This window comes from Platichthys flesus, chromosome 10, assembly GCF_949316205.1.
Source record: "Platichthys flesus chromosome 10, fPlaFle2.1, whole genome shotgun sequence".
Classification (NCBI taxonomy): Eukaryota; Metazoa; Chordata; class Actinopteri; order Pleuronectiformes; family Pleuronectidae; genus Platichthys; species Platichthys flesus.
In genome coordinates, this window is record NC_084954.1 from 7,021,866 (window position 1) to 7,082,813 (window position 60,948).

Consider the following 60,948-nt stretch of genomic DNA (forward strand, 5'->3'; position numbering starts at 1 on the left):
TTCGGGCTCCTCACCGCTGGGTGTAGCTTGTAATTACTCCTGTGGAGCTTTGGGGAGGCTGGCAGATTAAAAAAAGGAGCTGCCCCCAGGCGGGTTGTCCAGTTAGTTATTCAGGGCGCCCCTGAGCCTCTGCTGATGTGACACCGACTCCCCGGCTGACAGGAATGTCAATGCACCTCTCAAGGTGAAGCCTCACTGGACAGTTTCTACAGTCTGCAGTGCTAAGATCACTCAAGGAATATGGTATCATCACATAGTGGCCAGCTCGTTTGGAAGGAAATAAGTCTTTAGCAGTAACTCACAAAATACAGCAAGTTGCATTTACACATGATCAGTGTCAGGAACCTATGAAACACATCACATACCCACCAGTCACAGTGGCTATATTAGCCTTTAAAATACAACTTAACTTACCCTTAACACATAAACACATAACAACATGAGAATATGAGAATACTTAAACATTACTAGAATAATGACAAAACAGTTATATTTAACTAGGACACCTAACATCCCCATGAGCCTTTGTACTAAAACTGTCCAATCAGATCGACCGCATCGACAGAACGCCACAGTAATATTTGTCAGCCATTCTAGTGTTGATGTTAATGATGCATGTGAATCTAAATTAAAAGTTACTTGAGTTTTTCCATTTTTCTTTATTTAGACACAATTTATTTAGGACTTAACGTTGTTGGTTACTTTGCAAAGCAAGATTTGTACGTAAAAAACTGACATATACAGGTATAAACTATTATTTATAAAATATTTAACTACCTACAGCATACAAAAATACAATAATATAGGCAAAACTACAGTCAGTAAATCAGTACTTTGAATTAATTCAATATATGTCTATTATTAGAGAGACCATGACTAATACTTATTATCTAAGAACATATTTTACTGAAAACACTTTGAATTGAGCAACATTTTGAATGTTGGGGTTTTAATAATGAAGAAGTACTGAGATACGTTTCAGTTCCTCAATGTTATATTTACCTCGACATTCATGTTGTGATAATTTGTTTGTTCTCTACTGGATCAATATGTTTATCTTGGTTGTCGGTCAACATTTATTAAAGTAATAACACAATTTACACAACACCCAGAATATCTTACAGGACAAGCTCTGATTTACTCTTTGCCGAAGTGATACATTCTCAAATGTATTGAACGTTTACCTCCAGACTCGATTTGTTGTGCTCCGTCTGCAGGTTGGAATGTGTTCGATGCTCGCTCTGGGCCACTGTAACTCAGGTCCCTGTCAAAACGTTCATTGTACCAATTACTGCGATTGATCCACTCTCAATCCGCCCTTAATTCACGCCTTCAACCTGCAATCAATGTAAACATTACCCCAAAAATTACTGATAACTGGTTCTGCTGATCAATGCACCACTGGGCAGTAAAGCAGAGAGCTGATAGGTGTTTACACAAAGCTAGTGCTCCCTCCAGTTGTTTTGCTGAATCCAAATTGGAAGGATTCCTTCATTGAACGTGAAAAACAAATACAAAAATAATCACTTATTATTAAAAAAACGGACAGAAGTGGAGCCACTGTGCCGCCGGAGCATTCTCAGGAGCTGGCAGTGTGAGTGATGGCAGCAGAGTCCTGCACAGAGGCTTTTATGAGGTGCTTACCTCTCGCTCTGCAGCTCCAAATGCTATAGATCACATATATATCAGCACCGCTTTACGCTTACTACCATTCCGCTCGCCAGATTGGTCCACATCATTAACCGGGAGAATAAAATACAATTAAGAGGTGGCAAGGGGAGGAGAGGATATCCCAGATGTTTGGACAAGGTTCATTTCTGGTCATTCAACTGATACAGTAAATGCACCAGCTCCTCCCTCCTTCTACAGGGACTGGTGCCAACGCTCGATGTCTTTTATGGAACTGAATTCACAAACATGTAATATCTGTTATCTATTATTGGTTTTATGTTCCCAATTGTCTCCGTTTATGGTCTGTTGTTTATTGCGTATTGTTAATGTGCTGGTGTTGTTTAACAAAATGTGAATAAGCCTTAATCTTAATCATGGTTTTAAATATGAATTCATGGTGGGTATACATATGAAATAATACTGTCTTGTCTGCATGAAAGACAAATCTGCCTTGGTATCATCCAAAGCAAGTTTCCCCTTAAAAGGAAACTGGTTTTGAGCACAAAGGTCAGTTTACTGGTCACGTCGAGAACGGCTCAGTCTGTACAAACACTTTCCTACCGACCTCCGTGGCTGGAGATGAGCCGTGTGAAGTCTGAGAAGCCTCGAAACAACAACAGGGTTATCACAGCTTGGGTTTGAAAAGTATAAATATTTAATGGAAGCCTCCAGTGCGTTTGAAAGATATGGGTCTTTGCCATGTATGGAGAGTCTAAGAAAAAAAAAAGATTAAAGATACTGCGGTGTTGATTTGTATTAAGGGAACCCAGCAGTTTGGGGGCTGTATTATATGACCTATATGGTAAAGTAATAGTTTAATCACTATTGCGACACCATCAATCTTGTAAAATCTAATTATAAAAATATAACTTAGGATCTTTCACAGACTAACAGCTCAAAGATGTATTTGAGAAAGTTGTTAAATGTAAAATGACAGTATTGTAGATATTATTGTTATTCTTTTTCATAATAAAACCTTTTTGACCACATAGGATTTATAATATTATGAACCTACAAGGTCATATAGACAATTAACAATCAGAAATCAGTGTTTTGTGGTCAAAACCCCTTGTGACACCTCTAAATAGACTATTTATGTAACATTTTATATAATTTGTTATTGAATAAATTCATATTTTATGCCAAATACCTTTTAATTGACATTACCACAAGCTCCAATAATGTGTCATGTCTTGTGTCGGGTCGTCTGTGTTTAATCACACCACATGAGGGCAGTATTCACCTGAACTACGAGCGAGGGAGTCTACGAAAGAGAGAGATTAGGAAAGAGAGGAAGGAAGAGAGATGAAGAAAGAGAGATTTGTGTTTCCATGGCTTCTCAGGACATTGCATTGACTTACTCATGTCACTCATTAACCTTCTCTAACCTCTGACACCCTTAACCTTTACCTACGGCTATTAAACTTATACCTTAATCTTAAAACATATCTTTACATTACCAACAAGGCACAAGTGATTTCAATGATGTAAAGTTAGGAAGTAAACAGCTAATCAATTGCTTAAAAGTAGTAATTTTAAATGCAAATATTTGACCCTCAACTTCGTCCTGTTGCTTTGCATCTCTTTCCTCTGTAGTATGATGAACAAAGTATACAGTGTTCTAATCGTTAACCTTTGGTTGATGACAGAGACCAAAAAAAATGTGACACAATGTGACAATCACACATTACCCAACAAAACATACTTCTGATTCCATTGTATGATGGAAGTGCTAAAGATGGTTTTAATAAAAAAAAGGACCCTGGATATTAAATTCATTTTTATGTCTTTTTTTATTAAAACAATAAACATCCAAAGTGTTAGAGAGAGGAATAAAAGCACACAAAGAGTTAGGCAACTGGAACGTTTCATTATGAACTCAACAGTGCTCTGCAAGATAAAGGTTGTTTGTGTATAGTAACATCATGAATTATAAAATTCAAATTATATAAAAAAAAGAATCAAATACATTGTTGAGGGTGATATCTTGCCAGTGAGGAAGCGAAGGTAAAGGCAGTGGGACGCCGGCACAGAAAAATAAACTATTAACCACTGCTGCTGCTGCTATTTGGGATATTCAGTCCTCTATCTATCAGTACAAACATCATTATTATGAATATTATTCAATCCAAATTATACAAAAAGCACAAGAGATGACTAACAGATGTTTAAAGTGGAAACACAGCCAGGAGTAATTTCAAAACGCCCCATGTTTATGGGTCGTATTAGCTCTACGGACACTGAGATAATAGTACGAGAAGAATCACATGTTTTAGCTTTTTACAACGCAGAAGCTTGTTTACTGAAATCCCCTCACTTAACTTAAATTATCATAATGTAAAAAGCTTAATCAGAAAATGAGTTCTTCAAGTACACTGCTAAAAATGTTGGAGATCGGTATTCCATGTTGTTTTGGTTGTTTTTTGTACGGCAGACAAATCTAACAGAGACCCACACATTTCAATCCTGTTCGTCATCACCTCATTCAGTGTCGTGTGCAGTTTGTGAAAAGCTTGAAAACATTTTGACGAAATACTGTTATAATAGAATTTGAAATCATTGACAGAATAAACAGACCAGAAGAGTGGAAATCAAACACTTTTGGATTTGGTGACATGGACGAACGTGTTGCTGTTTTGAATTAAATATTTGTCTGATAGCTTTTGTTATATATATTTGTGTGGTAATGGCAGCACACACTCCTGAATCACAAAGCTACTGCTCAAACACGGCAGGGCTCATAAATAACTGTTAATATTGGATAATAAAGACAAAGCTATTGTTTGTCGTGAAGCAATAATGACTCGGCAACACTTGAACACAAATCAGTGTGTGAGCACATGAAAACAGGTGGTGGGGGGAGGGAGGGGGGGGGTGGACGACTGTAGTTATCAAATAAAGTTTGAACCAAAGCATTAAGCGTTCTGTTGACAGTCTGAAGGAGCATTGTACACGTCTCGTCCCGCCCTCCGATCGATGCATGGTCCCCAGAGGACACACCAGATCACAATAACCCCCCAAAACATTCAAATGTTAACATTGTTAACAAATACTAATAATATTAAAGATTTTTAAAAAGAATAAAATCTGGAATCCTTCTTCTGTACAGCAACTGGCGATAGGTGAAACCCCACCCAGCCAAGTTGGATTTGGCAGTGGTCTAACACTTGTGCTTCATGGCAAGCTGTAGAAAGATTGAGGGGGGGGGGGGGGGAATAATACCGTGATTAAAACAAGAAGAACGTTTTCAAGTGGAGTAAAAAGCTTGAAATAATGAGCGGATACAAGAAGAATATGAACGAATAATGAAATGTGTTTCCAATTCAGTTTAGATGACTTAAGAGCTCATCCACAGAATAATTCAAAGCTGTTAGCAGAGGTTTAATACACAGGTGCTGGAAGGCAGGCAGGGGTCCTGGTGTTTTTGTACTCAGGCAATGATGAGGCAGGTTCATTTATCTCATTAACAAGGGTTCTAATGGGTCCTGGCTGAAGGGTCTTTAGAGAGACGACCGGGGACACCAAACTCATACAGAGCTACAAAAAATATTAAGGATGGATCACATTCAGGACTGTGTCTCCATGACTTCAGAGGACATTACATAGACTTACAATGACCTTATCCATAGTTACTACTTGCTTAACCCTAACTCAACATTATGGGGGCTTTTTTTCTCCATTAGGACGACAAGCTCCCGTAACGTGAGTGTGTAAACAGCTTTAGGTCCTCACAATATGAGTAATAAGAGGGCCACACACATACACACACAGACACACACACACCGTATGGGGTATGCTGTAGTAGAATGAGGAGAATTGAATTCTACATACTGAACAAGTGGGGGCAGCAGAGCAGCGTGCAGAAATGTTGATTAAACCTGAGCAGCTAAATCGCCTGCTGTCATGCAGCGAGGCAAAGCGAGGGAATTACAGGAGTGAACAAAGATAGAAGAAGAAAGGTGACCCCCTGTCACAGCCCCTCAGATGCACTTGGCATTGATTTAAAGTTACGGTATGTGCAGAGGTCCACTTTAAACACATGCAGATGACGCGAGTTGCAGAGAAACTCAAATCCTTCATAAAACATCCTGTCAAGCCAAAGTCGTTCTCAAACAGAATCATGAGGAAGTGCAGTGAGTTAGTTTGTTGATTCCCACAGGATTGACCTATTTCCTCATTTCTATTGCCTTAAACAGAAGGCGTCAGACATGCAGCAGTATGAGTTTGATATTAATATGCAGGATAAATGATAAGATATAAAAGAAATGATAAAAAAAAGCTAATGGCAGCGAGTGAAATGAGAAACGCAGACAATCGAGTGATTCTCCGTGGGGGTCCTGCTGTCGTCTTCTCCAGAAACCTCCGCAGCCGAGACATGTTTCTCTGCTTATCACAGCTTTTGTAATTCATCACAGTGGGGAAGCTCATCTGTGAACAGTAAGAGCCGTGCAAGGCTCCTCAAACGTCTTTCAATTATCCCTCCATTACTGGTGCGGCGTTATGCATCATTCAAAACAGTCATTCCAGTGGGAAGTGAATGGCTTTACTATTGAAGTCAGTGACACCACTTCAGTGGGCTCATGTCAGGCAGCAAAACCAGTGGTGGGTGTTATACTGGTATACTATTAGAGAGGCTGCTGGTCATTATCAGGTGCTCCCATTACAAAGCAAAAGATGTTTTGAAGTAAAATAATCATATTATCCTTATAACCTCATTAAACAGCTTGCTGGTGGTTTTCCTGACAAACATGAGATCCGGGACAGATGGAGCATGAGGCGAGACGAGAAAAGAGTGTAAACGAGAGGAGAGGATAAAACGTCTCTTCCCTCAGCAGAGAGCTACACTGCTGAAAGGTCGGCGTTTCAAAGAAGCAACATTTTGTTTAACCCATAAAGACCAGATGTGTGTGTTTATATATTTTAGACCGGCTGCGAAGTCTCTGTGCTTCTAAGCCGCATGAGACGTCTGCGTCTTATCCACAATGTCATTGTTTTCCAGACTGATGAAACACGTTGTGATTCGCTGAAATACTCAAGGGAAAGGTGCAATGTATGATGGGAGTTTGTTTCAGACGATGGCCGACGATCTTAGCGACAGGAGCAGAGCAAACCAGCGTTTCATGGAAGAAAACAACAATGAAGACGATTCAGATGTTTAGACGATGTCGCCCGCTGATCGACTCGGAAAAAACAATGTTTTAGGGGGATGGAGGGGGGGGGAGCTCTCTCTTCCTTTCTTTCTTTTTTTGAAGTTCTTGAAGTTTACGGAAACATCAGTGATTTGCAACGCAAGCCAAATGTTTAAGCTATCTTATCTTTATCTGCTTCAGACTGAAGAGGGCAATTTAATCTTTCTGAATTTCCCACAGGATTAATAAAGTATCCATCTATCATCTATCTATCTATCTACCTTAGGTCTTAATGGATTAAATTAAATGCTCCTCTTTTGTCAGAAATAGAATAAGTCTGGACTCGAAGTCAACATTTCAAAGCTTTGTGTTAAAACACCCTGAGGCGATGCATTGGATTGCATCTTTCCATACACAGGCACTCACCTTGTGTGCAGTGACAGAAAACTGTTCGGCACTGTTCATCATGTCCGCGGTCCTCTCCTCGGTCCGGCCCAATCGCTCACCTCGCTCATTCAGGGCCTGGCTGGCCTTCTGCACAGCACTCGTCACGGTGTCCGCGGCTGAGTGGAGTATACTGTTACCTGCAGATAACAGGGGGGTGAGGGCAGGGAGAAGAACACATGGGCAAAGAGAATGAGGAAAGTGAAAGAGAAAAGACAAAAAGGAAGGGGATCGTCAGTCCTTTGGTCAATAAAGGGGAGCGCCTGTGAAAAATGAGTGTGTGACATTAGACGGGTGTCGTCCAATCAGTGACCCGGGGTATTACTGTTAATGGAGGAGGACTGAAACATGAAAAAGTAAATGGCTTTCCATCAGGACCAATGAGAGAAGGTGGCTAATGACTTTTCTTCAAAGCCGATTTACTTCAAGGAAAGAGCAAGTGAAATTAACCTTTTCAAACTTAAAGGAAGGCAACGGTGACACATGCAACGCCGGATTTAGAGTCTCTTTAAACGAGAGGAAGTCCTTTCTGTTGACATTCAGCCAGCTCTGTGATTGTTCTTCTCTGTTCCAACCTGAAGTGCAACACAGAGAGGACGTGTGGGCTCTGCCTCACAGGCAGCCCTGGAGAGGAATCAGCAGTGGCTGTAAGACGGAGCACATCTTCAGAGAGCTGTGGCAGCCCCGCGGATGTGTCTTCTGACAAGCCATTAATCCACCGCGTGTCGGGGGGGCTGCTGTTGTGCACTACGCTAACAACTCAGCTCGGAGCAGCGATCTTCCTGCAGCTTTCTCTTTGTTGGCGATACAGCAGCATTCTTCTAGTGGGGAATAATCTGTCATTAACATAAATATATATTGATAAATAAATGAAGCCGAGGACAGGATGCCAGTGTGAGAAAATATCTGCATTGTTTTTAAAGTTGTCACCTACTACTAATGGATCTGCTATTTAGTTTGCCGGAGACAGACGTCTTGAAATGTCATTTTAAACTTCAACAGAGATCTCAATGATTAAAAATGAGAGCAACACATAATAAATTCAACACTTCTTTATTTGACAATGGCTGTCGCTGGAGACAAGCTACTAATAAGTTTAATTTACAAAAGTGAATAAAAAACTTGATTGTGAGACTAAATTACTTTCAGCATGTCTTAAAACATTTGTTCCCGAGTTATGGCGATTTATCCGCTGCTGTAAAAACACCAAATGGCAGTTGTTATTAAGAGTGTGGATACCCTGCCCAGTCAAGCTGGGTTATAAGGCCTTCTACTTGATTTTGTACAGTGCACATGCCTCTCTAATCATGGAAAACATCCGAGTAAGGTCTCATTGCTTTGGCCCGGTCTGAATTGTTAGCAAGAGGCAGCTGAAACGCCAAATTCATAACAATGTTGTCTTCTCCTACAGACCATTTAAAAAAAGGTGGAAAAGTTTTCAAAATAATAAAGAAACTCACAAACACCGGTTGATGCGATAAGCCGGAGGAAACGATATTCTCGGATAAACAGTAAATGAGTTTGAGGAGAAGAACTAGACAGAGCAACAGCTTGAAGGTACTGACTGTATTAAGACCCGACAATCTTTTCCCACAGGAAACTACAATATAGTGAGTCTTTGTCCCGTAGCATCAATGCAGGTAGTGTGTGACAGGTAATTGGGACAGTTCCACTGCAGTGGGTTATAACACAGCCCCAAAAGCAGACGGCGAGGCCAGCTGCTTTTCTTTCACAGGAAAGTTAACTAGATAAAGTCAAAGCAATTTGGTGTAGACACACAAATGTGCCGCAGACACACACAGATGGACACACTGCTCTTCATACCCACGCACCAGAGGAAATGGAAACTCTTACATCAGCTAGTTTTTCCAGAGATTACAATAAATGAGCCACAGGTGCAAGGACACATCTGGACCAATGGTGAAACATTGAAACATTGGAAAAACAAACACCATAGTTAATGGTAAAGGGACACCGTTACAACCTGGATGTAGTATTTAATCAATCTATCAATCCAGTTCTATCTGTATAGCCCATATTTACAAATCACTATGTGTCTCATGGGGATCATCACGGCCTGTGCTTTCTTAGCTTTGAACTATGACACCATGAGCAAAGTTATGTAACCACTATACCTTGAAAACGAGGATTCCAGATCACACACAACACATTCCTGCTCCGCTTCTGTCTGAGGGGGGGGGGGAAGAAGAAATATTTTCTCACAGTGGCTTTAGGTCTTCACTATAAAGGAGACCTTTCAACCTGCAGACAGATTCCTCTTAATCCTCTCCTCCTGGAGAGTAACCCTGGGAGTAGTACTCCCATTATCCCTCAATACCCCCCCCCCCCCCCCCCCCCACACACACAGCCTCTCTACACCCTTCACCCACAGAACATGTCTGCGCACCACTTTCCTTCTCTCTTTAGATCAGTGGTGGGCAGCAGCGTAGGCTCCCCCAGTGGAGAATGTAATAACAGAAACATAAAGGTGTGTGGGAGTGGTTTATGTTACGCGGTGCCACCTGTGATCGACTTTAGTGAGTCTCAACTTAAAATGGTAAAAGATCAGCGCTGTTAATAGTGGGGAGAACAGCAGGTCTTTTGTTTCACTTTGGGGATTCGCTGGTATTAATTCAGTCTTAGCTTTAATGAGGCAGGAGCTCACAGTTTGTCCCAGTATGACCCTTCTGCTGCACTGGTGAATCTAAAAGAGGAGCCCTTTCATCCACATACATTGTTGATCCATGACACACCTCTCTCAGAAATGCACAGGGAACTGTGTTGCCATACCCCATGATGTCCTCATAATAAACCAGGGTTTCTTCAACAATGGAGAATCAAGAAAAAGGGGGAAGTTGTTTCTCCATCGACAAAATACTGTAGAAAATAGGAGCCGGGGCCAAAGAAACATAACAAGGAAGAGGGAAAATCATTCAACGTCAACTTCTCTCCTTTCCCAGTTTGGCTGTAGGACCGAGATTACAGAATACACTGCTGATGGAAATCAACGGGAACGTGTCGGGAAAATAAACACAATCCATATTCACCCCCGAGGCAAACAGGATTGTTAATTTCAAGAAGAAACACCTACACAAAACAGATTCATGCAGATGATACAAGATGATGAAGTGCCTTTCATACTTTCACTCTGGCAGCGTACAGGCTCATATCACCCCAGTGCAGGGATACTGCTGTTGGGTGCAACGTGTGGGTGTTTGAAGAGAGAGAGTGTGTGTCTGTGTGTGTGTCTTACAATCATTTGCTTACATACTTATCTGCACTCCGACAAGTTCCATCAAAACGTCTCCCTATTACCCAGAGATCACCAGAGGGCTTTGAGGCTGCTGTTATTCACTCACAGGAAACACTGAGCGCTCCGTCAAGGATTTCTTTAAGTGATCGCAACCGCACCCAATCACATCCAGGCTCCTTTGACTTTATAGTGTAAGTGTAAATGCTATTATCTTAAATCAGGACGTTCTCTTCCCCAGGTTTCTGCTCTTATGAGATCACTTGTTTTACTGCAGGTTTATGTAATTTCAGTTCACAGAGAGGACATACAGCATGATGACATTATCCTCATGTTAAGCTGATGATCTGACTAATACAGTTGAGTGCACACACAACAATATAATTCTAACCAGGTTAATGGTCACTTTTTAAACTCATTTACATTCAGCTCAACTGTGTGTGGTCCATTAAATAACTAATTCCAGAAATCTGTCTGATGTTCATCTCAACGGCTTCACACTTGACACGTGCATTGTTAAAGGAAGTGCAGTGATGAATTTGGTACAAATGTGACACGTGATGGGTTCAATATTAACAAACTTTGAATAAACAGGCGAGCGGCGCTCTGTAGCAACAGCGGCAGGGACGCACCAACTTAATTGTGATGCTGTTGATAACAGTGCGTTCACATCAACAGCAACGACAACTGATTCCCCAGGGTTCTGCAAACTGAGTCGAGCTGCGCTGAACTTTGAATAAACAGGTGAACGGCAGCGAGGGCGTGGGTTCAGGGCTCTGGAGCAGGTCTTTACTGGCCGGCTCAATTACTGCACTAAAGGACAAGTAGCCAGAAAAGAACTGAAACTGAATAATACTTTTAAAAAAGTATACATTTATTTTGTGTGATGAGTGCATGAAGATCCAGCGCAGGCTTAGTTGGAATTTGAGTGTTATTGTGATAAAAGAACATATTTTTAATATGCTTTGGGTGGATGAATGACAGTAAATATATTTATCATGGACGCCTCAAGGTTCTTTTAATGCTTTTTTAGACTGATATTTAACACGATTTCTTATATGACGACATTAAAAGTATTAGAAAACATCATTTCAATCTGACTGTTGTACAGTACTTAAGTTATCATGCGTAAGCTGTTTCCTATTTCTTTAAATACTACAAAGTCAAGTTCAAGTATCATATTTTCAGATGGATTATGTATAAAATAAGAAAAAAACAAAACAGGCAATTTGAATGTTCTCATGGGTCATGCTGCTACCTCTACAAGAAAACCCCCCGGCTGCAGTTGAATTCATGCAAATCCTGACATTACATTACCTCCATCAGCATATGATAAAACTATAGCAGGGGTTCCAGGGAGGTCACCTCCCTCTGGCAATCCTGATACACACCTAGTATTTCTCCCTAGTCTCTTATCCGATCACTTTCCTTCACATTGTTCGTGCAGCTATTCCCCTTACAGTTAATTCACTCTTTCAATGGTCACCCTCTAAACACCTTTCAAAGAGGGCAGTTCTCTCTATATTTCCAATAACACCTTTCTTCCACCATGAAGTATATTATATCCGTAAGTAAAGCTTACTGTATATGTCTCATATACATTCAATCAGAGTCTACTAGGCAGCACAATGCTGCACTTTTCATTCCCACCTCCGCAGGCGTAGGACCTCAACTAGTTGAAAATTTGTCATCGGCATATAAACTCGGTTGTTAATATAAAATGTGTGAATCAATGCTGAGCTTCAGACAAATGATCCAATTATAACCGGTAATGAAGCCGTTACCGTGGAGGCCCCATTACCTTTATGGCCCCTCTGGCATGATCCACATTTGATTCACTTCTAGTACACTTGTTATTGCATTATTATTTTGGACGTGTAGCAACTGAATGAAACCTTCAATCTCGTCAAACTGGGGAAAAAGCAAAGAGATCAATCCCCTGACACTTTTCTGTTAGACAGAAGGCTCGGCTTTCTTCCTCGAGTCCTTTTGTTTAGTCAGGCTGGTTAAAAGGCATCAGCCAGGCACTGACGGAACAAACATGGAACACTCTGTCTTTAATGCACCTCAGCACTGACAGAACAGCAGCTACTAGGTATTAATGAAGTGAAAACTCTGTTCACAGATGGATAGCAGTGCATCATATGATACACTGGTATCCATCATCAGAGTCTTTACTGAGCTTAAATGTTATCATATTTTAAATTATATCAGGAATCTTTTAGAAATCAAACCTTGCAGAATGACCCAATTTATTTATAGTAAGACTTTCAAATGTTTCTCATAATACTACTTAACACATTGCTGCTGCTAATCGCAGATGGAAATCGGGGGCCCATTGTTCATATCTCCCATCAGAGGAAGTCACCACTTGATATAGGGAGATATTCTTTTGTTTCATTTTAATAATTCATCATGTTTTAGTAAGGAATCATTTCTTCCAAGCTGCAAACCATTGTCTTACCTTGTCTTAGCAGATGCCCGTGGCGGGAAACAAATTCTTTCCTCTTTCTGTTCAAATAGACCTTGCAACGGAAAATGACTGAATCTACAGCTCGGTCTTCTGCGGTGAGAAAATATGAACAGTCATGGTCAGATTGTTTACAACAGGATATGGTTTTGAAATTAGTCCAGACGGGTTATTTGTTTTGGGAAATTAAACCACATGTTAAAGGGTTCAGTTCTTTGTAATTGTCATGCAACTGTTAAACTGGTTACTGTTATTTAATTTATCTGTTGGGTAAAATGTTTACTGCGCAGTGAAACGTGTATTAATGGTTATTTTATGTTCAGGAACTATAACTAGTGATTCACGTTGGCAAAAAACTCCACTTTTGTTCACAACACACTGAAGAAGTCTTAAACCAAACACTCTCCAAGAATGGCATTGACAGGTTTGCTCAAGCTGCAGATTTGAAAGCATCCACTTATCTTACTCAATTCAATGTCAACCTTGAATCTAACATGTTTTTATGGAAATTGCTTTGCCTGTCCAAATCAAATGCTTTATTGTTCTAATATATATGTTCACATTTTGATATTTCAATGAAGGTTTTCACATGAAATGCTAATACAATATTCTATTCATATTACCGTTTACATATTACAGCACAAACCCTGATTATGACATCATTGTGTCATTAAATCCTCTAATTTCTAATTTTGCAAAAGCTGCAACTCCTCTCTATTTTCCAACTTGTTTACATCAAGGTCACGCGTGCCCAAGCCGTTGACCTTGTCAATGTCGTAAAATGCTTTGAAAACTATAGGATGTTATACTGCGAATCAGACATATGTCTACATCATACCGCTCAGGTCGACAAACTCCAAATATCGTTATTTGATCATTACTTATTCAAAGTATGACCTTATCTTGTTTATGTTAATCAGAAAACACTGTTTACCCAGCTGTGGCTTCAGCTGAATCGGGTTTATATCGGAATATTGGTGTCAAACTGTCCATGTAAACAATCAGTGATGAATCACATTGACTACATGGTAGCCGTTGCTTGCAGTCTACTTTCATTTTCAACTGAAGATTGACAGGATCTCGTGGAGTCAGCCTGGGAAAACAGATCGAGATGAGGCGTGTGAAGAGCCGAGCTGCTGGCACTGAGGACATTGTCAAGTTGTAACATCCCCAGTTCAGACATGTACGAGCCGAGTCCCATCCTGATTGATCTGTCACTTGGCAGTCACATCCGCTACATTGATCATGTGCTCCTAAACTTGAATGACAACACATGTTTTTCTTCCAGGGGCGTTAAACCAAATGTCTTTATTGCACTGATTTGCACGTCTTAATTCCTCTCTCCTGAATTAACCGTGTATTTTGTTATCTTTTCATCTTTGCCATCCTGGGATGTTTTCTCTGCAGGTAGAGTCTCCCACAGTTATGGTCCCACACCTGAGCAGCGGCATGAGTTTTGTTTTGCACTGGTGTGAGACTTAAACTGGAGTAGACACAGATGGCTTCGGGCCGGAATCTTCTCTGTTCCTCTCGTCAGAAAGTGCGGGGGGGGAACTGTCAACTTTTTCATCCGTCTCACGCACAGCTTCCTCCACACACACACTGGGAGCCAGTAGTTTATTATCAGATCATCACCCTGAAGGATATCCAGCATGGTGTCCATAGCTAGATCAATAGATGATGCTACAGCCCCAGTTTCATGGACCTTAAACGTGTCAATTCATTGATGGCTGGGCTATGTGCCTGATAATCATCTATGACCTATAAAGTTAAAATAACAGTGTAAGTGTAATTATCAGATCTACTGGAGGCATTTGGATGATGTGGAACATTTACACTGAATAATCCCTCCCACTCTGAAGACCCCTGGGTTTCATGCTCTCCTTCCCACCTACACACTAACAGGCCACATTGTGCACCAGGGGTACGTAGTCTCACATGGTCGGGGTCCGTGGAGTAGGAGGGAGGTCAAGGCAACGTAACAGAATAAGAAGGAATCGCAACATCTCTGTCATGAATGGTCAGATAGTGGGATCCCACACAGGCTAAGGCAAATTTGATGGTAATAATAGTACCACACACACTCTACTACTTTATGGACCATACAGTATATTTTCCCGATTTACTCTATATTACAGGTTACTTTTTTCCTCATTACTTTTTAGACCTATATCTTAGCTGTTGTAAATACTGTATTAGATGTATTTTAAATACTTTGGTTTACATTTATTTCGAAATATATTGTAGTATAACGTACATTTTTACATTTTTATCTTATTTTTCACATCGCTATGTATGTTTCTTTTGTCTTTGTATCATAATTCAATAGATCTGTATACATATCCAGTCTATTATAACAAACAAAACACAATTTTCCCGAAGATAAATAAAATATTTCTCATTCAGGATTTGAATGATAAACCAATACTTTCCAAAGAGTAGGCATCACCAAGAAATTCCTAAAAATATTTATTTTGACTAAAGAGTGACATCTTTAACAAAAGCGCACATTTTATATATCAATTATTATTAATTCTACGCCTCTCTCACAGTAAAATGTAATTTTTTTGTGATACAGTCCAAAGTTTTTTAATCTGGTAAAGCAAACATTTTCTTTTCTTTTTCTGCTAATTGATTCCTGTCTGTCGGGCAGATGGACAATCTGCAGGCGGTTATGGGGTTTCCATAAATAATTCCATGAATAATACAACAGGTTGACTGGTGCTCACAGATGAGGCGTGGGGGGTGGGGGGGGGGGGGGGGGTAAACAGATCAATATCTGATCAAGCCACGCAGCATGCTGCCGTTTTACTGGGTTGCACTGCAGCAAAAAACAAGACAACTCTTCACCTACCAGGTAAACAAATCCTTTGCAGCCAGGATATCACCAATTATGTGGTTTTACATTTCACTCGTCCGACCAGTTTGGGAATCGGTTTTGTTTGCTCAGCATGTCTCCACTTACTCATCGAGGTTAGCTTTGGACTGGCTGTTTCTCCTCACTCTCACCGATTTATTATCAGTGTCAAAGTATGATTAAGGGACAGCACTCCAGTGTTAATCTTAAGGGTGGAAACCAAACAAAACGAATGAGTCTCACACTTCAGACACACACTGCGAAATATTAAAGTCACATAAATTAGAGGACAATTATTGCTTAGTGTTGTATTTTCTCTGTGCTGTAAAACCAGTCGATCTGTGCCAACCTGGGCTTTGAGTCACCGCTGATGCATTCTGTTGGGACGTCCTCGTCGACCTCACTTCGACAGAGCGCTCAACAGATGCTGTGTACGAGCGAGTAAGCATTTTAATATGCATTTTCATACGCAGCAGCAGGTGCTGGTTGTCATCGTGCATAATCAGATTCGGGCTGGCTTACAGCACAGTGTGACAGCAGCGAGTCTGTCACTGCAGAGCCACCGTGTTATCAACAGGGATATCAACCCAGAGCAGTCAGGGGACGGGGAGGGGGGGGGGCTGTTTAAACGGTCTTACCCCCCAGCAGTTTGGACTGACAGTTGATGAACTCTGGTTTCCGGGCCGAGCAGTAGCGCTGGCAGGTGTGGTGGAGGATCTGGATGAAGGTGCACTTCTCTCCCGCTGAGCCGGCGACCCATTGGTCGAAGGCATTTTCAAACATCATGTCAAACTCAGGACAGTCCTAGGAGAGAAAAACGGTGAGAGGGTGGGGAAAGTTATTCAGTCTCTACGGAACCTCGAGGCTGTGTTCACTTAATAAATACCAGTGGCTGAGGGGGAGTCAAAGGGACGTACTTTGTTGGGGTCGATGCCGTTGACCTGCCGTAGCTGGTCAATCGTCCACTGTGACCTTTTTATGAAGGCAGAGGATCCTTGAAACTGCTTCACCTTGGTGATGGATAAGTTGGAAGGTTTCTTATTCGTCACTGTGGAAACAAAAGCAAGAAAACACACCTCGTGAAAATGCTGCAGCAAGAAAACACATCTACATTGAATTCCAGAGAACAAGGTCTTTGTGTAACTTCTTCAGATAACATGCAGACGTTTAGATTAGGATGAATGTATTAGTTTGAGTCAGGAGATGAGGAATGTTACGAGTCATGCAAAAAGGAATAAGCCTCTTTCTGTGGGCGGCAGAAACAAAGGGATCCATTAACAATGGACAATTCAGTTTTGGTGCCAATATCAACAGAGACCCTGACACCATTCCTCATATGAAGACAAAACCTTTAAACATGGATTTGGCTTTTGTTGTCAAACTGCTATAATCGTATATATGTCGTGTGATGAATATCTGTTGTATTTCAGCTAAGTAAAGCAAATATTTCTACTCAACAGGTTTGAAGAACACAAACACTTGTATTGCTCCTGTCTAAGTACAAATAGCAGAGTGGTTTTATACAGTGCTGAGCACAACTCATTAATCCCCACACAAGTGATGTATTTCCTCCGCTGCACATGCTGACTGAATCTTAAGTGGCTAACAATTTACACATTCAAGCATTGAGGAACTGTCTTTAAACAGCTCACTAATGACAACAACAAACTGGGGTGAAACATTGTGTTTCCATTAAAATGATTAGGTATTGTTGTTAAAAAAAAAAAGGTGAGTATTTTCTGCGTTTCAGGAAAAAAAGTAAATATTCTTACTATGAATGGGATGTTTTGGAGACAGATCAGAAAATATATACGTTTATATCTAGGAAACAACTTTTAGGGGAATCAAAGAAAGTAAAAAAAATGTCCTTGTTTCTTGAGAAGCCATCGAATGGAAATTGCTGTTTTTTTTACATGTCATACAAGTCTTTTTTTTTTTATATTGGTTTTTACTTCTTGTTCTTAAATCTCAGAAGTCAAAAAGGGGTTTAGAGGTCACTGTGACCTTGACCTTGGACCATCGATCACCCAAATGTAATCAATTCATCTCAGAGTCCAAGTGAACATTTGAACCAAATATGAAGAAATACCATCAAGGTGTTCCTTGGATGTCACGTTCACAAAACTAAAAATAAATAGGCCCATAAAGTCAAATATTCATGAATAACTATCCAGAGTCTTTGTTAGCTGCCAATAACTTTCCTCGGATTTTTCACCTTCTGTCCACTGAACTCATCACTTTGTCCTCAACTTGACCACTTGTGTCCTGGCCCTGAATATCCATGCTCGACTCTTCTTTATAGATATGACCCCCGACCACGTATTTACAGATCATCGCGGCTCGCAGCTGGATGTGTGTGCATCTGGACGCTGAACCCTTTTGTCTTGCTCAGGGGCAACGTGCTCCCGTGTTGCTTTTTTAACCCCGCCATGGAACCTCTGCTTCCGCTCTCTCAACTCTCTCTCTCCTATATTTGCCGTTGTGTCATCTCAGACAGAAAGGGAAGTGTCCGGGTCACTTTCACTGCTGCTGCCCTTACCTCTGCTTCTCATCTCTCCGAAAAACACGGCCATCCTGCCAGCTGTCATGTTTTATTAAGGCCTTTTGTTCAGGGTCGCTTTGTGAAGGCTCCACCACACCCGTGATTGGATTTTGAAAAATATAGGTAGGGGGCTGAGTGTTACATCAGGTGAGGCGTTCATTAAGTGAACTCCCCTGAGAGGAGGAATGTTTGGATTTCTTTTGTGTATCCATTTAGACAGCTGCAGTTAATGCTCGAGGTGCTGCGCCGAGGTTGCAGGGTGGAACAGACAAAGGCAGACAGATACAGTAAAGGCGGACTGGCAGATATAATTCTTTTTTGATTCCCTTCTTTGAGGATTTATTTTTATTCAAGCCGACAGCCACAGCCATGACAAAGAAGTGAAGTGAGTGATCAGAGCTGTCTCGGGTCACACAGTAGGCTAATAGAAGAAAGACGATGACAGCTGCCTGTAATGAACCGGTGTGTTGAAGGAAAGACGTCTGGAAACTGAGGTCAAGGAATTCACAGCAAGAATAATGATTGACTAATGCACAGAGCTACATTGTCTGAAACGATTTGGTAGAAAGTGGTTTGTAGCTGAGACACGAGAGGGTAGGAATTCATCAAGTAACCATCTCTCTCTTAGATGTGAGCCTCACCTCCAACTTATCCTTCCAGAATCATCCTACAACCAAACTGTACAGGGCCGAGAATTTTGGAAAATCTTACACAATTAATTTACGTTGGTTTCAATAAACTGCTGTAGCAGTTTTCCTTTGAATATTCACTATTTGCTGCACAAATAGTGAATATTCTGTATTTTTGTAAAATTTTAATACCAATTGTTTCAGCCCAGCACGATGTCAGCTATGTGATAATGATGTGATCTCCCATCCAAGCCAAATATGCCAGGCTGCATACTGAGACTAGAATTAATGCCACCAACAACTTTGACCACTTACACTAATCAATACATTTTGGATTTTGAAGAGGCTCCCAAAGGCCAGTTTTGAATTATCATGTTCAAGACAAAAACAGTTTTTGTGATATTCTCTTGGCTTCATACCCGCTTCAAAATGCAATTTTTTACCAAATCTGAAGGGATTGCGAACTGAAATTATGTAACAAATTTGAGGATTCTTTCGGGAAAACGTTAAACACCCCAGCACGGAGGGGTGGTGGACTAGTGGCAGAAACTTGGACTATGCACAGAAAAGGTCTCTGGTTCGTCTCTGGTTCGACTTTTTGATCTGTCCAAAAATCCAAGAGGATTCTCCCTAATCTGTCTAGTGCCCCTGAGCAAGGCACCCTACTCCCCCAACATCTGCTCCCCGGGCGCCGTACATGGTCGCTCAGTGCTCTGTGTGTCCTGCACCAGATGGGTCAAAAGCACAGGTTAAATTTCCCTACCTGCATGAGGGTGCCTGTGCATGTCTGTGCATGTGTCTGGGACTAATAAATGCATCTTAATCTCTCTTAATCTTATGAATACAGAAACAGTGATTTTACAATAAGCTGTACTCATGGTTTATTGGTTGTAATTTTGACTTTCCACCTGGAGCATATTGTAGAACATAACAGATGAAAAAATAAATTCAGGATAATAAATGAGTGCAATTGAGAGAGGCTTTGAGAGAGACATCGCTGCATTAGCATATTTATCACAGGCTCCGTGGTGAGCCTGCCTTTTGAAACAATCACAGCGACTCCAGGATTAGAACAGTGGAGAAATGGCATGAAACACGAGAAACTCATCATTGCTCACATGGGGAGAAACTGCACAATCAAACACAATATTCTGGCACCAAACTTTAACATTTCTCTACTATATATGTGACTATATCTCTGTGGAAGTGACATGGCGGCTCAAGGACAGAGTTAAATTGTCAACACATCATCACTGAGTTCTTAATCAAAGTGCCAGACGCCCTCCAGAGCCTCGGAAATCTATTTCATATTCAACCGTTAACTCCCACCTTGTCTGAGTAGCTTCCCCGGCATGTTGATCAATTACTGAAAGTTAGGAGAGCTCGCCTTATTGAAACAGCAATCAGAGATGAGAAGTGAGGAAAAAATGTGCCCTGAAATTAAACCTCACGCTGCTTTCCCAATAAATATAATCTCTGAGTGACAGAGTGAGTGTAGAAGAAGAACCCGTAATATTTTGTCTAGATATAGCGGTTCTGAGTTTTATACTCTGAGCGTTACCAAAGGAATGATGCTTGGATAAAAAAAAAAAAACGTATTCTTACGCAGTCGGGATTCTAATTTGATAATTTGCATTGTTTTATTATGAGTGGTCAAATTCTGATATAAAAAAAAAAGTCATATTGAGGTTGGGATTCACCGAACAAAGTTTGAACTCTTCTACAAAATCAAGAAACAAAGACGTATTTTCTCTTTTTGTTTATTAACTGAAATGGATAGAATATGATTACTTCTTCACTGAGGATACAACTCAAACAGTTTGACTTCACGATACTAACACATAATAAACCCGAGAATTATCAAACACGAGTTATCACTACATCATGTATGAAACAACCAAAGACCAGGACCACTGAGAGGCTGCCAGGGCCATTGTTTCCACGAGGGCCGGCTGTCAGAGGAAGGCCACGCTGGGGTTCCTGTCCTGCTCCTTTCTCATGCTCCGATGGTGACATGCTCTCACTTCCTCCAGTGGATCAGTCGCTTGTTGTGCTTGGCTGGGAGAGAGCTCTGCTCCCTGAAGGAAAAACGCAAACTGTACCATTCACATACTGGGGCCGCCACACATGAAAAAACATTCTCAGGGTCAGCTTTGCCCCGAGGGAAGTTTCTAATAGTTGTGGAAGTTACGAGAGAAATGTGAGCACCGGGGGGGATTTCTGGCAAAAACAGTACTGACACAAATGATCATGTGAGAAGCGTGCAGGGTGTCGATTCTGATTGCATACAAGAATTTGTGGAAATGTTGAATTAAACACTGTAAAAACACGGATCATCTGGAACAACTGTGGAATGTATGGATAAGTATCTGAGCTTGCCAGAGACACTGTGAAAAGCTAATAAAATCTGAAGCAGGACCACCCACACGGGCAAAACATTAATAACTTCCTTTCCCTTGTATGATACAACTTGATCCTCATAGTCAACACTGACGCTTATCAAAAAATCTACTTACGCGAGCTATAAATATGATATGCATCAACATTTTCGGGCCATCCGAGCGGAGATATGAAAAATCCCCTTCCAGGGAATAACAATAGATCACATCCGATATGGAAGATGACGTGTCGCTGCGCTGGTGGCGAAGTACAGTTTTGCTCTTGGAATCACTGGTTTCAAGTTTTACCAAATTAAAAACCTAGCAGATCTTTTATTTGTATCACACGTTCTGATCGAGCTTAAAAGATAAAAGTGTGTTTACCCATCTGGCCTACTTCATTTTACAGCCTCTATCTCAACCATGTGGGCTAATGATCTCTCGACAAATGAGACCTCTTCAGTCACTGGGCCCCTTTGCTCTGGCATCAAGTAGACACCTGAGAAGCAGAGGCTGAAACCAAGTCACTCTCATACAGGGAGAGCGAGAGAGAGAGAGAGGATGGTTCACATGCGGCTCCGGGTCGCCGCCTGTTCACCATTAACGTGAGGCTTTTGAAGCCATTTGGATATTGTTAAGATAGTAGGAAATGTTAGCGGACAAAGCGCTTGGCCACCAGATCTGTTGTACTGTAGGCTGTTTGGCTTGGCCGACGCTCTCCCTCCATTGTAAAGCAGGAATGCTCTCGAGGGATAGATCCGACATGGTTGCACAAACTGAACAGATGAGGCCACATCAGTGAGTTTAGTGCAGAGTTCATGTGAGGAAAAGAGTTCGCACAAGACTGTCATCTCAGGCAAAGAATGTGTTTCGCACTTTGTGGAATCACTGGAGTCGTTATCAGCGGAGTTGAGGCTCTTAGGAAGATGTATTCTGCACATTTCATGTCCCCATCTCCTGAGGAAAACAGAATTTAAATCTCCTATCTTTTTTACAAACGATCTTGCAAGGTAAACATCCAAACAGTTTCCCTTACAGGTTGAGTTCTGCAGCTTGTTATTAGCGCTGTCGTGTGAGAGCATGTCTAACCATTTTCTCCGTCTGGGCCTATGATTACAGGTCTATTTTAAAGCTGCCCCCACTCCGCTGGAGCAGGAACACACAGTTATCTCCAGAAAGAAGCTGTCACTTGGATGAGCCACAGCACTGGCTAGACTGGCAACAAGAACAAAGGCCTCCACAGTCTATTCACTGGTTGGAGAACACAGTGGCTGCTGTGTACACAGCCTCGCGAGGCAGGATGGTGCAGAGGCAAGGCACCACAAGTCAAAAGGGAGTGTATATAGCATGGTGAATAATAGCTACAGACACCATTAGCTGAACACAACAGCCGAGTTACAATGGAGCAATGCACAGCTGCACAATACAACAATAAATTCTGTTCCAAGATAATAACACAATGTAATAAATCTGAGTTAGACAAGCACTATTGTGTGGTATATATTGAATTATTGATTTATCTTTATTAACTTTTAGTTGGACTGTCATAAAGTTCAAATGAATCCCAGATGCCTAAATATATTTTATCCATGAAATAGATTTTAGTCCGCGAGAAGCAGTAAATATCTGACTTTCACTTTAATCAAGATCAAACTGCTTTTAGATTTGAAATGACATGTTTGACAAACTCTTAACAGAAACAAAAAAAAAGTATTCTTTAAGAACTGAGCAAGACATTAAAAAGAAAAGTTCATGTTTTTGGGGTTAGCCACCGGTGAGTGTATTTGAACTTTTGAACTAAAAACAACAATCATGCACCACTGAGGTTACTGCTAATGGTTATTAAAATGACTACAAGACCAGTAGACTAGATATTATGGTTGAAATCTTAATCTTCCATTAAACCGAACTTATCATGTGCATTTATATTTGAATTAACCTGTGGATGAAGCAGCGGTGATAATCTCGTGTTTAAGCTGTACCCTCAGAATGAAAACTAGTTTAGACTCATTGAGGATCTAGTGAAAGTCAGTTCCTTCATCCGACCGCATTCAAGTCAGAATTCAAAACCCCAAAATGATTTTTAGAGCATAGCTGCCTTTTTGCCTCCGGTCACATCAGTTATCCATCCAATTATAACACTCAACCAAGGACAACACATTAAAAGGTTTCTGGAGGCTTGACGAATCGTGGGGGCGTCAGACATCCAAAAACGAAAAACTCTAATTTGACACAACAGAGCTTTTTTAAGTTGAGTTCAAACCAAAGCAAGTTAGATATCTTTAAATTAAAAACTGTTTCTGCAGTGAAATATTCATCAGAGTTCATGTTTTGGTTTTAAACATGTCTTTTACAGAGTCTATACTGTGGGAAAATAACCAAATGTAAGCAATCATTTTAAATATGTGGTAATTCTTTAAGTCAATTCCAACAATAGGCATAGTATCGTATAACATTTGTGGTAATGCATGTATTAAAAAGGTTTTTTTCCCCATTTAATTATTAAACTAAACTTAAATTGAATCATAAACTTTGTTCTCAGCTATTGAACTGTATCATGGTGAGAGGATCTCAGCTACACTTCGGTTATGAGGGCGATAACATCCTCTATTTACAGTTTGAGCTAAAATACATATAAGCGACTGATCACTGTGACATTTTTACATCCATGTCTGTCCACACTCATAATATACTGTATGTAGGGGCTTTGGGAAGGAATTTAATAAAAAGGTATTAAACCTGCAGCCACGGATGTTTCCTGTGGAGCTGTAATAATCAGAACGGTAGGTTGTGAGAAGATGAAAAAAGAGGAGGAGAAGGTTAAGAGGGAGAGGAGCCATCTAAACAGCTGTGGCACAGAGGTAAGATGGAGAGAATCTGTTGAGCAAGTTTGCTAGTTGAAGACTTCGACCTCCCCAGGAGTTGTGAATGATAACAACCCCCCCCCCACACACACACACACACACACACACACACACACACACACACACACACACCCCTCCCCTCTAAAAAATATAACATATTGTGAGACAGAGATAAACCAAATACAAAAATACAGGGTAGATTTTGTCTTATTGCAAGTGATAAACAAGTTCACACCCAAGCAGAGAGAACATTTAATCACTATGAAAGAGGAGCAATCAATCTGCCACGAAGAGAAGCAGAGGAAAAAACTTCATCACCAGACGCGGAGGGAGAAAAACAATCCCACTGTTCACGGAGTAAAGTTTCTCCGTCTCATCTTGCCTCCTGCTCCTGTGCACAACCGAGGAGGAAACACAGGCTCTATTGTGACGCCTGTATTCCACATGATGACCCGCTGGGCTCGTCCATCAGCCGGTGCCGGGTGAACTATTCAGGCTGGGCCCGAGTGCACATAGTAGACATTCCTCTGGAGCCGGAGCCCTTGGATACGGGGAAATATTTAATTTCACTGGGGCACTGACCTGAGGCTTCTCCCCTACTGGGAAACTATGGGATGGAGTTAATACCGTACTGCCTGTCTAGGCTCCCATGTGGCCAAGAACACTCTGAACTTATTGTCTTTTCTTCTTACAAGTTTTTATGATTTAATTATGTCTTTATTGCTAATCGAACGGCATGATTAAACTTCTATATTCCACTTTGCAGGGCAGAAGTGAGCAATAAAAAAAAAAGGAAAGGTAAATATATGTATGTAAACTATCATCAGGTAATTAAATTCCACAGCACTAACTCAGCTTGGTGCGGAAAAAGATAAAACGCACACAAAGCGCGTTGTATATACGTGTGAATACAAGTGGACCTGATAACAACCCAATCTGGATATCGTCACGCAACAGCTTAGGCCTGTATTTAAAACAGTCCAAACAAGGTGCATTCCACAACACTTACTTCTTCAGCATGATCTAAACTGATGAGCCCGGACCAGAAATCCTCCAACCGAAAACAACCCTCCGTGTCAAAGGCGGGTCACATGGAGTTTGACAGAACTTGTTAGTAATGTGCAGGTTTGGGTGGAGAGATGGATTTTGCATTCAGAAACAGGCCCTCCCTGTTTTACCGTAATCCAGAGACATCTCTTTAGAAAGTACCTCAAAAACAACTCGTTCATTATGTCATGCTTCCGCTTGCCTCGATCCCAACTGGGTGTAATACATCCCAACGCTCCATTATACACGGTCAGATTAGAAACACAAGAGTACTCATCTATCGACTGGGTGGTCCGTGATGTTTGCAATCGAGGAAATGCGACCGACTCATCGACCGTGGCCCTAATTTAATCCATTACCCCCTCTACTTTAAGTTGTTCATTGCAATTGCCAAAACGTCTGGTGGAGTTGGATTGAATACCGGTGAGTCACCCGAGTTAATTCTACCTTAAGCTTTAAAAAGTGAAATCAAATGATGAATCAAAGCGTTGCATCTCAGGCTTGTTTCCAGATCACATTTCCTGAGCCCATCTGTTCTGTTTTACACAAGGTTTAGTGAAGCCCTGTGTGTTTGCAATATCGAAGGCGAGAGACACGGATTAATATCGCACGGCCCTCTGCAAGCGCTCAAGAATACATATCGCTCTTCAAATAGAAACAAGCCTTAAGAAAGGAGACAGGTTTTCACCGTTATGGTCGTGAGAGGGAAAGTCAGAGAACGATATATATTTTGCAGTTTACTTTTTACAGGATTAAGGCCAAAACAAAAACTTTGCTTTCGCTGTTTTTTTGTTACTGCTGCCATTTCAAGGGACTTGCAACAGTCAAGAAGAAAAGTCATATAAAAAAAAGCACAATAACATCTAATAGTTGCGTGCATGTGTGTGTAGATGTTTGTGTGTGTATGTGTCAGGGATTGAGCGAGGGTCTCATTCACAATTCTCATCACGTACTGTATAAACACACTTTCTCTGTATTGCAAGGAGATGTCAATATTTCATGTGGCGTATATAGAAGTTTCGTTCAGTAAAAAGGAATTAAGTCAAACTCCTGCAGGCTACAGCTCTAATCCGCCTGAGAACTAGCCTTTAAGTCATACTTACAAACACCATGCACTCAGAAAACATGAGAAATCATCTTCCAGGTTGATTAAAGATTGAACATTCACTGCTACAGCTGCCATGAAAACGTTCTTCAAGCAACATTCGTGAAACAGCAGAAACTGCTTACGGATTACGACGTATGCATAATGTCAGGATGCTTGGTAGATGTGGCATGTGACCCATGAGGGACGGTAAGGAGCAGATATAAGTCTTCCTCACTGCCAACAGGCTCCGTGAGGACTCCTCAGCGAGACCCTACTCCAGAAATTAGACCCCAGCTCTGATCCAGCTTTCTGCTTTAGCGATCGTAGTCTCCTTTCGTGGACTATATCGATCAGAATTACACATTGTTCCCATAAAATGCTTCTTTCAATCCAGTTTAAGTGCATCGAGGAGGTTTTTCCTTTGCAGGGTGCACAGTGTGATCAAGGTATTGAAGCTAAATCAACTGAGCCACACACGACATTGAACAAAAGATGCATTTGAGCGCAGGACTTTTCAACGATTGTCTGGAGAAGCAAGCCAGTACATTTGGTGCCACTATTCTGTCATGGATTAAATGAGCCTGGACACGACTAAAGCCCAGTTTCCTCCAGTTGTACTAAATAAACTGCTCTTTTCACTATCTGAGCCTCGTAGAGTGAGCGGCCTGGACTTTGATGAGCAGTCGTCTCTTTGGCAGACAGCCATCACTAGTGGAAAGCACTGGTACAGAACAGAAGGCTCAATTAAGTGTGCTTCTTAGGGGACAACTACAAAACCCAGGAGTTATTACAATATCATTTTGAATTGGTTACTTTACACCAATTGCAATTAAATAAATTACAAAACACTAACTATAATAACAGGTGCCTAGGGCCTAATTATTTTCTGCCTCTGCTGGATATATTTGCTCCCCCTTCATAGCAGCCGCTTATGTACAGATGACATAACCTGATCTCAAAGATGACTCAGTGGTGACAGATGTGTGCAATCAGAGGCCTTTTTAAGGCACATGTGTAGTATATTAAACTGGAAGATGATGATTAACTAAGGGATAGGTCCCAAAATGATGTGTAGTGTAGTAAAAGGCTAGTGGATAGTGAAAGGTTATCCAAGGCATGAGGGTCACATTCATTTAATTTCCACTGTTTAAATCCAGTAGAGCTCAGGAACATTTGATCAAAGCAGGAGAAGGAGAGGAGCTGAAATAATTCATTGCTTTACTAAGGAGTCATGGGAAAGTACAAAGATATAAAGGGGTTTCCTGACCACATAAGTGTATACATTTGTATGTAGAGAACATATTCATGCAGTGATATATTAAACAAAGATTCTGCACAATCGGGATTTCTCTAGCGAAGTTAAGGATTACTCCAAATGAAGTCTTGGCTGTGGGGGGTGCTACACTTTATCTGTGCACTGATGAATGTATGTTGGGTTAGGGAACTTGTGTAATGTAGTGAGAGGGTTTGGAATTATAAGTAAGCAGTGAGTGGCTGCACCAAGTGCATTAAGGGGATAAAAGAGTGAAATATTGGAAAGGTTTGCCGATGTCAACATGAACAAACCTGAAATCCAGATCGATACTCTCTTCAAGTATTCAATAAGGCCTCCAGGCTCACTCACCGGTTGTTTATATTGGTTCTCAGCCACTCTCCACATTGGGGACACCTGAGTGGCTTCTTTACCAAACTTACACTTCATCTTTAGGAACTTTTGCAGAGGAAGAACAGAGGTAAACAAGAGTAAGGTATAGTTTAAACCTTGCTCACTGACAAAACACTACTTATAGGAAACTTTACACAGAGAGAGTTAAGTCTATTTATTTTTCTCCTAATGAAAACACCAGACAGTTTGGGACAGAAACTTTGCAGCCAAGACAAGTTGGCAAAGCTTAGCTCAAGGACTGGAAGAGTAGTGAGCTTAATGCCGTCTGCCAAAAACAAGAAACACCATGTTACCCTTGGAAGTACTGGTAACTTACTTCATCTCTTATCTTGTTTTTGTAGCCTAAAGTCAAATCATTTACAGTTTTGGAAAGTTTTCCACAATTTTGAAATGTCAGCTGTTTACTCCTGGTCAGACTCCATCAAATAATCTATTGTAAACACAACCCGGACCAGTCTCTGTAATCTCAGCAGAATTCATACTTTAGATATGAGTGAGGGTTTGCGATGGAACAAGCAAAACTTCCCCAAAAAGTCAAAGTTTCCCTGCAAGTGCCACATCCTGAACTGAAGGTTCATCTCTGCCGGATCGGAGGGAGTTACAGTGCAACCAAAGTGTGACCAGAGCTCAGAGAGGAACGATAACAGCCCCTCGAGATCTGTCACAAAAACAAACACATACGCTGAAGGGGCACAGATTGCTATTCTGCCAGGATGGATCACCAACAGGCAGGAAAGGTTTCATCTGCTCCCTCAGTCAATGAGAGTCCATCTGGTCTTTCCATTAATCATGTAGCAGGAAGCGGGGGGGGGGGGGGGGGGGGGGGGGTTTCGAGAACAATATTAAACCGTGGTATCATTCTTCCTTTCCTTCATTAGCAGGAAGCGTTCAGCGTCATTCTTTTGTCGTCCGTTCATCTTCAAAGTCTGAATTATTTTATCCAAACTAAAGAGCATAATATTTAAATAACACCTTATTTGTTCTGATATCATCTCCCACTGATGCAAAAATAGATTTTCATCAATGTGCATGCTTTGTGTGTGTTTGGCATCCCACTAGCACTCAGTGTGTATCGATACAGTGCTGTCAGGGAGCCGGCAGGAGAGCTAAGACGTGCCCTTCATGTGAAATACCAGAGCGGAGCCCACCCAGGGCCTGACAGCGGAGGTCTCAACGGTAGACCACGAGAGCTCCTGCAGTCGGCTGTCACCAGGCCGGCCTCAGCCTCACAGCTGCCTGGAGAGACTGAGATGCCACGGTGCCAGTCCACATCCCGTCTGACCTTTAAATCCTAAATAACGCTAAACATCAAGTTGCCCGACACCTGCTAAGAACAAGTCATGAATGGAAGAGGTGATCTTTATCTATCAACTGCAAAGTTTTATAAAACTTTACAACTCCATCTTATCCATGTGGGCTATATGACTTATTTCAAAATGTATCGATAAAATGGTTATGCACTGTCTGGCTGTTTAAAAGTCGATGAAGGTCTTTAAACTTAAAGAAACAATAATGGGACATATATCACATTAATTATCGATATCAGCTAATATGAACATTCTTATATTGATATCAGTTTCTACTCTCTTCTGGAGCCGTTGGTCTTGTAGTATACAGAGTAAGCCTTTATATTACATTACTTATTAACAGTATTTAATTTGGTTACTTATTGTACTCATGTACTATTATTCTGAATTCTTAACCTAAAGTTAAGGTGATACATGTGCACTGAATTTGACCTCAAAACAAACTATGTGCTCAATCCAGGCAGCATTAGGGGATGAGCAGGAGTGAGGAGGTGCTGGAGCCAAAAAATAGCATTTATGACAGATATATTCTGTATTCCCAGCAACAAAGCTGCTGTGATAAAAATTATCATTTAGAAAACATTTCCCCTGGCTGTTATCCTTTGGCCATGTTCCCACACTCTGCCGCAGAACTCTGCTCCCCAGTAGATCCATGCATCTGAGACTTTCATGATTGTTGCATTTTCAGATAAATAGAAGGATTTAATGTTCTGTCCAAATTCTAAAGCTCACGAAGGTGATTCACATTCCACCAGATTTTTTGCACTGCATTGTCACCTTGCTCAAATAAAGATTTGTCCTTCAACTTTGTGAAAAATTGGCGTTTGGAAGACATGGTTTCATCTTTATATAAACACAAGGGAACTGATGGAGGGATAACGGACGTACAACACGCATGGCTGAAGTCGTGTGGTCTGAGAGGACAGGCAGATTAACATAAAGGTCACATTGAAATGAGAAATAGCAAAACAAGGTGTCAGCCTTTTGGTGATAACTGAGAAATGTGCAATTTATAAAACCTGAGATTCTACGAACAACCAAAAACAAAATGTGCCAAAATATTCACAAATGACAACAAGATGCTCCAGAGAAAAGTCAATGCTTTCAAACACACAGTAGAAACAGTTATTCGATTATGATGATTATGTAATTATGGCAAGAATGCAAAAAGGTCAGAGTCTGTACTGAGTTCAACCAGCTACAATATTTTTTTCTCATTTGTGAAAATCTGTCTGTAATTCAATATGACAATATGACGGCCACAAAATTGAACCAATTAGCACCAGATGGATGAAAACAACAAGCAGGTTTCTGTAGTGGTGAAAGCATGGTTAAGGTTCGCCGTTAGTCATGTGGTCATGTAAATTAAACTACAATAAAGTACTTCAGTATTCAGTAGAGTTACCATGTTACCAGTGTTAATAGGCATAACATCCATTAGATGTGTTTTTGCATATAAGCAAACTAAACTACTAGTTATCAATACTCAGTCTACACTACAGGTATCGACAAGTGACAGGAGCAGTGTTGACCAACAAACTGGAGGATTTGGTTTCAAGGCAAAAGCTTTATTTGGCTTGAATTTCAGATTTAACCGTATGGCCAATAGGTGACCTCATTACATAAATGAGGTAATCTGCAAACTTAAACGAAGGAGGCAGTCTTTTAAAAACTGTCAAGTCACCTGGAAGACAACTGGGCATCACAGGTGTTATGTCAAGGTCCCATCTCTTCCCTTGTAAAATATCCACTGTAACTGATTACGCCAGTTTTCCACACTGTAGCATCTCTAGTATTCAGTATTTGTGACATTCATCAGGAGGCCATGAACTCCACTAGGATCTTTAGGTTGCTGTGTTGGCTTGATTGCAGATAATCACTATAATTAGCCATACCTGCTTAATTATAACCTGATCAACCCAGGATTTATTTAGCATATTTCAATTTCCTGTTTCCTGACAATGCAGCTTCTTGAGTTCATTTCAGTGCAGAAAGTTCTGTCTGACTTGCTCCAAGTTTGGACGGCGGACCTCATAGCATCTCACTTCTTGCGAGGCTCTGAGCTCTCCCATTGAATTTCTCAGTGGCAGTCCCTGAGAAAGGTGTGAGGCAGCGGGTGGGCAGCATATGGTGTTTCTTGGTTTCCTGGTGAGGTTCACGCCAGGCAGGAGCTACCCTGCAGGGAGTGTTGTCCATACAGAGAGGGACTCCAGCTGCTCCTCTAGGTGACCTTCATTACCAGGAATTAACATGCATGCCACTCACAGGCAAACAGGGCTGCACTGTAAGCATGGGCTGAAAGGAGAGGATGGACGAGAGACATGTCACAAATGAGTTGGGGGGAAATTTGATAATATATGCAAATTAAAATAATCACAACAATAAAGAGTTTATCAAAAACGATTGTTTTCATTAACGGTAAATACCAGGTCAATAACCCTGTTTTATTCAAGTTAGGTCATGCAGGAATCACATACATTACAGAATGTAACATTAGCTACTAGTTTATTCTATCGACCCTTTTTCACACCTAAAAGTTCAGCGCAGGGTTCAAAACAAGGTAAATGTCTTTCATGCCCGTTGAGTTTTGGTTTCACATTGTAATTTATGTAGCAGCCTTAAGTCTTCTGTTTGATAAACATACGTCCTGTCATCATCACCCACGTGGGCTGTGTCTACTGATACTGGACATTGACTGGTCTGACATCAGCGTGTTGTCAATATGGCTTTTATGTTCGTCAGGTTTTATTTTGTTTTCACTATCCAAAAAAAGTGTTCTCACATTGCAAATGATCCGAACTCCTGCCAAGTCCACTTCTTCTGGTCCGACTAAGTTTAGGTTGGCAGCTATCGCACATATTATTGTAGTTTGGGCTGAACAAAAAGTCCAAAAGTTCAGTCAACAGGTCTTAAATGTCAGGTCTTGTGCTGAAAAGTTGAAATATGAGGCACAATGCAATTTACTGCTTAGCACCACTTACTGTCAGCATCAGTCAATACAATAAACGAATGTACACACTATGTACTTTATAGAAATGAAATGAGCTGAGCTTATGGAGCTGATGAGCCACTGCACAAATCAGTCAACAGGCAATGCCAGACTTAAAGTTGGACAGTTGGTTTAGATTATCTAAAAAATCCACAGTCTTAGTTACAAAACATTGTGCTCTGTGTCACCGAGAATAAAAACATCAATAAGGACAACGGCTTTTTGTACAACAGCTAATGGGCACTTTATTCAGGAACTTCTGTTTGTTATTCTCAAGCTAATCAATCAAAGACCACCGAGGCCAGACGAGGTGAACCCCGGCTCCTCAACACAGACCCAATCATTTACATGCCTGACTGGGTCCCTTGATACTGAGGCAGGCCAAACCAAACCAATGCTTAATTGGTCAGTGAGCAGTTGTGATATGTGATGACAGAGGAGCGCAACAGCCTCCAGCAGTTCTTACCGATCGGGCTATGTGATGGTTAAAGATTATCGAGGGAGCTAGTAACGGCGAGTTCATCTGTGGATGTGCTCCAGTAACTTCAAGCCAACACATCAGGAAAGAACTAGAAAACAGCCATAAATTATCATAACTTATAACAGATATCAAATAAAATCTATGTTTGAATAATGACTACTTCATTATTCATAGCCATTTGAGATTTGAGGGTCACAGACAACACATATGCACATTACAATAGATTTTTTAATGCACCACAATATGCAAATCGTGAGCCGAGGTCATATGACACACTTTTTAAAGCCTACTGTGTATGTTCTACTGTCCACTGACCTAAACCCACATACCTTATTGACATGCTAATAGAAGCCGAGCAAATGTGAAAATGCAGAGGTGTTATTCGCTGACGAGAGCTTTGGCTTCCTGTCAACGAGACTCCTCAAAGTCTTACGCCATGCGGTTCCTCCATGAAGCTGTTAGTGACCTCATGAACTAACACCTCAGATCCAACCATTACAAAGGCAACAAGCATAAATCCTGCAATGATCAATAGAGCTAAACCAAATCTGTTTAAGACTTTTCTGTTAAATTAAATATAAATGTGTAGATTTCCTCAAAGGAAATTCAAAGTAACAAACCAGCAGAAAACATGCACAGACGTTTACGCTAGGTTAGTATTTGTCTTCCTTAGGTTAGGATCTGGAGAAAGGTCGTCATTATGATAAATGAGAACCAAGCTGAGGGAGTCCGGTTTAAAAGAGTAAGGAGATAGAGACCAACAGATGTTCAATATAAGGTCAAAGTTCAAAGACGTTAAAGTGAAGAAATCAAGACAGGGAAAGATGAACAGATAAAAGTTACGGGTGGGATTTCTTTTTATCTGTTTAGACCCCACGTATTTGATCAGAATCACAGATTGCATGGAAGGAAATACAGTAAACTTCAAATGAACTCTTTATGAATTTACTTAGGTCAAAACCTATTGTAACAACAGCTGGGTCCAGGGTGGGGCTGAGGTTATCTCCATCTCAAGATCCCTTCAGGAAGAAGTTCCTCAAATTCATATGTCAACCGAATGGGTGCACATAAAACCAGAAAATCAGCATGAGGTCATCAGCCTGTTGATTAAAAGGCCTTTGCGCGGCAGTGTTGTTTTTCTGAGTAGATGAACTGTGTTTTGGTGAGTTTTTCTAGGTTTATAATCAAATAGCCACATTTTTCTTTATCTGTAACTTCTTATCAGAAAAATGCCAATTTCAATCTGGTGTGCTTTTATTTTTTGGCACGACTTTCAGCCTGTTGGTTCATTTTATGTCCATCGTGAAATGCCTCGCTTAAAAAACATGTTGAAGAAATATTTTTGCATTCCAAATAATTGTGCAAGATAATGACTCACACTTCAAATGTGATTATAGAAACTTTTCAAAGGGGGTATTCCGTTTTCAAGCTTTCAAAATGTATTAAACTACACCAATGAAAAACTGTGATCATGTTCCAAACTCCCCCCCCCCCCCTTAGCAACTTACATTATTTGGTTAGAAGAAACAATAAGAGGCCAAGACTAGAATTCAAAGTCAATAGAAATGTCTCATCTGTGACAAATGGGTAAACAAATGGGTCAATAACAGGGATTTTCATCATTAACCATTTAATTGTAAACCGACATTTAGTAAATTGAAAAATTTTGAACTTTTGGTTAATCTGTTAAAAAATCCTTGGACATTATAACCACCTAAGGATGGATTCTCCGCCCTTGGGTCTCACATTTGACCCCACTCCCTGTGAGCATGTTGCGATATCTGAATAATAACCAGTAGATGAAGCTGTTTGCTGACGACTAAGTGGGCCTGGCCTGTGAATGCCCACTGAACTTGTATCCAGTCTATATCCTCTAAGCTGTATGTACTTCAGGTTCTCTTGCTCCTTTTAAGAAATAATAACTCAAACAAAAACTTTAAGTCCGTCCTCTGAGAGACCAAGTTTACCTCGGGGCTCCAAAAGACTTACAGATGTCCTATTTTGAGCTACAAGTCAGTTTAGAGATTTTGTAACATCTGACATGTCCCTGTGAAATGTTTCACTGGGGTGAAAGTCAGCAGTTGCACACTCTCACCCCAGCCAGATGTTGTTTCCCCTTACTGTGAAAGTAAAGCACTCCCTAGTTGGACTGTGGCTCATCCAATCAATCTCTTTTTGACTACCTGACTTGACCCTGACGCCGCTCAAGATTTTTTACTGGTAAAGACTAAAATCTTTAGCCAGAAAGCCATTTATTCTAATCTCACAATGGGCCGGCGTTCATCTGATAACTGTATCAAAGGGCGGTATTATGGGAAACTGCGTGAGGACAAGTGTGTGTGTGTTTGAGGGCAAGTGTTATCACGAGTGTGTGCATTTACGAGAAGTGGGTCTGTCATTCCCCACAAGGTCCAATTACTCAAGCTCAGTAGATTCAGGGCTGTCTGCTTGTATCAAAGTTGATCCACATCTAATGGTCTGATGGACTGAACACGCATTCATCAACAGGCAAACAAACACATTCATACCAGCCAAACAAAACGGCGACCAGTAACGGACCAGTACAGTCTGCACCTGTGAGTGAACTAAGGTGGTCAACCTGACAAACGAGAAAACGAAAGTACACAGGATAAGTATCCTACACTTCAAATAAGTGTTTTGTGGATCAAGACAAAATTTGGCTGATATGAGCCTTTCCTCAGACGTATCGGTATCTGTGTTTGTGTTTGCAAACTCCACACGGAAAGACCATGCGTGAACTGGGATTCTAAATGGGAACCTCCTGGCTTTTAGAGAATAAACAATGCAGAAAACATGAGCATGTATGTTTACATTTTACATTAATAAGTTCATTGTAATTCTAGACATCTTAGGATTCATTGCCACCTTTTTTCTAATGTCTTTAATTGGCTGCTATATCCGTATTGGAATTTTTTACAAACGTCCATATCATTCAGGCCTCAATCATCGAATACAAAAACACAACCATAGAAAGATCTAATACATAAACATATATACATATATCGACTGGTATATTAGAAACAAAACTTTGTAATATTGGTATCTGCCCCACGAAATTCATATGTATGTTGCTGCCTCACACAGCACTTTGTGATGCCTCAGGCAGCTCTTTGCTGTCACCACTTTCTATTAATTTCACATCCAGTCACTAGTTTGTTAGTGGCCTCTGAGGGAAAAGGATTAGAAACAGACTAAGTCGGGGATGTGGGGACTGTTTTGGAATCTGTCCCAATCACTAGCATAAGCACCACCAACTGTTAAACACTAAAGCTCTCTTATGTAGACTTAGCCTTGAGTGCGTGTTTCTCAGGGAGCACCAATCATTCACTGTGTTAACTTCCCCACTGAGGCAAGTGTAAAACTGAAGTTGTTATGGATCTGTTGATTGAAGCAGTTGTTTCCTACTTCTCATTCCCGAGAACTGCAGCAGCACCTTGTCTTTAACAGCAGACAAAAACCATGCTAAAAAGATAAAGTATCAAATCCGACTCGTCTTGCGAGACTGCGGCTGGACTCAGATCTGCTTGGAGGGCAGAATTCCTTCTCGGTTTCAGAGCAGTAGATAAATCCACTCTCCCTTTAAAGCGACTGGTGGAGTTAACTCCAGATGCACTGGCTCAGCAAATCCATAGGCCTCACTTCAAAATCAATACCACCGGCTTTAAGGTGATATAAGAATCATCAGGCTCAGTGAACATATGACCGAGGACTACGGCTCCGAATTCATTACATCTGATGGTATCAACCTGCTCTACCCTATTAGAAGCCGGCGTAGAGAAGTTTTTCTTACATTACTTTTAAATCTTCCTTTCTCCCCCTCTTAGACAGCTGTAGTCTGACAGCAACCTGTACAAAGATAAAGAGCATTTCTGCAGAATTTCCTGAAAAAAAGAAACAAAAAACTTACAGAACAATGAAAGCAGTTTCCTGCTTTGTAGCTCCCTGCTTTGGAAAATCGTATCTATTAAATAATTTCTTTATGCCTTCAACTTCGATTTCTCTGCCGGCAAAAACAGAACAGACTAAATATATACTTTTATAACCCATGACCTCATAAAAAGAAGGCTTGTGACATTGTCTAGTTTACAGCTGTGTTATTTCAATGTGTCAGATAAACTCAATATGTATTTTAAGATTAAGATATGTTTATTTATACCAAACACATGCACAGAGGTAAATTTATCCTCTGCATTTAACCCATCTGGTGCAGGACACACAGAGCAGTGAGCGACCATGTACGGCGCCTGGGGAGCAGATGTTGGGGGAGTAAGGTGCCTTGCTCAGGGGCACTAGACAGGGTAGGGAGAATTCTCTTGGATTTTTTGACAGATCAATCCAGGTTCATCTGTTGTTGTCTCTCCGTGGAGTTGAACCAGAGACCTTTTCTGCCCATAGTCCAAGTTTCTGCCACTAGACCCGCGCCTCTCCCAAGTCTGTCCTCTGAGAGACCATGTACTGTAAATTAAGTGTGGGATCCAATTCTGAATCAGCTGATACCCGATATTAAAGACCTGGATTGGGAGCCCTTGATCCAGATTCAATCCAAAATGTAATGGCTTCTTTCTTGGTCCGTCTCACATCCTTCCACCAAGCTTCCTTGTAATCCATACCATAGTTTAATCCTTTTAACTAACAAACAGACGCTATCAATGAAAACATGAACTCCTTGGTGGAGGTAATACGTTTTATTGGGTCCAACACTAAGGTCACATGACTACATTTAACCCCTAAAATAATAAATGACTGATAAATAACTGCATATATGCAATAAATGCTATGAGAACATGGGCGGAGCACTTTAAGTTACACGTTTGCTTTTTGCAAAGTATAATTCCACATGCGCTGTTTGCATTTGTTCTCGAACCTCCGGGCCAAACAAATATTTACTGTGTGAGCTGCAGGGCTTTTTTTCTGCAGTACACTCTTATCGATTCTTCTCAGTCTGTGCCTCGACCACCTAGAGGCAGTTCAATTCCAGCTCCACTCCTTGAGCAATGGAAATGTTATAGAACAGGATTATAGAAATTATATAAAAAAGATAATGTAATTATTTCTATTTCTTAGCAGAAGGAACATAAAGTCACAAGGTTTCCCGACAGGATACTGTGAAGCAGAGGTGGCAACTTACCCAGACTTTGATAGATTCCATCTTGAGATAATTTTAGGTATTAGATAAAAGTCTAAACAGACTAAACTGAACTACTAAACAGTATTAGCTGTGGCTTGGGCCTAAAATGTTAAATATCCGCCTCTGCCACATTTGAACAGAGCAGAGCCCTGCACTGTATGACGAAAGGGATGTTAAATCAGGCCAGATTTTTAATTTTCACTTGGCAAAACTTAAATGTTAATGTGCCGTGGACAAGCCATGTTCATTTATGTTCCGAAATCCTGAACTCAGCCAATATCTCTGCCAGAGGGACAGTGACAGGATTCTTAAACACACTCTCTCTCACTAACAACCGTACATTAAAGATACAAAGACTAAAGATAATTGGACAACGACAGACAAGGGGGGGGGGGGGGGGGGGGGCAGCTAGAGCAGAAAACAAAAGCATGTTTCTCCTTAAAGTTCTCCAACCAGGCAAATGAGTCCCCAAGGTTAATGCAAAGACATTTCAGTTTTCTTTGTGTGTGTTTGGCAGTGGTGCATCCTCAGAGACAGTTTGCTTTCAGCTTTATTAGCCCCACGACACAGGTTAAGGTTGAACACATGAGAGACATCTTGATGCCAAAAAGAATAAAGAAAGTTGCTTTGAGAAATCATATTCAAGTGCAGTACATCTAAGTTTCTTTTAATGCTTTTGATAAAGTTTAAGAAAAGTAAGGAAACGGCACTGAGGAGCGTGCATATGTTAAATTTTGTGTGCAGACACTGATACTTTGTTTAAAGGACACGCATAAATTGATCAGCTCGGGCAGATATTTTATTTAGGTATTATACACCTTTCTGGCCATCAAAGGAATTGTACATCAATGCACGAGCAGGCTGTAAAAGAAAATGTGTCTCTTAAACTTAACAAAGATAAGACTCGAGAGATATGTGGCGACAGAAGATAGAAGACACTTTCATTGTGGTGCACTGCTCATAAATGTTAACCCCATAAAATTTCAATTTCAAGGCAGAGGAATAAAGCGACCAAGACATTAACTCATGCTGGAAGGATTGGGAAATACAGTACATCATCAAACTGGAATGGCATTAGGCGAGCGGATACTCCGGCAACGTAAATTCAATCAAGCCCCACCAAAATTGCAGGCGCATAGAAATTAGTCCCCTCGACATCCCTGATATATTTATCAAGATCCATGAATTAGTCAAAACAAATTCAAAGGGTTCTTCCCCTGACATCTGGCATCATACAACCAAAATTCTTGGAAATCCATCCTGTTGTTTTTGCGTGATCTTGCTTAAAAACAAACAAAAGGACAGGGGTGAAAACGTAACCTCCTGGATTCAACTAAGTTTCTCAGTTCATACAAATCCTGAAATTATATTGCAAGTCATAAACAAATTATTATTAATACAATATTATCACATACCTGAATCTAATCCAATAAAGAGTATTTACATTATAATCTCTGTACATAACACAGTGAAGCACAATTTAACACAGATTCTTTTTGTATTTTTCATTTCAATAAAAAAGTATATATGCAAAGTTGTAAAATATGACATCTGGCAGCAATTTGTCCATATGATTTCAAAAAAGCTAAATACTTTTTTGCAGATGGACCAAACTTTAGTCAGCCAAGACAATGATAGATTGTACTGGAGGCATCAGGCCAGGATGATTATGTCGTGTCAATACTCCAGCCAACAGACACTTTGGTAAGTCCCTGTTTGCTGAGGCTTATCCAACAAAGAGCAGGTTGAGCGACGGTCAAAACAACGTAAACTAACATTTAACAACAAAAACATTTTCAAACTTGTAGTGAGCCTGATAGGGTGATAGCCTGATAGCTTATACTGTCTACCCATACACTGCAGGACTTCACCACTTCTCTGGGTCTTCCATCTCTATCCCATTTCCTCTTTCTCCAGAAGAAAACCTTGGACATGTTTAACAGAGTGAAGTGGAGAAGCCCTAGACTCCAATGAAGTTCATCCTATCAATCTACTTACTCTATACATGCAAACAAACAAATTACACAACCAGGTCGACTGCAGTCAAGCTGTTGCCGGTATATTAATGTATTCAACACCCACAGCATTTCCCAACACCAAGTTCCCTTTTTTAAGTGTTTTCATCAAGGAGGGTTGTAGCTTGTGAGATTAAATGTTCCCTCTGAACCTTGTTCAATAAATGTTTTGCAAATGCAGTCAATTAAGCCGGAAATTGAACCAGCTCACAGATTGTAAGTAAACTAGATATCTCAGAGATCCTACTCCAACACTAGAATTGTCAGATTTAAGTAAATAACAAACTAAATGTGGCAAAGCTGAAGATTTTCAATTGGTTAAACTCTCAAACTCTATTTCATCCGTTCTCTGATGATTCCCCAAAGTTGGCAGAAACCATATGAGAGAAAAACAAGTCCTGTTTGTTAAATTACTGCTTGAAGAAAAACACCACTGCCCAGAGATTACACAGAAAAACAAACTGTAGAATGGAGATTAGCTGATCGAGACATATTTATCGGCAGGGAGGTGGCGTCTCGCAAGTGGACTGCAGAGAGCTGTTAGAAAGCAGGCAGTCCACAGCGTTAACCTCCTTGTTGTGAGAGCCACATAAAAAAGTTTTCCTCTCCAAGTCAAATGCACTTGTTGGCAGAGGGCCAGGTGCAGTAAAAAGGATCCAGACAACATCGAGGGATTGAATTAATGGAGTTGAGTAAAAGTCTCAACCGTGTCCGGGACAAACACAGGAGAGCGACAAACACAGGAGAGCGACATTACATTACGAACAAATCGGTCAGTCACGCCCTGATCCCCAAAGGATAAACAAGTAATTTATCTCTGCTTGACCTCGACAGGCTACATCCTACTAATATGTTTTAGTTTAAACACTGTTCCATGGTTTTTTAATACCTTAAAACAGAAACTTTTAATTACGCACATAATTGGATCTTATCAGTCATGATCCAAGCAACACTGTTCTGGGGCCTATTGTCAGTAACAGCTCCACATTGTTGTCAGATCAAGTAAATAAATTCCAGGCTGGACTTTTCACCATTGCTGTTCCTGGTTCATAGTATTTCAGCAGCCGACTGCAGAGTAGACAATCTGCTTCATGTTGACTACAGCACATTCATGACCAGTGTGTGTGACTGATCCAGAATGTGTGACATTACCCGCTGCACTTTCAACCAACATTAGGAGGCCACTTTTTCCACTTCTCCGGCAACACCTCGATCTAAGGGACAGCTGTTATTACGCTCAAATTCCTGTGCTGGGACTTGAGGGGAGAGACTAAGAAAGCGTCTTTATAAAATGCCTAATTAAAATGCACTGGCAGAACATTTTGTATTAATCATCAATGAGAGGGAACATCTGCTGAAATAAAGTTGATTCCAGACAGGTCATAAATGCATTTGTCTTCAAATGAACCACTTGGATATTTTTTTACACAGACAAATGAAAAGTGTTGGAAGATGAGCTGGATTGAGTAATTACAGTTGATTATTAAATGCTCAGTCGTGAAGGCTTTGTTTGACAAAAACGGAGCATCGGCTAATTTTATGGATCACTGACTTTGAGAAGCCGGGGTCTTTGTTCTGTAATTTTTAGCTCCATCTTGTCTTCTCTCCTCTCCTTCTCTTTTATCTCTTCATTTCACACAGATGAGAGGAAGAATCCGGGTTACGAACTTTGTTTACACAGAAGAAACGCTGGGAACACATGAAGATGACTTTTCTCCCAGGTACACAGGGGATTGTTCAAGTGAGCTCTATCAGTGAGCTAATGCATATGGTCAGAGTACACAGTATCAAAACCATGTGTGGTGTGGTCCTCTTCTTTGAATAATTATGTCCTCAGTGATTCTTATGTGGCCACATCACCTCGCGGCCCTGCGCCACTCCCTGCTGCTCTGTGCCATCAGCGCGTCCACGACTGTCGGCGTAAACAGGGTACACCCCAGCAAGGAGGTCTGGGACAAAACCTCCCCACACAAACAACTGGGAGCAGCCATGAAGAGTTTTAAGGTTCAGAGCTGTACCTTGTTCTGTTGTGGTAACGACCTGCTGAGACTTTGTGTGGATGCCGAAGTGAAAATCCACTTTATGCATTAACTGTGACGAAGACAGTGAAAAGTCTTTCTTCACATTCTTATGAATTTAACAGTCTCTTAACATTTCTTTTGAAAGTAATGATTGGTACGTACTTGAGTGTGGATACACGACCCTAGCCTATCAAGTCCAAACAGGTCGAGGCTGGTTTGGACAAAAATCTTGAAAAAAACTGTACTTGGACAGTCTCGGAAAAAATGTGGTCTGAGCTGCACTTGAGTACAATTAACAACCAGACCACTTGATTTATCTATTAACATCCTAACTGTAGGGATGTATACGCTTGAGAAATCCTTCTCTACACCACAACAGCTTTAAACTACTGTAAACAAACTGAAACGATCGACTCCGAATCACAGCCAACCACAAATAATTCCCCCATGTCAAATATATTCTTTATGCACGCCAGGCACAAGAAAAGACGAGCCCCAGTCCCATCATTTCCATCTCTTCCATCTCCACAGCGTTTCCAGTGTAAGCATGAACCCTGCCGAGTCCTAAAGAAGGTGTGGGACCAACGGCAGCCGAGGAGTGGATGAAAAGTTACAGGGAGCTGAGCAGAGTGTTCCAGACTAACAACTCTGCACTACCTCCACAACCCCAATTAACACATCTCTGCTCCAGAAAAGCACCCAACAGTTTCTGCTGGGGGAAAAAGACACAATATACACACATATACACACACAGGACAAAAGCGGTGGCAGCTAAACAGCACCCATGGCTGATTAGTGGAGGGAGTCATGAAGAGAAGAGGTGTTCTGCGAACCAAAGGGCTGTTTGTTTTGACAGAAGGCGAGCAGACTGAGCTGGACAGTCAAGTACAGAGGAGGAGCTGATGATAGACAGTTTGGCTTTGGGAGAGGAATGCACTGCGATGGGATCTGTCAGAATCACTGGGGCATGCACTGATTTCCCACCATACACTGTGGGCTGGATGAAACACACTGGCCGACTCTGCGGGGTTTCTACGAAAAGCCCCGCACACATCTCAGTCCACCTGAAGAGCACTTCAGCCTTTCATCTCTCCGACTCCACCTGCTGTGTGCCCCGTGCACGTGTGCGTGTGCATGCGCTGGGTGAGTGAGCGTGTGAAAGAGACATCCGAGATCATGGATTCTCATTATGCAACTGAAAGCCGCCGCTTCTTTTAATCCATTGGTCCATTTCCACAAACGTTTTTTTATTTTAAATCAACTTAATCAGTGGCGAATAAAACATCTGGCTAAAGAAGTAGGCCGATGGATAACTTGTTACTGACCATGTTCAAAAGTTTATGAATCACATACAACCTCAGAAAGCAATAAAAAGGTCTGTCTTCTATCAGGACGATACAAACAAACTACCAAAGAGATGAGTGCACTGAATCCATAATTGTAGACTCGAGTGCTAACCAACAATGACAGGAACCAGACATCTGCAGCCGTTCAAGCGTCAAGGTCAGGCCTGCAGGACTAATCCAGAAATGTAAGCTGTTTTCTGTGAACTATGTTTCTGAAGAATGTCCAAAATTGTATTTTATGCCAATCCTCTATCGAATTATTAAAAAGACAACTTGGTGTGATTCAAGGGGTCTGCTTTTCTTTTTCATCTTAGTTGAATTTCAGCTAATAGTTTTCTTCTTTACAGCGCGGCTCGGGTCCCGCCCCCTGCATTGTGTTTGTTGTGTCCATATCTGACCCGGGCCCAATGTTTTCCCCGATTACAGGCACGTGCACTGCAAAAGTATATAGCTCAGCCAAAGTAACCAAACCCGACCTGAACCAGAATATCAGTTTTGAGTTTTCTGTCCGAACCCCGGCCTGAGTCAAGTATCTATTCTCTAGTTAGTATATATCCCAGAGGCATTTTGGCTTGCTAAGCCCAAACTTTCAAAAGATTGTCATTTCATCACTTTATTCTTTTCACTTCATCATTTTCCATCACTTCTCTACCCTTTATCTTCCATCTCAGCCAACTCCCAGAGGCTCAGAATCTGAATCCATTCCCAAGGCTTTCAAGGACCATCATCGTGGCCCAGAGGAGGTTTGAGGCCGAGGGGAGGTAGACATGATAAGCGGGGGCAAGAGTGAAGACAGTTCATGTGTTGGAGGAGAGTAGTCTGAGCGGCCGCAAGAACCCAATTAGTGGAGATAAAGGCTTCCCCAGCACACTGACACAAAGAGATTAGGTATGGATGGTATGCACATACGCACGCACCTCAACAGGAGATGTGGTATTAGTGTTGTGCAGATGTATCTGGTCCTGTGTGAGTGGGCTTCATAGCTTTGCTCTCAGTAAATACTGGGAGGCCGGCATCAGTCACTGCAGCTACACTGGCCCTGTGAGAAACCCACAGAAGGCAACATTCTTCTCAGCAGAACGCCGACCACCCACACCCCCCCGCTTGGCTAAACCTCGTTAACAAACATTTGTCCAGACTCCCTGATATGGTTTTTAAAAAGTTACATCTCGGTTCGATGCAGCAAACCAGTTTAAACCAAACTAGAAAAATCCTGTAAAATGCACCAACCCAACACAGAGCTGAACTTCTTTATGATGAAGAAATGGTGTGTGGGTGAGAAGCCAAAGCCATTTTTCCACATTTGGGGGAAAAGATGTTTCAACTAATAAACAAAAGCATCATACGTAAAACATTTCATATAAATAGCTAGGTTATATTTTTGTAATAGATTTTAATCGAAAAACATCTCTACATTAAACTACCTGAGCTATGTTTGTCTACAGATCCCAGATTGTAATAAATCTGCATGCATGGTCCATTATTTGTATTCTTATCTGGACTTGTTAGATTGAACAAACTTTGGGAAACACAACTACAAGCTGAGATGTATGTAAGCGAATGTATCAAGTTAGACTGGAACTGAGTAAACATGCCCTGACTTTACAATCGGTCTAAAGCAGCTTAATATACCAGTGAGCTGCACGCCGTGCTCGCCCATCCATCTCACCAGCGAATCAAAAGCTGCGAGGACACTGATGACAAATGGAGGGAAGTGGAAACCGGTGCCCTAAGTGTGGAATTTCTGTTGTAAAGAGCCGTGGAGAAAAGCAATGATGCTGGGCTGTGTTGCTGAGTGTGTGCAATGTGTACAACTGCCATATGTTAAAGATGTTCAAATCAAATAATCCTTGTGTTTCATATGATTAAGTGTATCCATTCTTGCTTGAGTGATTCATCAACAAATTTCATATAAGTATCTGCTTTTACATTTGCAAATGTTTGTGTTACCGCAAAAATCCATATGGGTCAGACTGTAGTTTAAATATCAACAAACAACAAAACACAATATAAATGCCAACGAAGATACCAACCTCTGCATAGCACATGTGCAACTCACAGCCTACAAATTTAATTAAACATGTAAACCCACCCACAAAATAACATGCCTGCATAAACACACGGTGCATGAATACACCCTTGACCATGCTTCCCACAGGGAAATTCACGTATTAACATATTGCATTGGTGTAGCTGAACACACAGAGAATGTGTTGGTGACAGAAACTGGGAGTAGGATGGTGATTCATGAGGCGTGTGTAAGGTTACATTGTGTAAAAGGATGGCATGTTCTAGAAATCAGCAGTTTGCTTCTCATTTCCTTCCTTAAACCCGCGAAAGCTGCCAACCTGTAGAAGTTAGTCACGCAGATGTAAACAACAAGGACAAAAGAAAAATCCTGTGATGAGCAACGAAAGGAAGGAAATATGTTTTCCTCTCAAATCGGTAAAAGTGAAATGAACACCGTGTGGGCTACTGGGCTCTTCGAGTGAACCTTCAGTGTCTTATCGCGCTCAACGGGCCTCACATCTCTCCTGCCAAACATTCTGTGGGCGGTCCAGTGTTTCAAATCCGAGGTCCAGTCACGCAGGCACCGCGTGAAGCCCGGCAATCAAAGAGAGAGCTCACCACCCAACGTGGCCCGTGTTGATCTTCCAGCCCACTTCGCTGTCATCAGGACCCCTGGTGTTGTTGTGAGAGCGTTAACATACGGTTCTCCTGGTGGTCACGCAGAGCTCAGATCTCACTGTTTGATAATGAATATTATATTTGATATAGAGAATTCATTTGCATTTAATGGGAAGCTAGGAAAAGAGGAAGGAGAAACAGCAAAAGCGAAAATAAGCACAGTAATCGGGAGAAACTGTTTTGCCTGGATCTAAACGTTTGTCACATGCATTAAATAATGCTGTGAATGGTCTGTGTTCCAACCACAGCAGATTTCATTAGGAAGAAGATCAAGAGCCAGACAGAAACCCTGCAAACTGTGGGAGCTATCTGCCGAGCCAAGCAGACAAAATGGTCCAGGTTGTTTAAACCACACCACACAGGTTATAAACAATAACTTACAGATGCACCCAAAAAAGCCTTTTTAAAGGAGATATATAAAGCTCATGTTCAGGTTCCTGAATTTAATTTGAGTTATTACTTGAAAAGCCTCAGTCTGAAACAACGTGACATCCCAATTAGCCGGACATATCAGATGAACTACTTCGAGAAAGAAGCTTATTTTAATGAGGACTTTGGGCTTTTCAACCTTGCAGACTTTTTACAATACACAAAAAACAATGTGACACACTAGAGGAAGGAAACACTGATAAAGCAGAATATGTCTCCTTTAATAGCACCTCACTGATTTAGGCCCCATGAACAGGAAACCTACTTTAAAGAAAATCTGTTTCTGGCTCCAGGTTCTGTTGCCTCTCAAGAAAAGCCCTGTTCTGCTGAGGTGACCCACGACCGTTTTCCAAGAGTTCATCCTGAAGCCAAACAAGCCTTTGCTCAATGAGTTGAACCAGTCTGGTTTGCCTGGAGCCACGTATAATTCTGGAAAAGGAATCCCTGCTCTCCAAGTGGGAGCCATCCAGGCCTTTCTGTCCCACTAGCAGACGTAGCAAACAGTAAAAATAGAAAATTCAAACACTCACACACCCACATGGAAAAGAAAGCTCAAACTGGGTATTGTGGTTACAAGGTCAATTGCATTAAATTCATATTAAATGCCTGTAAGTGCTGTGATTAATTCCAAACAGAGAAGAAGCTTCAAAACAGTTGTTATTTCAAAACTTCAAGTTAGAGTGTTTGTGCAGTACAAGTCATTTGCATGGAAAAATATCTTGTTTGTCTTCTGACAGTGTGAGGGCATATGCTGCTGGACTGAGAGCAGCAGTGACGGCCTGGTGTTTCATCTTAGTTGAGCGTCTTGAGCGTTGAGGAGCCCGTGGGCTGTCGCTGCAGCTCTGCTCCTCCGGTTGAAGCCAAGACATGCCACAGATTACATAACCCTGCCACTGTACGGCCCTCAACTATCTGCTACTGTAGCCATGAGAGTGCCAGTGACCCCCCCCTCCCCCACCACTCGAGCATACACAGAGCTTTCACATATTTACACAAGTACACGTGTGTACACACACGCACGCACGCACGCACGCACGCACGCACGCACGCACGCACGCACGCACGCACGCACGCACGCACGCACGCACGCACGCACGCACGCACGCACGCACGCACGCACGCACGCACGCACGCACGCACGCACGCACGCACGCACGCACGCACGCACGCACGCACGCACGCACGCACGCACGCACGCACGCACGCACGCACGCACACACACACACACACACACACACACACACACACACACACACACACACACACACACACACACACACACACACACACACACACACAACCATTAAAGGCACACACACCAGCCTTGTTTTCTCCAGTTTGTAGGGAGGCGGGCACAGGCTGGTTACACACTGACGGTTTTGACTATAAAGTACACACACACATACACACACACACAAATAAATGCCACATGACCAAGTGAATTACATGACAGTGCTTGCCTTCACTACTGTTCTTCCACGTGATACAAAAACCGCAGCTCAGTCAGGAGACTGTTAATGAACACCAGACGGCAGGAACCTTTTAACAGGCCAACTAAAGCAGGAGACTTACTGGGAGGAATGGTGGTGATGGTAGTAGACTCTACAAATCTTTATCCTTCTCTGGAAAAAAGATGAAAGATGATGTCTTGCTCAAAAGAACAGAAGATGCCTATTTCTGTGGTTTATCTAAAAAGTAAGAGACAACAAAACTATGAATGCGAGAGCCCACAGTCGCACAGTTCAGCTTTAGAGCTCGTCATCCATAAAGTCGGTTTGGATTCACTGACTGAATCCGACTTATCCTGCTCCAGTCAGTTGATGCAATGATCCAGGATATAAATCCTCCACTGATAGTAACTTTGAAGCTGTTTAAATTGGCTCCACCTCGACGCGTCACCTGGGGTTTAAGGCTGACCCTGCCTCAGTCAGACTCACACAAACACACACACATACACACACACACAAACAATACATACACAAGAAGAAACTGCCTGGTAGCATTGCAGCCTTGTAGTGTAAAAGAATGAGGGGCCCCAAAGAAACAATCGGAGGTGAAATATGCAAATTACAAATTATAGATTCATTCTAGAAAAATAAATGATTTTCCTAAATTATTTCTATTTTTGCTTAATAACGTATTTCCCTGTGTGTTGGATGTGTCTTGTAACAGTGTCATAAACACGGGTCCTCTATGCTCACACACTGATGCTGTACAAAAAGAAAACACGACCGCCACCAGTCTACGCAGCAGTGATCGGGGGGGGGGGGGGGGGGTCTTGTTGAGGTCTTGTTGATTCGCCTGATCGACCAATCACAAGTCAGTCTCGGCTGTCAATCGTGACTTTTCACTTTGTTCAAGTAAGTAGGTGGAAAAACCACACCTCCTGGGAAAAACTGCACTTGAACATACATCGGTGTGATAAGAACACTTGAAATGACAGAAACCATCGTTTTAAGGTACGTTGGCTTTACTTTTACGGAGCAGTCATGTCGTACATCTTTAGAAACTATAGATGTATATATACACGTCTATAGGTGGGACCCTAAGGAAAGAAAAGGTTGGTTCCTATGTTTTCACACCTGCATTGGGATGCAGAGGTGAAGGCTGCAGCAAAAAGGGATAATCAAATAATACTCATGTTCACCTCAGAGAAGAGATGACTCATCATAAACCCTTCAGCATCGGCTCCAGTAAACCTGAGGTTAATCTGTGACTTGTGCATGTTTTTCAGGAGCTCGTACCTGAGAGAGCAAACATAGCAGATCTGTGTTGAGCAGCTACTGGAGGGTAAACCTTCAATCTGAATCCTAAGCAGAGAAAGCTCAACTGGCCTTCGTGTCAAACTGATTTAAATTCTGCCGATTCACCAGAACTTTGACAGTTGTTATGTGATCAGATAACGCAGAAGCAGACATTAAAATGGCGAGATAAAGAGGTGTCATCGATCTTTTGTGAACAGTTCTGCTGGCACTGAAATTAATAGCCTCTTGTTATTGTCATGAATAACATGCATGGCTGATTCAATTAACAAGCAATATCTCAGCTAATGCTCAAACAGAGGTGAAAACAAATCATTTAAAGCTCAATTTCTGCTGAAACCCTTATTCAATTTCAGCGTAAATCGAATCTGTTTGAGAGCGATTGATGTAAAGGTCGGCAGTAAATCGATTTAGCGCGTCATTCTATTGGCATTGGAAACGTAAACATGCTCATCAGTGTGAACATTAGCAGCAGAATTAAGGGAGACGTGTGTAAATGTAGCTTTGGGTTACGACAGCACTGCAAACACAAAGAAAAACAATATAAAGGAGAGTAGAAGAGAGGAGGAGGAGGAGGAGATTGATTTGTTCTCTGACCTGAGAGGCAGATGAAGGTCATGTAGTCTCCTTGACCACCAGTGGCCAGGAAGGGGATCTTCTTCTTGGTCCTGCGCTTCACCTGCACAGCAACGAGCATCTTCTCGTCGTGGGGTATGAACACCTCCTTGTTGATGGCCGACTTGGCGCTCATCTCTCGAGTTGGCGGGAGGAGTGGACCAGGTGGCGAGAAGGTCAAGCGAGGAGGAACGAGAGCCGCTCTTCACTGAGGAGAAGACAAGAGGAGAGAAAAACAGCAAATGAAACCTTTTTTCTCCCTTTCACACAATCAAGAGAACATACCGTCTCACTTGACTCTATGTTATCTGCTCAAACAGCTATTTGGCCTTGTTCTAAGATATACAAGTTTCATCCAAAGAAATAGTCCCTGTTATAACTGTTGACGGGTTGTTCGGCGGATTATCTAAAACCACAAGGACACCGATACTGAGGAGAGATAGCGTGAGCTGCACGGAGGAAATCTTCACCTGCACTGCACTGGGATGTAACCACACCTATCTGCATGGCCAGAAAGCCTTAGATCAGTGGTCACCACAGAGCACAGGACAAAACCACCTTCAAAGAACATCATACATACCGAACACCATCTACTTAAGCCAGAACTATCCTCATACACACAAACAGCTTCTTTCCCAAAGCTGCGGGAGACTTAATTTTACATTTTTAATTTACATTTTCATAATTTAATATTTATACATGTTTCCTTAGTAAATCTTTATTACAGACACTGAGGATGACACTGTTCATGATTTTGTTTAGCTTGCAAAGTGACAATAACTTTCTTTGAATATTCTGCCTTGGACCTATAAAACCATTGGAACACTTACGAACCCCCCGTCGCAGGCCTAAAGATAAGACTAGTGTATTTTTCAAATAACTTCTGGTTTCTCACTTCCGTTATCATTTCACCGATGTGTGTAACTCTTTGGGGAGTCTCTGCCACCGGTTTTTGAACCACATTGCAAGAGGGAAGTGTAAGATAACATTGGATATACAATGACATTGAATGAACAGGAGAATTCATTGCGTTGGAATTGTAAACCTTACGTCTGTTGTGTACACATGTACACACACACAGCCAATCTCGACTGGTGCACTCTCTATTGCTCGCAGTGTATTGCACATTAAAGTAATGACAGAGGGAGTGAAGGGTCCCAAATGGAGAAATGGCTGCATCTCTCTGTGTTACAGCCAGTCTCCATGCTCCATCTCTCCGAATGCTTTGCCAATGTTCTTCTTGGAAGCACTGCCACTGGGAGAAATGAAATGACTTGTTGAAGAGTACTGGTAAGTCTTACGGATACGGAGCAGCAATCACATGCTCTACCCTTACAGCCGAAGCCTACTGGTGAATTTATATTTCTCGGTGACCACGAACGTGCTTCGAGAGACACAGCAGAACGTCTGTCTGCGTCACGGAGAACTGGGATTGTGCTTAAGTGCAGGATTCAGTCGTAAAGGAAATTGGGTAATTAGATTCCAAACGCTCTCACGAGGACGGGGGAGCTTAATCATCTCCTCAGCCAACATATTCTCCCGGGACGCACAAGCACTCGCAACCACACACCACAAAGGGCCGCCAAGATGATCCCGTCGGTCTAAGACACTCCACTGCAAGGCGAAGCCGGGGCCAGACTGCAAAAAAAAGGCCTTCAACAGATGGGGCTTCATAATAAACAACACAAAAACACACAAATCATGTGCTCAGCGAGTGAACAGGGTCAAAGTTGTAATTGTCAAAACGAGCAAAACCTGCAACTTCTCCACACCCAAACTAAGTGGCTGAGGGGCTGCCATTGTTGACTGGTGCTCCTTGTTAGAGGCTGATTATACGTGGAGCCCGAGAGAACGCTTCCACAGCAGGGAACATGAAACCTCTGAAGACACTCACACTGCTACAATAGAATGCAATCTATTAAACAGCCCTGCAGTCAGAAGTATTTCCATGAGGCAATTATTGTTCATTTCTGGTGAGTGTATGAGCTCTATGGTAATTTCTAAAGGCAGCATTTAGTGGTGGTTTCACACTGAATCGCATTACAGGAACAACCTGAGCTGAATCATTAATGCTCCGACACATTCACCTGCAGAAATTGAACATTAAGAAAGAAACCGTATTGCCTGTAAAAGCAGAAAATTACAACCTACAGTTGCATTTTATAGGAACATTTATTAAGCTAATAAAGTGCTAATTTTAACCCAGGTTTTTTTTTTGTCTTCTCTCTGAACAACACAGCAAGTGCAGGGCAAACCTGAAAGGGCCTTTAAAAGGGTCTAAGTTCGATTTTCATTTGGATTAGTGAATCATGGTCTGCACATCAAAACATAAAATGAGTGAATCTTCATATTCAAACACAATCCACCACTTTGCAAGGCCATGTTGCTGAAGGAGATAAGAACAAACTGGCTGCAGAGATGGACTTCCATGGTTTTATGTTATTTGAGGGAAACCACAGGTCTTTCTACACACTTGAGAAAAATGCAGCCTCATAGCTCGATACCATTAAATCCTTCACACTGAAGCTACTTGTTTATTATGGTTACCATAACAAACTCATGGGAAACGCACAACAAACTAAAGAGCCACAATGAAAACTATGTGGCTCTTTAGTTTTGAGGACTTGTTATATATGTTGGTACTCACAATGAAGCTCATATGACAAGGATTATTAGTCATTATAAAACGCCCACATCTACAATGTTTATTTTTTCTGCACTTGTTTCTGTATAAGACCGACGTTTACATCCTTCTTAGATCTGCTCCTTTTCTAACACTCTCCTTTCCTCTCTGCTCTTTCATTAATGCAATGCTCCACAGTAAACAAAACTCCGGGCCAAAACTCCGGGCTCTTGTGGAGAGTAATTAGAAGGGCTAATAAATATGTCTGTTTGGAATTCAAGTGATGTCCAACATCTCAACACGGAGCTAGAAAAATAGACCCAAATTTTCCTGACATTATTGATTTCAAACAGAAAAAAACATGTTGCACTCACAAGGGGTGACAGCTCATTCATACTTTAAAGGAGTCTCACACAAAGTAATAACTGTGCAAAACTCAGCTTTTTGTGTGCATGTCATACTGTGCCGGATCAACAAGCACAAACAGAAAAAGCACTAAAAAGAACTTGCATGGTGTCCTCTGAATATATAAAAGCTTTTTCAATATTCAGAGGTCGACTCAGAATGTATTCAGCATTTACATGTTCACCGAGATAAGGTAGTTTAAAAGAAGTTCTGTGTATCTGCGCTTTCAGACCTTCAACACATTTTAAAGCCAACAGGCACAACAAGGATTTTCCCTGTTCCAGAGTAAAAGAAGGCATTCACCATCATATTATGCAATAACCAACCTACACATACATACATACATACATACATACATACATAATATTCATCTGTATTCATACTCATTTACATGAGCACAGTAACAGTGAGCGACAACTCCTCCCCTGGCAATCCATCTCTTAATATCTCTTTTCCCTTCTCCCTCACCCGGGATCGCAACACTGAAGAAAACAGAACCAGAAAATCTAGATTAAATGCAGAAAAGTCACAGGTCTTGTTTCTCTCGGCGGAGGTCCTCTCTGTGGAAGCCCTGATCCATCTCCCCCTCTTCTCCACCATTCGCCAGCTGAGACGGAAGGCCGCCCACATCTCCCTGGAAGCTGTCACCAGGCCTATCCCCCCCTCAGGTGGCCCACCGAAGCATGATGGGAAAGAGGGTTAAGGAGGAGATGCGAGGAGAAAACAAGGAGGAGGAGGAAGAGGAGGAGGAAAGACAGGAGCCTGCAGGCACTGAAATGCAGCCAGCTTCAATGCATAGCTTAGGGTTTGACTTTGAGCAGTCTTATGCAATGCTCACTATGAGCAGATGTATTGTTGGGAGCCAATGGAGTGGATAGTTTACGGCTGCTTATCAGCCCATTTCCAAGCAGAGCCCCTTTCAAAAAACACTTAATTAACTGTGGCTGGTCGTTGCCAAGCAGTCGAAAGCACCGGTCGTGCTCACTCGCTTGCGTCCTCCCTCTCGCCCGAGTGTGCTCGCGTGAGATCTGTTCACTCTGCGCTCATGGCTCTCCGGAGACCTCCTTGGAGGGGGGTCTTTGAGTTAGCTGCGCAGCCTCTACTTTGAGCGCCAGCACAGTCCTGACTCTCCAGCAGGGACTCCTTGGCTCAAAGAAACCTGGCACGGGAGCTGAAGCAGCGGAGGAGGAGGAGGAAAGGGGCTTAAAAGACAGGAGGAATAGATGGGCCTTATCACATTGAACTGAGAGAGCTTCTTGGATTTCCTTTGGAGTGAGGTACAAACTCAAAGCCAGACTGACACAAGCTAAAACATAATAATAGGAATAATCAGTTATTAGAGATGCTCGGATAACAGTTTTCTCTTCCATATCCCGGTGCAGGGGCCAAACTGATTCCAGTGCATTTAAAAAAAAGAACAACTCATAAAGCGTCTTACCAGCTGTATGCTAAAAACCCTGTGTGGAGGTATAGACTGCTGTCATTGTTAGTTTGGTCTGGCTCAGATTAAACCCCTTTGAAAAAAAAAAACACATAAGACAATGACTCCAATAGAATGTATTTTGTTCTATGGTTGAAAAAACACACAAATAACTAAATACGAAACCAAAGTCTTGCATCCGGTGCACGCCAGAGTTTCACTTGGGGATTTCCAGCCTGAAATATCGCCACAGATCGCTGACATTTTCATTAACTATGGCTAACGGTGCACAAGAGGAAATCAATTCTTCTTTCTATAAATAAATTTGCACTTCTATCAAGGTGAAACTGATATACCGACCGCGGTATTGGATCGTTACATAGATTTACGTACTCGCCGATGCCTGACTCAGCATATTCAGCAGTGTCGGAGGCATTTCCGATGCAGGTATCAGAATCAGAAAATCTCTAATATGTATTCTGCTGCCTATGTAGATGAAATACTGGGAATTTAAGTCACCTAAATATGATTCTGTCAGCACTTGTGAGGATCAATGCTTCTGAACAATTAAGCTGTTTTCAGACATGACCTCCTCATTATTCAGGCGAGAGGTGGAGCAGCCAGTTGCAGCAGACAGAGGCAGGAACTGACCTATTAACTCCACTCAGGAGATCACATGAATCGGTTACATCATCAAGAATAAGTTGAATTATCCTTAACTCAGAATACCTGAGATATTTCATTTTAGGAGCTGGCAGCTTCAGCCTAACCTCTGCACGTTTCCAGCTCTTTGTTAAACTGTAAATGAGAAAGTCGACTCTGTGTACATAGAATTGCAAACCCCAGCACAAGGAGGAAAAGTAGTGTCTTGGACTAATGTGAAGAAAACAGCCAAAAACAGTTGTTTGGTTGCTTTCAGGATTTTTTTTTTTTTTTTTTTATTTACCAGCTGAGAGCAATCTATCACTTGTATTTTTAAAGAAACGCTCCGAACATTGACATTACACTGTATTTCCACAGGCCAGTGTGCAGTACTCTGAGATAGACAGATACCTAACATTGAGTAAACTTGCACTCCTCTGGTGTGTCAACAAGAATTATTGCTTAGGGGTAAGACAGTAATATGACATGGAATTAGAGTCAGTCTTCCAACAGCAGAGAACAAGAGTAAGAGCAATGACAGAGCTTTCACTTCAACTTTAAGGGTGTAGACAAAATCTCAAATACATGAATATGATTTACAAAAATATGGAACACCGTGATTTCTGGCAAGATAACAAACTCAAACAGATAATAAAATCCTCCTCTTGAAGCAATTCCTCCTCCGCGTCTATTCCTCCCACTCGCTTTTGAACGACTTTCATTGCAAACTGCACTCTCACAGATCTATGAAAGAAGTCAACATTACAGCTGCCTTGAACGCATCGCTTTTATGATGTTGACTCCTCGCCCTGCACAAGGTCCTCATTTCACAGAAGAGCCTCCCACCGTGAACACATCTCCATGGATTACATCTCCACAGAGTGATGTCATACAACAGTTTCACTTCTACAGATGGTAGATGTTCCCTCTCTTGAAATAATTAAAAGATTACACCGTCTACCCTGCTGCGTCTGTGGTGTCGATGTCAGTCTGTGGCCTATTAAAATCTAATCCAAACGTTAGTGCTGCATTGAGACAAACTGTCTGGAGACGTGCAGTCAAAGTGTTTAGTGCCAGTAACACCAACAAATATATCACACCACCGCAGTTCATGCTGTGGAGAAACTCAATGAAAGCCAATGAAAAAGTGCCAATAATCACAATAGTATTTCTATAATGTACCATTCCAAAACTCCATTCTCTCCCTGGTAGCTCTTCTTTCAAACTGGATTGTGAAATACATTAATACAAAGGGTGTTTTCTCTGAAACTACCTTGTGGAAATTGCGCAACCCAACAATTTACTACGACAAAGTCAAACAAAACAAGCAGGACCATGGGAAAGCTTGTTAGGGCTGAGTAAGACTTCAGACTAGATTTGGCTGTCCACATTTTTATGATGTAAGACCAAATCCCTCCATTGGAACCAACTCAATGTGCATGGCAGGCGGAAAAACTCATTAGCACCGTTTTCTGCCGTCTCAGACATCCAGGAATCTTTAAATATGCCGGACTTCAAATCTGCTCTCCTGTCGCAGAACAGTGTACCGAGAGGCTACTGGGCAGAACGAGTGAAAACTAGAAAGCACGTAAAGCATATTTAATAAAGCCACTATTAGATATCAGTCACAGAAATATGACTGATTTTCATCAAGCCCCATGAATTATCCCCTGGGAAATTGGTGAAAAAGTTTATAATATAACCCTCTCTTGTAATGTTAAAGGAAATGGTTTTAAAAATGTAACAGATTCTTTCTTGGTCCATGTTCCGTCCTTCCACCAAGTTTTGTTGAAACCATTCGGTAGTATTTGGGGAATCCTGCTGACAAACAAACCGACAGACAGGGGAGGTAAACAACCTCCTTGGTAGGTCACTACAATACTAAACAATATCACCAGGTTTATGAAATCATTAGAAAAATTTACAGCGGGTTCACAGCTGCTCTCAATTTCTCAAACTGGTTTTGTGATCAAGACAGGAGGGCATCTGGTCTATGGAAGCACTCCTTAATTGTTGAGGGGATGTTGCACCGTGTTAAGCCCTGGGAAACAAACTGTGATTTGTTAATATGACTTTATGAATATGGCAATAAAAAAGAATAAAATTCGATTGATCCTCACATCCAATTCAAAATAAAAAGTATTTTCATGTGCGACTCGAAGCCTGCATCACCTTGAAATTACAAGAAAGAAGGATGTCTAATAGACGAGTACGATCATCATGAACATGATCGGGGTAGCCTATTTTAATATTATATTATATTATATTTCAATTTTGCTTATTAAAGCAGTTGGTCCCATCCATGGACTGTTTGTCTGGAAAGTGATGCCAATGCAGAAGTTCCTGAAACTTGTTTTCTCTCCAAGGACCAGCATACTTACAATACAGCCTGATGTCTACTTTATGATCCAATTTAGATTAAAACACTCTAGTACCCTCCAATGGGTCTAGGTCAGTCAGCCCCCCCCCCCTTCACAATATGAAAGTCAACTAATGTATATTACATAGTGCAGGGGGGGAAAACAACGATGCCCATGAGAACAAATACTGTCTCACTGAAGTTTATTTTATGTTGCAATCACAAAAGAGAAAAACGCAACATCACAGCACAAGGATAAATACAACCTTGGTCTTTTTACCTAAAAAAAATAAAGTATCTGGAACGACCCATCCATTTTCCTGGGTGACTCAGCTGCTACTGAGGATTATATAGTGCCAGGGTGCCACGGTCCATCCATGAATCAATGAATGACCCCAAATGAGCTCATTGTTTATGCCCACCTTATGGCAATAAAACATTTGGGAGGGGCCCGAGCAGCAGTTGGTAAACAGAATGAAAGCAAACCTAGAGCACTTCCCGATAGAGGCGTCGAGCACAAGTGAAGAGATCATTAACAGAGACTCAATAATAGAGGGAGGCCACGGCTCAAGGTATTAACGATACAAAAGTGAAAGTACAGTTTGTCTGGGTGAGGACAAAGCTCAAAGTAACTGCAGTGCATCAGTGTACCTAGACCACGTAATAGAATTACATTAATGTACCCAGAGCAGAAACATAACAAACCACGTGTCCGACTTTACAACACAGAGACCACAAAATGTCTGTGAGGCAGATTCCCTGCGGACTGCAAAGCTACGTGTCAGAAACAATGACAGGCAGGTTTTAGTTCCTCTTTTAATTATATGATTCACTGAAGAAACAAGGCTCTTCATGTCTTTATCTCTGCCGCTGAGAGTATCTGTCTGCTGTGGCGACAGAAAGGAGCGGAGGTGGCAGTGGTGGTGGTGGGGAAGGGGAACACAGCGAGGGGGGGGGGGGCATGCTTGACAGTTTACATTATGCCCCTTGTAGTTGGGACACTGAAATATATAGGGAAAGGTATAAACTTATCTTTAAATAGTGTGCCAGAGCAAATAAAACCCTGAACTCCTGCATAGGAAGAAGCAATATATTAAAACGTAAGTAACAGCGTCAGGAGGCACACGGGGAAGATTAGGAGACTCTGCAGCTAATCTGAACCAAACGTGCTTCCAGATCCCAGCCTGTCACAGAGATACACCAGAGACGAGGGGTTACTGCTACTCAAAAACACTCGCACCCCCTCCTTTTTTGTAATAATGATGTCAAAAACTCAAATGGATGTCTCTCAAAACATTTCAGTTATGCAAGTTTTGGGATTGAAAACATCCATTTGGCCCCACAGGTGGCTTCTGAGGTAAAAAAATCACAGTATCAAAACAGATTTTCAGTGTTTTTATGGCTGTAAAATGTTTTTAAACTCAACAGAAAAGCAACTAGAATGAAAGTCCAACATTCCTATTTCACATTTTTAAGATTTAATGTTAACATTCAGTCAGCTTTTGATTATTATGGTGATGGTCATTACCGTGATCACGTGAGAGAAATATCTGCTTCTGGTTGAAGCGCAAACAGTGATGATACAGGAGAGCTCAACTATTCAAGACAACACCCGTAGATCGAGATCGTGGTGGCAGCTGAACACAGATCGTAACGGTGGATCGTGATCGAGGATTATAATTCTAACTCGATTGCCTAGATATATACATTATAACCTTCTCACATAATCTGTAACACCTCTGTCATTACAACTGTCGTCGCTGCTCCCTTCCCCTCTGTCAGACATCGTCTAATGTACAAATACTTTAATCATTGATACACCTCTCTGTTTATGTCAGACACTCTATTATCTTATTCTGTCACTATTTTGCACCTTGTTAAGCCTTATGAGCCAAACTTTGATTTGTGAATATTGGCTATACAAATAAAATGTCCATATTCTCATGGCATTCCCTGGAATATTTGGATTTCAAAGTTATAAAGCTTCAAGGCGAGGGGGTAGAGAGGTCGTACTCTAACCAGAAGTTCAGCGGTTCAATCCTAGTCTTCCCCATCTGCATACCGAAGTGTCCTTGAGCAAGATACTGAACCCTTCTTATAGATGCACTGTATGAATGGGTGTAAATGGGTGAACAACGGTAAAGTGCTGAGTGGTCATCAACACTAGAAAGGCTCCATATGAATACAGACCTTTAGACCATTTACACTTGTTCTGGTGACATATTGAAGGTTGAGGATTTTTTTTTTTCGGTTTCATTGCTACAAGGTCTAATCTCTGTTTAAACAGGGAGACCCGTTTTACCTGAGGGAACACTAGAAAACAAAACAGGTTTCCTACAGTATTTGATCAATATAGTACTTTTTTTAAAGAAATTATGACAAACTTCTTCATCAAAATAGAAACATGTATAAAAAATTACAATAAGTTTCATAAAGACTAAATATATGAGGTTTAAAGAAATATTTGCATCAGATAATCAGACGCCAAAGTTGCCAAAGTGGCTGAACGCAATTTGCGTACAAAGTGAAACACGCGAAAACAAGCGTCACAATAATATTGAACTTTTCCCTTCAGGATTAAAAACCTCCGCATGTCATGTTCTCCAAAGCGGGAGAATAACCGGAACCCACTCACCGAGGTGTCTCCGCGGCGGTGTCCACGTGTGGAGCTCGGATCCCGGGGTTAATCTCTCCAGTCGCGGACGCTGTCACAGTTGTTCCGTGTTGTTGTCTCCGTCAGCGGGAACATGTCTCCCTCAACATCGCGTCCACTGCACTTTGTCTCCGCGACAGAAGCTGGTGTGTGTGAGCCGCGGGAGGAGAGCTGGTTTCCCCTGTCTCTGCCGAGGGAGACCGTGTGTGTGTGTGTGTCTGGGAACCTGCTACTGGTTTCTCACACACACACACTCACACACTCAGCCGCCAATCACGAGCAGCGTGACACCAGCACGAGGCTGCTCACATCTGCAGCCTCTGTCTGAGTCTCAGAGAGAGGAGAGAGGAGACAGGAGAGAAGAAACAGGAGACAGGAGAGAGGACAGAGGACAGAGGAGAGAGGCTTCAGGGACCAAATGTGTCCATGGGTCAAAGTGAGGAGAGAGAAGTAAAACCTGCTTCTAGCTGCGTTTTCTATGGTTTAGAGAGGAATGGTGGCTGTGAAGTGCAACACACTGCTACATGTTCAGGCCAGGCTTACGAACCGTTTCGTGAGACCATGTTGACATGTTACACAACTCAGTGGTCAAGTAAGCAAAAGTAAGAAAACACAATGACAAGTACAAACACATGACAAGTAAGAAAGCACAAAGACAAGAAAACACGGCACATAATAAAACTCAAAGACACGTAATAAAACACAAAGAAACGTAATAAAACAAAATGAAAAGTAAGAAAACAACAAAAAGTAAGAGAACACAAAGACACGTAAGAAAACACAAAGACACGTATACAAATATATATACAATTTACAAAACACAACAGCAAATCACCAAACACACGATGATTTGGTCCCTTTAGCTGAATATCTCTTTAATATCAACTCAGTGAACCTGGTTATCAGAGCTCATCATTTAAAGAATCCTTAAAAATAGATCATTACATTAAAAAGCCTTGAATAAAGAAGCTGTTAATCTTACATGTGTCTAATTAGATAATAACATAACC

The 60,948-nt window shown here is 41.5% G+C and overlaps 1 protein-coding gene across 4 annotated transcripts; it reads right to left on the bottom strand.

Annotated features, from left to right (window-relative positions):
* Positions 1-3,445: 3,445 nt before the first annotated feature.
* stxbp6 (syntaxin binding protein 6 (amisyn)) lies at positions 3,446-60,252 on the bottom strand. Of its 4 annotated transcripts, XM_062397103.1 has the most exons (7): positions 59,921-60,252; positions 49,819-50,044; positions 16,739-16,869; positions 16,460-16,625; positions 12,959-13,057; positions 7,227-7,384; positions 3,446-4,855 (listed from the first exon to the last, which is right to left on the bottom strand). In XM_062397103.1, exons 2-7 carry the CDS (start codon positions 49,970-49,972, stop codon positions 4,832-4,834), a joined length of 732 nt encoding a protein of 243 aa, XP_062253087.1. In that variant the 5' UTR covers positions 49,973-50,044; positions 59,921-60,252; the 3' UTR covers positions 3,446-4,831. The 4 variants fall into 4 exon arrangements, with proteins under 4 accessions (XP_062253087.1, XP_062253084.1, XP_062253086.1 ...); XM_062397100.1 differs by lacking the exon at positions 12,959-13,057 and having other exon boundaries at positions 59,921-60,244; XM_062397102.1 differs by lacking the exons at positions 12,959-13,057; positions 49,819-50,044; positions 59,921-60,252 and adding an exon at positions 48,032-48,281.
* Between the last annotated feature and the right edge of the window lie 696 nt (positions 60,253-60,948).

Coding starts and splice junctions, on each gene's coding strand:
- stxbp6 (XM_062397103.1), bottom strand. CDS start 49,972: ATGAGCGCCAAGTCGGCCATCAACAAGGAGGTGTTCATACCCCACGAC. Junction 16,626..16,738: donor ACGGCATCGACCCCAACAAA/GTACGTCCCTTT, acceptor TTTCTCTCCTAG/GACTGTCCTGAGTTTGACAT. Junction 4,856..7,226: donor TTTCTGTCACTGCACACAAG/GTGAGTGCCTGT, acceptor ATCTTTCTACAG/CTTGCCATGAAGCACAAGTG.